The 72,089-nt window shown below is 39.7% G+C and overlaps 1 protein-coding gene across 1 annotated transcript; it reads right to left on the bottom strand.

Annotated features, from left to right (window-relative positions):
* Positions 1-24,154: 24,154 nt before the first annotated feature.
* Positions 24,155-46,494, bottom strand: TMEM18 (transmembrane protein 18). The gene is given in 9 exon segments (XM_054279050.1): positions 24,155-24,775; positions 24,868-24,961; positions 25,841-25,895; positions 26,497-26,617; positions 26,814-26,938; positions 26,941-27,145; positions 34,772-34,826; positions 35,952-36,156; positions 46,305-46,494. Coding segments are annotated over 9 exon segments (1,140 nt in total). The 3' UTR covers positions 24,155-24,685.
* Between the last annotated feature and the right edge of the window lie 25,595 nt (positions 46,495-72,089).

Below are 72,089 nucleotides of genomic sequence, written 5' to 3'. Positions count from 1 at the left end.
CTCACATAGCATATTGCTAATAAAAATAGAAAAATCAAAGTACTCACAGTCTCTTAGAAGTGAAATGGCATCTCAACCTAAATTAGCAGAAAACAGCTGGAAAGATTTTATTTGAGAAATTAAAGTACTGAAATGTCTTTTATAGTGATGAAAAGGTATTACAGGGCCTAATAAATCATCTGGTTAAAATGCCATAATAACATCACTTTCTAAGAAGGCAAGATTTTAGGCAATTTTTTTTTGCTAAGCCCAACCTAAAATTTATTGTAATTAAAGCATTTTCTAACTCCAAGAGGGAAAACAGCTCACTCACTTCCTCTCTTCAGCAGTCTTTCATAAATCTGAAGAGCTCCATGTCACGGCCCAGATTTCTCTTTCTTCCACTCAGCAAATCCTCCATATCCTCCATGAAGAGCAGAGCTTCAATCTTGCCCAGCACTTCAAGTGAATTTTGAAGCAGAGGGAAGGTTATATGTGATGTAGGCTGTGACTCTTCATGTGCTGTCCACCTGTAGCTCTGGAGCGTGTGCTAATACCACTGTGTTAGCATCCATTGTACTGCTCACTATAATCACAAAATATTTCATTTCCAAAAGTGACAAATTTTCTGTTCTCTGTTTTGTCCTACTGAGGTTGATTGCCTGAGTTAATCTTTCATTTACTTTGTTATATATCGTAGTGTTTTAAAACTAATTTTTTCAGTTTGTCAAGATAATTTTGAACTCTATTAGTCTTTCAATACGTATGTAATCCTTACCTTATTGAACATTATTGTCTGCAATTTTCTAGTCTCTTATTTGCAATTTTTCCAATTCTTTGATTTTTTTATTAGTGTTTCTTAAAACTGTAAAATGAATATGACAAAATGATCCTGCTTCTGCTGAGCCCTAAGCAGCTCATTATATTTGAATTACAAAGTTGTAGTATTTACAAAAAATCACTCTCAAAATATTTACTTATTATTTATCTACCCAAAATAAACTCCTGGACACAGAAGGCAACATAATTTTCCTTTGAGTAGTACATAAGTAGCACAAAAATAGTCTAAATGATTGCATGAATAACTGATTTTTAATATTGGCTAAATGTTTTTTTAATAGTAAAAAAATAAAGAAACTTTTATTTCCAGTCAAATAAAATGCTTGCTAGATTGATCCAGAACATTAATTTGGGAATTTGGCTTGTTTATTATCTTTGGTTTTTCCTATTATTCAAAAATAAACAGTCAGAAAATGCACAATTGAAATACTTGTTTTAATTAATAATTTTTTTTCTTATTTTGTTTTCATTTTCATTAATTTCTGAAACCAGTGACAGTTACTAAATTACTTTTAAAAGAAACCCTACAATGAGAGGGTTTAATGCTGAAATAAGATCACTAAGAAGGTTGTGAAATCTTCAACCTTAGAGACTTTTAAAACTCAACTAGACAAAGTCCAGCACAGATGAATCTAATTTTCAACTAACCCTGCTTTGAGTAGCAGGTTGAACTATACCACACAGAGGTCCCTTCCAGCCTATATTTTCCTGCAATTCTATGTAAATTAGGATAGCAAAAAGCAATAATTTGCCTGCTTGATAAATGTCAGTATCTGTTGTTCCAAAATTCATAAGCTAGTATTTTTGTGCGTGGTGTGCTAGTTAAGCACACAAATAGACATGTTTATTAGCTGAGGGCAGGATGGGCACAGTTCTTGGACATCTCATGTAATTGCAGGGACAGTGGCTGCTGTCCCGTGGGCTGTACATGGAGTGACTGAGGGCAGGGAAGGGGAAGCCATGGGGGTGGCAGCAGGGAGTGTCAGGGCTGGCTGTGCCCTGCCCCTGGATCCAGCACACCTGGGTCCCATGTAGCATAACAATGATACCCATCCGATCAGACCATAAATTGTATCCATTGTGGGAATCCATAAAATTAGAGGGTTTTGGGAAAGTTGCAAAAGGCAGTCCTCAGATACAGCAAGAACTGTGAATAGAGCTAAAGCAACAGTCATGAGATAGGTCAGCAGAAAAATTATTTAAACTGTAGAAAAAGCAAGGGCAAATAGAACAATAGCCTGTGTATTAACGTTTGTCTGAATAGCTCTCTAAGCTGAAGAAAGTTTATCTAGCAAGATATTAGGAAGGTTAAAGCTTAATAATGGAGCTCTGTGCGTTGAGGCTTACAAATGGCTATTGTATTTGAAATAAGCAAGCGTTGTTTTAACCAAAGGTACATGTGCTTATGGTGATTGGATAGAACTACTGTCAATATGCGTTTGCTTTGTGTGATTGGTGAAGAAGCTTATAAAGTATGTTGTAACATTAAGTTTTCTGGCCTGCTTCCTGGAATGTGAGCTGCTAGCATCTTCCTTTTGTCATAATCATATAATGAGACTGGTGCTAAAAAATAAACAGCTCGAGGCACTTTCCATAGCAGCCCTGTCTCGTTCGCGTCTGTAAATAGCCCCTCTTGCCGGTGTCAATCCATCAGATCAGATCACAAAGATTCAGCAGCACCATGTGAAGGCAGCGCACACCTGTGGGGGCTGTGAGTGCCCTGCCATGGTTCACCCACGGCCAGTGCAACCCACCCCAGTGAGCCCACACCTAGTGGAACCCACCCTAGTGAGTGCACACCAGTGAAACCTATCCCACTGAGCACACACCCAGTGAAACCCACCCCAGGGAGCACACAGCCAGTGAAACCCACCCAGTGAGCACATGGCCAGTGAAACCCACCCCAGGGAGTGCACAGCCAGTGAAACCCACCCCAGGGAGCACACAGCCAGTGAAACCCACCCAGTGAGCACATGGCCAGTGAAACCCACCCCAGGGAGTGCACAGCCAGTGAAACCCACCCCAGGGAGCACACAGCCAGTGAAACCCACCCAGTGAGCACATGGCCAGTGAAACCCACCCCAGGGAGTGCACAGCCAGTGAAACCCACCCAGTGAGCACATGGCCAGTGAAACCCACCCCAGGGAGTGCACAGCCAGTGAAACCCACCCCAGGGAGCACACAGCCAGTGAAACCCACCCAGTGAGCACATGGCCAGTGAAACCCACACCAGGGAGTGCACAGCCAGTGAAACCCACCCAGTGAGCACATGGCCAGTGAAACCCACCCCAGGGAGTGCACAGCCAGTGAAACCCACCCAGTGAGCACATGGCCAGTGAAACCCACCCAGTGAGCACATGGCCAGTGAAACCCACCCCAGGGAGTGCACAGCCAGTGAAACCCACCCCAGGGAGAGCATACCAGTGAAATCCACCCCAGGGAGCGCACACCAGTGAAACCCACCCAGTGAGCACATGGCCAGTGAAACCCACCCCAGTGATCCCACAGCCAGTGCAACCCACCCCAGGGAGTGCACACCAGCAGATGGAGGGCATGGAACCCAGAGGGAGGGAGCCAGAGCTGCCTCTGCAGCAGCCAGCACTGCCTGCTCTGAGCCATGTGCACCTGCCTCAGCCTCTGCTGCTGGGTCTGAGACCAAGGCTCTCCTGCTGGCCCTGTTTGGGCACACAGCAAGGAGGAACTCTCTGTATGGCCTTGCACTGGAGACAGCGCATGAGAATAACCTGCACACACAGTTTGGTTCCTGGAAGGGAAGGGACAGTGACATGCAGCTGACATGCATGACCTGAGGTCAGGGTACAGGTGCCACTTGGTGCGTGGCAGAGTTGTTCTGGTTGTGACCATGTTCTCATGCTATCAATGAAATTCCATGGTCTTGTCAGAGTATTGTGTCCTGTCATGTTGCTATTTTTTATTGGCTTCAGGAACAGCCATCCTCATCTCACACACCTTGAGAGATGTAGCCACTAAGGCTTTATTCTTCAACTGCTCATAATGCTTCAGGTTTTAGCTTTTATATTTTTCAGATTCTGTACTGCTTTAGAATGTGGTTCTGAGCTTTGTATTAGGGGATAGTAAGCTCTCTTCACAGAGTAGGGAGATGAAACAATTCCTTCTTCTGCTGGGAACCAAGAACAAATGATCCAAATCTCAGGCCCAAGAGCATAAACAACGGCAGAATGAAGAGAGAAAAACAAGAAGGATGGGACTTCATAATCTAAAGCTACAACTGGACAATTAACTCCAATATGCAAATGGACCAGAACTTATAAAAATGAAAGACCTCGTGACTAGTTGTGCATTTTGTGACTATTTTGGGTTCATCTTGGTTGTAGCCCTGGCTGGGCTCTTGTACTGCCCAAGGTGTATCCATTGAGGCCTTTTAATAAATATCTACTTTATTCTTTAACTCCATCTAGTCTCTGTTCTAGGACAGCCTTCACAAGGTATCACTCATCCTACAAAGTCTCTATGTACCAGGGTGTGAAAATCTACACCAATGAAGGGCAAAATTCTGTTGAACTTGCCTTTTTTTTATTATTATCCAAGGCTCTTTGCTTTTTTTAATAACTTCACTTTTCACTCACCTGGCTGTGTCCAGCAGGAGATTGACACCATGTTCTTGGAAATACATACTGAATTGCACATGGATTATCTCACCCAAATCAGTGTCCCTGGAGTTTGCTAGAAGCAGTTGAAAATTTTCTAATATATCTTTCCTAATAGAAAATAATTTAAATTTTTTATCTTCCACATTCTTTCTGCAACCAATCATCCTGAGAGATGAGTAACAACCTATGGGAAAAACCTTAGAAAGTTCACTTTTAACAATTACTTTGTGAAAAAGTATGTGTGGAACAACCCGCTTCCAACCTCCAAAATCTCTTTGAATTGTACTTCACAGTGTATGTGAGCTGGAGTTCACTGAGTTGAGCAGTGAACTTTTTCTCTTGGACAGTGCCGTGGTTAAATAATGATCAACCAGATCTTCTGAAGCAAAAAAATGCTACAGCTAAAATTTGTGAGGAAAAAATGAGATCAACACATAAATTATAAGCTGTAGTTTACAGCTATGCAGGCACTCAGGAATTCCAATCCACCAGCTTTTCATATTCACATTTTTTTGGAAAGCAAGTGTGTCAGTGTCTCCTGATAGGGGCTGTCTCTCAGCATGCACTGTGGCCTGTCTGCTTTTCCAGACTTGCTAACCAGAAGTGACTGAGGTGTGTTATCCCCTGCACCTCAGCTGAGGTGACACTTCCCCAGATTTAGCACCTGCAAGAATGATTTGATTACCCTCTGGTGACTCCAGTTTCTAGAGGAAATGTTTTTTTAGGCACAGATTGCAAGAGAATTAATGGTTCATTCACTTACTGCACTGGTCATGTCTGAAAGCACTTTTTTAAAATGCTCCTTCCTCCAAAACACCACCTCTCTCTTGGACTATTGGCTAAGGTGCAAGCAGAATGTGTTTGTAACTTGCTTGTATTCTTACATGCTCCAATTCTCCACGTGAAGAGAGAGATCACCTGTATGAGGTCCTGTTTGCCCTGTGGCATTGCTGATAATGCTGTGAATTAAATCAGCTCAAATTAGCCTAGTTTGCCTGTACCATTCACATTCTTCCCACTCGGCATGTTTTACTTCCACTTAGACAGTCTGTGTAATTTATAAACCTTCAGCTGATTCCTAATATATTGTGAGAATTGTTGAAATCTCATTGGAGATTTCACAATTTGGAGCACATTTTGGAGCTCTCGTAAATGCAGTAAGCAGAAGTCTGGATGTTCAAATCAGCAAGATATGACATGGCAATTCATCCTCAAACAAAAAATTAGAACTGATCAAGAAGAGACATGGATGAATTAAGTAAAAAACAGGACCAACAGAGGCAGAATAACAAGATTCCCTTCCCCCACTCTCTTCAGTGAGGTTAGCAGTGAATTTTTGCTTCCTTACAGGATTATTATGAATTTCAGATTCTAGCATTTTTGTATTCTTCCCAGTAAGACTGCTGTGAATAAGAAATAATAGTGTGCTCAGTGCAGTAATAATACAACACAAGACATCAGGAGTATAAGATTTCTAAAAGAGCAGAAAGAGTTTGACTGTGAAATAGTGAGAAAATTAAAACATTTTATTCCATACTATCAGGAACTAACAGGTGAGATTACACAAATAAGAAACATTGCAAAAGAAGTTAGCCTCTGTAAATGAAAACAAGGATATGCTATAATTAGAAAGAAGCATTACCAATAAATTGCAAAAATAGAGACTTCATTAGAAGAAAATAGAAGTGAGGGAAATGCTCACTTTTGTTTTCCAAAATTCATATTTTAAATGTTTACCTAATTTTTCACCTCTGCTGGTAATAAAATAGAAGATTTACTTCAGAGTCCCAGGGGAATCATGGGGATTTTTATTTAAAAAAAACCCAACAACAACAGCAACAACAAAAGGAGAGAGTAGAAATACTAAAATTGTGATTGTTTTTTCCTGCATCAAAGTTGTTCCCAGACAGTTGCACTGGCTGAAGTGTGGTTTTAATTGTTGTGTGATTAATTTTAAAATATCCTAGAAAATTTTGAGACCTTACAGCCAAAAGGTTGCCTGACAAGGAAACAATATTTTGTAAAGGCGTTCATGGTATTAGATGGAAAACAGTGTTTAGACTGTCTAACAGTGGTAACCTTGTAATAAGTGACTTGTACAAAGAGCCTAGTTTTATTTTACAGTTAAAGCTGATTTTGGCAGGAAAGCAAAATTGTAAATGCTGAATATGAATGAGGTATTTATGACATTATCGTAATGAAGATTTCTCTATGAAATAAAATTTAGTATGGCAAAGTGGTTCTCCAATCAATGTGTAAACAGAATTAAATTCAATGAAATACCATCAAACATTGTTAACACTTTCAATTTTTAAAGAATAAACAGTTAGAAGTCAAGATCTAAACTGCATATTTTAATTACTTGTTAAACTTTAACATGTAGATACTAAATATAAAAATTTCAGATGCAAAAGAGATATATCTAATTAAACATGGATATTTAAATTTACAGTTGTAAATTACCTACCACCAATGATTAAAAAATACCATCAAACATTGTTAACACTTTCAATTCTTAAGGAATAAACAGTTAGAAGTCAAGATCTAAACTGCATCTTTTAATTGCTTATTAAACTATAACATTTACATACTAAATATAAATATTTCAAATGCAAGAGATATAAATTTAATTAAACATGGATGTTCAAATTTACAGTTGTAAATAACCTACCACCAATGACTAACCAGAAAAATAATTCAGATGAAGCTAGTTTGCAGCCACATCTAACATCTTTGTAATGTATTTTTTCGGTAACTTAGAATTCATCTAACTACATAGTGGAGTGTATTTTCTTTCTCCAAGATAGATTGAATGTTAATTCATACTTTCAGGAAAAGAGTAAGTGACCATTTGCTTCCCATGCCAATGGTCACCTGCAGGTGGTGAACAACAGCTGTCTGCTGACTGAGAAAAGCATCTTCTCACCTCTCTCCCCCCCTCAGACACATCCCTAAACTTCGTATGTGTTGTCTTTCTGTAGAAAATGTTTCAACCTTTACTAATCTTTCTCTAATGTTTTAAGGTCAGTAAAAGCAGAGTCATGCGCAAAAGCAAAGCTTTAGGATGTAATAAAATTTGTGGCAAGTAAAGCACAAGGAATTGTACAGAAATATTATTCAGGCAGCCCACCAGTCATTTTCACATCTCCCTTAAGTGAGGCTGAACATCATATTGGCTGTAGTGAGATACAGCACCCCTCTTCTACTTGTGGTCTTCCAGCACTCGCTGCCCACCAGGAATTCTTACACTGTGGGTGTGCAACTTCTCTTCCCAGCTAGCAGGAAGAGCAAGAGCAGTGTCTGACAGGACCTGAAGACAACTCCTTCTCTGCTGCACCCACTTAGAGGACACTGAGAACGTGTCTTTCTCACCCTGCCTTCAATGGTGCTGTGTTTAATAGTGTGGCTGTGACCTTCTCTGTCATCACATTTCAAACATTTGTACTTCTAACATGATAATGTGAAACTTTAGTTAACTGCTTGTCTATAATTTTGTTATCTGATTCCTTTCAATTTTCAAGATAAGGCTACCTGAATTTCACAGTCAGAATTTTGGGGATGGAATAAGACTGGGACACACACACACACACACACACACACATGGGAAATGCACATACAGTCAGAGAACAAATGGGGGAAATCTTATGCTTTACTGAGGTTGCTGCTTCCTTCAGTGCTTAAGAAATGCCCCTCCTGAGGAATATAGCTAAAGTCTCTCTCAGGTTTTGCCCTCAAACTGTAAAACAATTTTAGACATAAGTTTGACCTAAAAGCTGTGAACTGAACTGCTCCACTTTTTAAAGGAAATGAGAACTTTTAAGGTGATGTTAGTAGAAGCTCTCACATTGAAAAAAAAGGTCCTGTCTTCATTTTGCGATTTTTGATGTATACTATACAATTTTGCTTTCAGGTTTTTGAAAAAAACATCAAAATTTGTGCAATTCTAAGAGTCAAAATACTGCAAAAATTCCAATCCAACTTTCTTTTTTTTTTTTTTTTCCAGAAAAATGATCTGGGTAATTTCAGACATAATTTTGTTTGGGAAAAGCAGCTCAGAGACCAAAATTATGAACCTTAAAAATTCATCCATTTTTCATAATAACTTTACTGCCAATGTCCTTGCCAGAGCTTCAGGAAAAATTTCACAGTGGGACTGACACAAGTTGAAACAATAACACAGCAGTACATACAACATTGATGGACATTTGGAAACACCTGTGCATTGAGACTTTATATATAAAGTTTTTGCTATCCTCATAGCAAAAAATGAAGCATTAAAAATATTGAAACTGACCAACAGTGGAGCAATTAATAGCACAGAGTAAATAATGTGTAGGAAAATGATGATATTCTGTATATTTTAAGTCTCCAGCTTTCTCATGTGTTAAAGTAATCAATCCCACATGCACTATAAATGTCAATTACTATATATGAAGTTTAATGTAAATTTTCCCTCTTGCAACAAGAAAAAAATATTATGTAAACCTGGAGAAAAACCACCATACACTACTAAAATGTTTTCAACAGTTAAACAGGAAAAACCTATCAACAAATGCAAGAATAATGATCACTTAAGCTGTTACAAAAAGATTAGCAATAGTCCTTCCTTACCATATGCATGTAGTTATTTTTACTGTACATATTAACATTCATTATCTTGTAATTTCCCATGTACATGAATAATTATAATCAGGAAAGAAGATTATTTTAAAAAAATTATGCAAATACCCAAGCATTTTGCAGTGCAGTATTTTTTCCTTAAAATTGTACAGCAATCTTTTGAAAAAATAACATAGCTTTAACTGAATTTTTGCCACTGTATCTTTTGGCTCCTTATTTCAAAGATTTCTTGGTATTAGCTCAAATATTATGTACATACAAACTAATGTTACTAATTTTAAGCACATTTCTCAGTGATCTCTCTTTCTGTTTCTTTAGTAATCCAAATAAAAAACTGTCCATCTATTTCTAGTATGACACTTAAAGAATGAGTACAGATTTAGTCAAGTGTTCCTTTGAGCATTTCCAAAATATATCTCCTTTATTAACATTTACAGGCAAGCCAAAATAGCATAGAGAGCCTCATTCCAGAGTATTTTGATGTCTAGACTGTTCAGCAAAGTTGGAGAGGTCCAAGAGGTGTGACTGCAGGTGCACCTGGTCCTCCCAGCAGGCTGGGCTTGGAACCAGGCTTTGCCCTGTCTCATACCTGAGCTCTCTCTCGGGCCTGTGACAGGAGATGGAAGGAACAGGCTCCCCAAGAAGACCCAAGAGGCTGCTGGTAAGAACATTCCACTGTGGTGAGCCTCCAGCTCATGTCTTATCCATGCCAGAACTGAGACTGAGTCTAGCTAAATCACTTTCTAAATGAAGGTCCCATTCCTAAAGCTGTGATTTACCAGGAGGTTCTCTCCACCTCTTTCTGTCTGATCATCATGGTCAGCAGTTTCAGCTTAGACTTGTGAAACCTTTACCAACAAAAATGTTACTCAAAAGAGCTTATTCCAAAAAAATCCAACCCAGCTAACCAAAAAATCCCCAAAATATCAGTTCCAAAATTATCATTATATAATTTCTAAAAAAAAAATCTTATTTGCCCCCACTTAGGAGGACAAAAAGTAGACGCATTATTCATTCCCATGGAATTTGTCAAGCTTAAAGGTAGAAAATCAGATTAGCATCCACCTATCATTTTAAACAGGGACAAAATAGTCCAGTTATTTGAAACATACTATCAAAATCGCATTATTTATGCACTTTGCTTTCAAAGTTGACGTGGAATAATTAAAAGCTTGGAAAATGCTGAAGAATCTCAACCAAATTAGCACTATTGCTACTAAAATTTTTATTGAGTTAAAAAACCCAACTCATTAAGTTTGGACTTGATCCCATGCTTTCCAGCAGGTTGTAAATGGATATATAAATACCCATTGGGTTCTGTCCATCTTCCAAAGAAAATGTGGACTATGGCTTTTCTGCCTCTCACAGAAGTGAGTGAATATCCTGGTAGCCCCAAGAAGAGCACATTATTGAATTTACCCTGAAGCATTCATTGAAACTATGGCATTTGTATGAGGAAAGAAAGTGCATCAGAGGATATTTAACAATTATCTTATCAGGATGTCCCATAGCAAAACCCACCAGGTGATCTGTGGTGGGATGCCAGGACAGATGATTTTTTTTGTTCTTATAAGCTTCAGAAAGTAACTGCTATTTGCCACAGAGACACAACACTGGAATGGATTTGGTCTGGACCAAAAGAACCTTTATTTTATTAATTATTCCTTCCTTAGGCCTGAGTACAAGAATATCACAATCTATCTTTATAAATCTTTCTGAAAAATAAAGAAACATAACCTACACAGTTAAAAGACAAGCAGAGTTCTAATGTTGAATAATGACAGTATTGTATAGACAAGGTGTATAACAGTGTATAAGAGGTTTCTAATTTATTTATGAATTAAGTAGATAACCCTGAACTATAATAAGGATAAGAGATAATAATTTCTGCCTGAAAAGTAGGATGTCAGGGCGTAAAATCCTGAGATGAACTGAAAATCAAGAGGGAGAGCAGGATGGGAGCTTTCTTGATTTCTTTCTTTGCTTCCATGAGAATGTTCTCTCACCTCAAGGTGGAGCTCCCTGCGCTACAGAAAGCCCAAGTCACAACCACTGTCCTAAAGTACAAACAAGGATAAACAGAGGGTGAGGTCTTGGCTCTGGTCCCAAAAAGGGAGCCACAAACACCCCTAAAGAACTGCATAGGAATCTGTATGAACAAAGACAAGTTCTTTATCATCCAAATTCCTCACAATCACACTCCCCACTGCTATTGAACCTCCTGAGAATTTTTGTTTCTCCTGCGTGCTGCACAGAGTAAATTCTAATGATAAATTGCGTTTCTCCAGACAGAATTACTCTGTGAGAAGTGGTGAGGAGGTTTTCCCATGGGGATAACAGTCAGAGTGCCAGAAGAAGGATAATTGATTTTTGGTTGAATCCAAAACCTCTGGAAGAAGAGCATGGCAACCTGGGATACACCTGATCTCTACTGCTCCTCACTGCTAAAATCTTCCTCCTCTCAGATGGCCTGAGCCCATCAGACCTGCTGAAAGGTTTTCTGGTGTAACCCAGACCTGTTGAAAGGTTTCCTCTGTAAGAAAGTCAAGGCAGCTCTCAGAAAGGGTTAATGGGGAAAAAGATATTAACCCTCGCTCCTGAGAATTTTTGTTGTTACTCCTGTGCGCTGCCCAGAGTGTATCAAATGATCTTCCCTAAAACCACGATGTGGGGAGGGGCATTACAGAGATGCTCCAACCCTCTAAACATTTTTATGGTCCTCCTTTGTAGACGAGAGGTCTAATTTTGTTACCAATTATAATTTTTACTTTCTTTCTTTTTTTTTCTTTTTTTTTTTTTAATTTGGAATATTAGCTACATAGATTACATTTGTTTTCTGTCTTCCTCCTTCCTTACTATTTGTATTTCCATCCCAACCACTAAGAGCATGCTATCACATTGCTGAGAGGCTACAACTGCTCTCACACACTTTTTGGGAACCTTTTATCTTTGGTTCCTAAACTGCAGTTTGGGAAATCATAACTGAAGTTCACACACTGCATAATGTGTAGTGTTTAGGAGATATAAGATGTAGTGAAACCTTGCTGTAGTGCAGTGCTTATCAGTATTTTCAAGGTGTAAATCTCACTTGAGAGGAAAATACAAAGTTTTCAGAAAAATAAGAGTCAAAAAGGGAGTATTCCCTATGGCTCCCCTCTGGTATCTACTGTCTTCTGTTTCTCCTCAGTGTGCATCCTGTTCCTTGTAGGAATTTCTCTCCTAATACTTTGGCAAATTATTTCTTTATATATTTTTTTTTCATATTATAATTTTGTTCTAATAACTTACTGCTAGTTCTGTGCAGAGACTTTCCAGGGTTAACTGAAGTGCTGCTTGAGGAATGGAATTGCTGGCATCATTTTAATGTAGGGGCAATCAATACAGACGTGCAGAGTGAAATACATCGGATCCATAACCTCTCTGCCTCACCAAGAAAGAACTAAAAAACTAAACTTGAGAGATCACACTGAGACAGATACTAAAAAAAGGAAGTTTCAGAGTGTTTTAAAAAATACTGGTCTATGCTGTCAGCCTACAGCCTGTCTATACTCCTTGATTATCCAAAGTGCTTATGTGCTGGCTCTCAAACTGCCCAGCAGAGGAACAAGCCTGGGCACACTAAGAGGTCAGCTTAAATTCAAACCCTTCTGGTTAAGAAATGTGGCTTGTGAAACAAGCCTGATGGGCTAAACCATGCCATAAATACCTGCTTTAAAGTAGTAAGAGCAAAGCCTATCCCCTCTGATTAAATAGGTCTGTGAGAAAGCATTTTGCAGTAGCATGGCTGCTACTGCAGCCATTTGTTAGGGCATTATCATAACACAGCATCTGCTCCTTTATATCCTTCTTTATAGTTCTGACTTTCAGAGAGATGGTAGTGATTGCCTCACATCTTTATTATATAAAAAGAGCTGTTTGCCAGTTCAGTGTTCAGGAAAAAAAAAGTTTTTGTCAGTTACTCATCAATTTGCTCATCTGTTTGTCCTATGCAACATGATGATTTCAAGTCTGCTGACACTGTTACCCAAGGGAGTATGATTCATGCAATAATTTTCCTTCCTTCCTGCCTATTTCTTTTAAATTTGCTGGAACTTTAATACATCCCATACATATTTTTACCTTAAACTATTCTATCCCTACTTCCACAAAAGTAATTCATTCATTTAACTTTTAAAACCCCTTTTTTTTTTGTATTTTAGATAGGAGTTTTATAAGTATTAGACAAATGCTTTCAATTAAGATGGCATACAATTTTGGTTTTGTACCCTTAACATCCATTCTTGCCAAGATAGATATTGTATTTTTCTCTGCTCTTGGAACATGAACACCTTCAAGAATGAAAATTAGTATTCATAAAGATACTTTTTTGTTTATAGAATCCATTATCACCAAGACTATGAGAGAATATTAGTAAGGTGGGCAATTTTTCCTTTTTCTATTGGGAGATCATTTAGATTCCCCAGGATACAGGGTCAACCAGAGGCCCTCTGAAGTAGTCTCTTGATACTGAATCCTGTAGATCAGAGCATGGCTTGTTGAAAGAAACCCATTAGGGCCTTCTGGATGGGGCAAGACAGGACTTCCCATTCCTATGGTAAGGGAAAGGCAGTTGAGGAAGGAACTGTTTTGGCAGGCATTTTGCTTTGGTGGGCTCAGATCAGGTGAATATGAAAATGCACAGCACCATATTGACCCTGGCTAGGACAAGGATGCCAGATTTGAGTGTTGAAATGGTCATGGCTACTGTCTTCATGCTCTAGATGAACTGAGATGGGAAAAGCCTTTTGACTTGTAAAGCACACCCCAATCCAAAGAATAAAGGAACAAGGAGTAATATCTTGTGGTCAGTCTCCCTCTTCAGCATGGTGCTAGAGGCAGTGCATGAGGTTTAGTGACTTTTAACTCTAAGTGCTGACCTATTTATTAAGTTTTTGCTTGCTATTTCTGAAAAAGAGTTTTCATGGCCATGATTTGATGGGTTTAGAAGAGCTTCCAGGTTACATGCACAACATAATTTGGGCCCCTCTCACAGGAGCTCTTGTGGAGGATTTTTAAGCAAGGAATATGCTATCTTTTCCCTGAGAAAGCTTGCAGTCTGTAAGAAACATTTCTTTTTACTTCACTGTCCATTCCTATTTTCCTTCACATAGATATTTTCTCCTTTCCGTGTCCCAGATGGCTGCTCTCCTATATCCACCACTACCACAAAAACTTTCACCTTACCATGTGTTTTTTTCTTCCATGTAATTTTTCCTCTGTTCATTGGTTTGTTTTTTTCTTAACAATTCCTTCCAAACATTAGATTTAAAAAAAATTACTTTAAACAAACAAAAGCGTATTTTACTTCAATGCCTTATTTCCCCCAGATCTGTGTCTATACCTGCCAGGTTTGTCTCTGTACAGGAGTTCCATTTCAAACCTCTTCTCTTTTGCTGAGCACATCATCCTACAGGAGCAGTCTGTGAAGCTGCAATTGTCCTTCATGGTCTCTCATGTCTCAGTTACTGTGGAAGCCTCCACTTTGGCCTTTAAAAGAGCATCTTCTAAACAGGTGAAACATGGATGAAAGTTCACTGTTACTGCATCCATGCTCTTTCTTTTCTTTCCCATCAAACATCTCTTATTTGTGGTGCTAGCCCTTTGCTAGAGCTGTCGTTAGTTTTAGCCAGTTTTGTGCCTCTAGAAAGGAGCTGATTCACACCTGAATCCCCTGGAAAGAAAAAAGGGAAGTACTCTTATGCTTCTTTGCCCCTAAGAGGGCAAAGATGCTATTTGGAGGCAACACCCTGCTTCAACCTGTTAAAGAGAAAATTACTGCAATACTATAATTTACACACAGACATTCTGAATGGACAGTGAAGCATGCAGAAAATCATGAGAAATTATGAAGTCATGCTTTAGTTGTTTGCCTTTAGAGGAGTCCTCATGTTTTTGGAATTTTAGAGCTGAGAATCTTCTCACACTTTTGATACTAATTCCAGTAAAACTACACATAACAGCATTGTAGGCGTTCTCCTTCATCTCACAATCCTTAATCTACGTCATCAGACCTTTTAGCCAGATTGGAAGATCCTGTACACAGTCAAACCCATGTAAACAGAGTAATATAAGGCCTAAATTAAATTACAGTAGATGTCAGAATATGTTAAGATGACAAAATTGGTCTCTTTTCCAGTCCTACATAGCAATGGAGCCCTCTAAGGGTTACAAAGCAAACTGATCACTTTCTAGCCAAGACAGAGTACAGCCAAATATGTAGTTAATTGAAAAAACTATGCCACTTGATCTTTTCTTTTTGATTATTTAATACAGCTATAGTACCTCACATTAATGGGTTAAATTTAAATAAGATGATGACTCTAAAAGGATATATTCTACAGAAACGATCAAAGCTAATAGTATTGAATGACAATGATTGTTGCAAATAGAAATTGAATTAATATGTCTCTACCTAATGAGCATACATACAAGGAAGTCAGAAGGCTTTGGTGTTGTTTAATCGAGTATGACATTTTAACCTATCATTTGCTAGGTAAAATAAATATTATTAATAATAATAATAGAATAATAAATCGAATGCAATTAGCATACTTTCAGCTTTTTCATTCAACATTTTGTGTGAAGATTCCACTTTTAAAAGAAGGTTGTTTTTATTAGAGCGGACAAGGTCTCAATTTTTCAATTGAAAGGATTTTTGGTAACATTTCTGAACTATAGCAGGCTAGAATTTGTCAAGATTGATATATATTAGCATACATAAGATTTAAAGAAGCAGTCAGCCAAAAAACATGATGATAATAATACTCTTTTTTTCCCCCCTGTATTTTTATCTTACGTGGCATTTATATTTCCTGATCATGATAGAACCATGCCAAGTTGTCTTTAGGTGCATTAATTTTACTTAATTTCATGTTATAAATACATTGATATGATTTGAAATTCATACCACAAAAAACAATCTGAAAGACTCAAATGTATTTCACTCCACTTAAGACTGTGTGTCTTTTTGGATGATTTCTATTAACACAGAAGTCTTGAAGTCATACAGTGAAAAAGGCTGAGAGACTTGTGGTTGTTCAGCCTGGAGAAAAGATTCTGGTGAGACCTTGGAACACCTTCCAGTACCAAGAGGGGACCTTCAAGAGACCTGGAGAGAGACTTTTGGCAAGGGCGTGTAGTGACAGGACAAAGCAGGATGACTTCAGACTGAAAGAGAGTAGGTTTACATTAGACATTAGGAGGAAATTCTCCACTCTGAGGGTGGTAAGACACTGGAACAGGCTTTCCAGAGAAGCTGTGGATGTCCCACCCCTGGAACTTTCCAAGGCCAGGTTGGATGGTGCTCTGAGTGACCCAGTCTAGTGAGCAGCATCCCTGCCCATGGCAGTGGGGTTGGAATTAGGTTCAAAGACTCTTCCAATCCAAGCATTCTATAATTCTACAAAATTCCAATGGACTTGATGATGCTTGAGAATCTCTTCCAACTCAGAATAATCTGTCATTCTGAGGGCTTCTTCAGAGCTTGGAGAAGAACTTAATTTTTCTTTTGACATAAATGTATAAATTACTATCTTCAGTATATTTCATTCAAGTTAAAACTTGCCAAACTTTTTATAAACTTCATGCAAGTTAATGGTTTAGGGAACCACAGCTCATGTATAAACTGTTTTCTGTACTTTTTCAAGTTATTTTTGTAAGTATCAAAGTTACTGACAAATCAGCTTCTGAAGGACTACTATTTAATAATATTTTGAAATATGTTTACTTCTACTTCAAAGAGAATTACAAGCCATCACATACCATTGTAATTGCCATTGTCTGCTCACATCCAGTCAGCTAATTTTGCGTTTTACATTTGTTCTTCCTACAACATGGTGGGAGCATAAAACTTGGATAACATACACTATTTACCAATCTATTTGAATTTTTGATGGCAAAAATCAATAAAACAATTTGCTGGAAAGAAATCAGTCACATAAGCCTTTTTTATAAATTAACTCTTTTTAATCAGATGGATGTTGTGTCTCACTTTTTGGTAATTACTGTAGAATTAATTGTTGAATGTAGGACTTAGGGACATTGAGAAAACAAAAAAGATAAAACTGAGCTGTTTTGTTTGTGTTGATTCTGGGACTTAAAAAACCAGCCTGTGATTACTTACACAAGCTCTCACTATCAATTAACATACAAATCCAACACCCTTAAGTAAAACCATTAAATCTGTCTCTAAGCCCATTTTTCAATGCTGCTGTGGATTGAATGTATTTAAACAACGAAAATCTCAGAGTTCCCTGTATTCTGCTAGAAAATACTTTACAATAAGGAGCCAAAAGCTTCCATGTTATTTGTTTAGTAAATCAGCTTCCTGATTTTTGTGCTGCTTTTGCTTGAGGACAGACATTACAAATCACATTCTCTCCAGGACAGCTATAGGAAGCTGATTACTCTCACTAATCCCTAAATCAAGGTGATGAGTATTTTATCAAAGACATTACTCTTACAGTTATGGACCTAAATGATTCATGTCTTGTTCATGTCATATTAAAACCCTCCCAAGCTTAGTGTTCTTTAAGATTAAGGTGTATTGGTTCTGATTATATGAAAAACCTCACATCCTCCTCCGCTGATTGAAACTACTCAGGTGTGTTTATTACACAGTTCTAATACTGATAGATGAGTGTGATTTCAGTGACAGGTCCTACCCTAGACACCTCTTTGTCCAGCTGAATGTCATTCTGCCTCCCCCTGGGTCACTATGCAAACTCTTCTTGATGGAACAGAAGGGGAGAAAGGTACACAAGATTGTATTTCTTTGATTCAGGGCTGGATTAACAAGTCTATTGCAAATGACACTTGGAACTGGTCCATTTTAAGGCATGTGCCTTGTTTCAATCAGTTCTGCTGAATGCCTTGTTAATTATGACAATGTTTTGAGATGAAAGAGGCAATACATTTGATCCTGTCCTGTTAGTTTCAATCGGTTCTAACTTTAGACAGTGCCAAAGAAAACAGGACCATGATTTCAGTGGGACCACTCAAAATCAGTGCTTGTAGCAGTGTAGCATATTACCAGTAACAGCTCCTTTCTTGGCTTCATTATGCATCTGAAACTATATGAGAAAGGTTCCTACAGTTCATATTTATATGAAAAATAAACACAAATATAGGAAATATAGAGGCCTTCCTTTGGAGTCCCCTGAGATATTTTCCACTCAGTACAACACTGTTCTGGTATTACAGCAAAACAGTGGTGTAAGTATGACCACAATTCAGAGGAACTAGTTAGAAGAAAATAGATTATAAAACAGGGGTCCAAAACACACATCAGGTTTGACTCATGAGGCTGGTATTTCTCAAGCATGTTGCATTGTAATTGCCTGATTGTTGTTATGTGAATGTGAATGCTGTGAGGAAGTGGGATAAAGTCCATTCAAACTGTAAGTCTATATTCTTCAACAGGTGGTGTGTGGAAAATAGAACTCAGATGAATAGCAAAGATAAAAAACACCAGGCTCAAAATCTGGTACACAAAGGAGAACATCAAGTGGAGAACACTGCACACAGACCTTCTCAAATGAAGCCACAAAGACTCTGAACACTCCAAAGCACTGTTTGCCTGGTGGTGGAGAAAGTCTGAAGTGACTTCTGAGAACTTCAGTCATGACTGTAAGTGACTGCCAGCTGTCACATAACAAGGACAGACATGTTAATACTGCATTATGCAATGGTAAATCACAAAGAAATAGAGGACATGCAGCAGCTCCATCCGTTTGTGAACTACACTGCTTCAGGAAACTTTCCTGGTCAGACAATAAGGTAATTATTTTTCATTGTTATATTACTTTTTAATTGGTTGAAGACACAATCCTCCTCATGAAATTTTGGTGTGAATGAATAGGGTATTTATTCCCCTGATGCATTAAAAAATTTTAAAACACATAAATACTTTCTGCCTCTGGAAATGTATACGTACCTCATCACTGCTCCTTTTAAATGTAAAAAGCAAGAGTTTCAAGAAACACCTGAAAGTGGCTCAAGATGTATCTTAGGGTTCAGATAACAGTTTATGTGTTCAGAGGCTACACTCCAAGGCTTCTTGGTCATTCCAAAATGCTGCAGTATTTATGAAGCTTAGGTGGAAAGTGCTACCGAATCCTCTAAAAAGGAAAGCTTTGAGTCCGCTTTTGCGTGTAAGACAGTGACATCCAGCGGTGAGTTTGATTGCCTGCACTGATCTCTTCCCTGACAGACAGAAAAACATCAATACTTTTATTTAGTTGAAACACATTAAAATATTTCAAACCTATTTTAAAATATTTAAAAATATTTCAGTAGAGAAATATACACAGGTTTTTTTTTCCCTCAACAAAGAAACCCCATACTTAGATATAATAAATATAAAAATGCTGTGTTCACCTGAAGTGAAAAATTACAGAATCACAGAATGGGTCACATTCTGTGAGAGTCACCTTGGCCAACCTCCTTGCTCAAGCAGGGTCATTCTAGAGCACATTCTACAGGATTTCATCCAGAATGTTTAATCAAGCTTACAATAAAAGTATGCAAAAATATTTAGCTGTATTTGAAGAAATAGAACATCTGCTACACTACAGCTGTATTCTATCTTGTTCAGACAAAGAATCCCTACTCCTCTTTTTCCTGAAAATCTGAGTTCCCATAAAAATGGAGCTTACGATTCTCAACACCCACAAAGCCATTCTTTGTAAACTCAATTTGGGATTCACAGCCCCAGCAGATCACCATCTAACTCAAACACAGCTTTTCTAGAGCAGATCCCTTCTTTCAAGACCCAGCTGTTGAAAATCACTAAGACTGTACTTTAAAGTTCTCTGTTTATACAATCAAGGATGTAGAAGACCTCAGTTGAGTGTCCTTCTGTGCCTTTTGGAGACAGGTGAGTTTTTTATTGGAGATGGAGATCAAAGCTAGGAAATACTGCTGAGGAAAAGACATTTAAAATCCCTTACTGAATCCGTTCCATTTTATCTGCTATCATGAGATTCGTTGGACCAAAACGAGGATAAAATATATTCTACATTAAGAATATGATATTTCAGTGGATATGGAAAAAGAGAGCATTCTAGGTTTCCATTTTTGGAAACTCATCTCAGTTATTACTTTTTCATGGGAAACAAGGCGAACCTCAAACTCCAGCAAATTTGCCAATTAATTTCTGATAATCTGTCTTTTCACAGATTATCCTTATTTCACAGCACAGCAAAATTACCCTCTACTATGACAAAGTTGCCAGGTTAATATTACTTTCTCCCTTGTAATGTTTTTCCATGAAGCTGACACCATGTGCTGTCATGGAAAGACATATGGTGGGCTGAAGATCTGAGTCACTGCCTTTGAGATACACAAACCAGTAACAAATCACCTCTGTCTTGTCTCACTCTCCAAAGGATCCAGTTGAGCAGCTACCAACTTTCTGTATGTATGTTTGGAAAGGAAGTTACTGGCTCTTTCACAAGCAACCTAAATTCAGGTTTTCCAATTAAAAGCAAAAGTATTCCACCAGTCTTAAACAATTGGCTCTCCTTCACTTACACATACAAATTCTAAGCAGGCCAAACAGCCTCTAAATTCATGATGTAATTATTTTGGTTTGCCAGCAAGTAGGCCCATACTTAATGTTATTGTACTATCACATCATAAATCCAGACTCATGACGAAGTCATGCTTCACTCATTGATGGTTTCTCTTATGGTTTATGATACCTACTTAAAACAAACAAACAAACAAAAAAAAAAAAAACAAAGCAAACCTACAAAAAACTTCACTCTTAAACTCAGTGGTTTTTAGGCAAGTTTAGGTAGAGGAGATGACAGATAAATTTAAGTCTTTCTGAAATGTAGAAAATGGGAATCTTTTTCTGACAAACACACACGCCCATGCAAGAGAAGAAAGTCATCCAAGACAGCCAAAAAGACTTTACTAAGGGCAAATTGTGGCAGATCCAGTAGCCTTTTATGATGGAGTGACTGCATCAGTCAACAGGGGAACGGACAGATGTCATCTGCATAGGCTTGTGCAAGGCTTGTGACCAGTCCCACACATCATCATCACTGAACTGGAGACACATGAAGTGTGGACTGTTCTGTGGGTAAGTAACTGGCTGGATGGACACAAGCAGAGGATTGTAGTCAATTGCTTCATCCAGGTGGAAGCCAGTGACAAGTGGTGTCCCTCAGAGCCCCAGTCTTGACACTGGTGCCCTTTAGTGCTTTAACAATAACACAGCGAGATCCAGTGCAACCTCAGCAAGTTTGCAGATGACACAAAACTGAGTGCTGCAGGTGACACAAAGAAGGAAGGAGTGTCATCTAGAGATGTTCAGCCTAGAGAAGAGGAAACTCCAAGGGGACCTGGTTGCAGTTTTTCAGTATTTAAAGGGTGCTTACAAAAAAGAGGGGGAGCAGCTTTCTATGAGGACATGTAGTGATAGAACAAAGGAGATCAGCTTTCAACTAAAAGAGGGCATGTTTAGATTAGTTGTTAGGAGGAAAGTCTTCCTCACAAAATGGCGAGGCCCTGGTTGCCCAAAGAAGCTGTGGATGCTGCAACCTGGCAGTGTTCAAGGCCAGGCAGGATTGGATCTTTGGCCACCCACTCTAGTGGGTGGAATCCTGACCATGGCCAGTGGGTCAGAGCTAGATGATCTTCAAGGTTGCCTTCAACCCATGTGTTTTTGTGAAATACGGAAACCACGTTTTTGTGTTTGTGAAAATTTATCTCACCTGTTTCTTATTGTAGTTGCAGTGTGGGATCTCAGTCTCTCAGAACTGGGGTGCAGGGTGAACGAGACCACCCCTGGGGGGCTCGGGAGTCCTGGAATGTTGCCAGAAATGTCTGGTGGCTGGACTTTGATCCCACATGGGAGATGACATCAGTATGAGGATAGGAGGATTTCACCAGGGTGAATGGTGAAGGGATAAGTTAATTGGAGTGTGAGATAAAGAGTTTAAGATTTCTGTACAGGGGGGTCTAGAGAAGTAAGATGGAGGAATTGGGGCGTGCCCTTCTCCTTCTTCTTCTTCCTCTAGGCCTCCATCTTCTGTGGTGATGTTGGCACTTTGGGATTGGACCTTACTAAAGTGTACTGGTTAATAAGGGTAGAGGGTATTGGAGAAAAATGATAAATATTGTATACGTAACTCCGGGTATAAAGATAGGTGGCCGCCCCAGGGGCTCTCAGTGTGTGCCCATGGCTGACTGCTGAGCAGAACTCTGTCAGGCCAAGAGAAAATCTTTTAGATAAGCAATTAATAAACACCGAGACCGAGAAAAAATCTGAAGTTTCCTCTCGTCCTTTCGAACCCGGGGGCCCAAGGCCATCTTTGGGCTTTTCCCAGACCATCTAAACAGCCCCAAAATCCGACATTGCAGGAGTCAGGGAAGGTTTTAAACTCACAATTTTGAGATACTCATCCTTCAAAAAAATACTGATACAATTTTTGAATTTGGAGCTGTTTATGCTTTCATAAAGCAATACTTCTAGAACACCAAAAAAAAGTCGTCGTGCTTTTGAAACCAAGTATTATCCATCTATTTACCAACATTACACACAAGATAAGCAAAATAGCAAACTATTTAGAGAAAATTTGCCTTGGATGTACTAAATAAGGCACACTGTTTTCCACTGCAAGACTTGTTGCTCAGCTGAACCTCCTCAATTACTGTGAATCAAATTCATACACTTCACACTGTGAAATGAAGGTTACTTGATAACAGGTGTTATCTCCATATGAAGTATAACAGCTTCAAGTGTGTGATACTAAAACAATTGTGCACTGATTTGTTGCAGAACAGTTATCACTGGGACAGTCAGGAGCACATCATTTGAGTGGTCATGATTAAGGCCATGTGTGAAAATTGCAAGTCTCCCCATCAAATTGTAGGAGCAAGGCTGAACTTTTATAAACCAGCCTGGGAGGACAACATCCTGTGTATATGAAATCAAAAAGGTCCTGGTTCCTTGGTCCTGGTGACAGCTGCCACAGCCCACCTGGCAGGCATTTGGACAGACTCCCTTCACTCCTTCCCAAAAAGCACACAATATCTACCAGACCACTCGAGATTTCTCCATACAGTTGACACCACCCAAAACTGCACCAAGAGTCGCAGGAGAACGGTCAGAATTCATGACCACAAACCTGCATCTATTAAGTTTGCTAGTATAAAATAGCCTAGCTGCCAGTAGCTGTGGATGGAGCAGAGTGGGTAAAGGAATACCAAAGAGGTATGGGAAATAAATGGATCCAACACTAACACTTCACTGCCCTTTCAGCAGAGGTTCACTTTGTCCCTGTTTAGACTTGCAAACTGTGCATAACATGCATCTGCTCTCTTCGTCAAGTCCCTATCTCCACTCTTGTGAATTACTTTAATTCAAGTAACTAAAATTAGTTTCACAAATACTTCCTTAGGTTATAAGCTTACTAGTGTTCTGCAATTCTGTACCCAAATGTTTTTCACATTAGTATAAGATCAGTTTTGTAGATCACCTTTCCTGTCTTAAATGACACGTATTTCAGACAGAACAGTACATCTCCACACAAAAATACAACTTTTACTAAATATGGACAGTCTCCACTGTGTCCACACCCCTTCTCCAATTAACCTTATTCAATTCAACCTTAATTATTCAATTAACATTATTCAATTCAACCTTATTCATTAACCTAATTCAATTATTAGTATTGAATAATAAAAACAGGCTACTTGAAGCAAAACTAAAGCCTTCTTAATTTTTACCTATTTTTAATTTTCAGTTATTTTAAAAAAGCATTAAAAAGGGAACAAATTGCGCATAACATTACTACGTTTCTTCCCTTTCTTCCTGTTCTATAAAGAAGCATAAAACAATCAAATTTTCATTCAGTTTTAAAAAATGTATTTATCTAGAAGCTTTAAAAACATGAAGTATAAATAGAAAGAAACACAGAGATAATTTTTAATTATTCACACAAATTAAACTTGGAAAATTTGCTAAACTGGGAATTTTAACAAGACAAAAAGAAGGAAAAAGTCTGATTAAAAATGAATACAAATCAACTCAATTTGAGATACAGTAAGTGGATAGTTTTATTTATAAAATGCCACTGGCACACAGTACACACAGGAAGTATGAAACTTGGTTTATAAAGAAGTGATGTGCTTCACAGAAGCATGGATTCCTGAGTTATTCTGAATAAAATCTCTCATTTACTGTAATTCACAACACAGCTCCAATTGGCTTAAGCAGCAGAATAACTGACACTTGATAAGCACAGAAAAAAAGACATAGTAAAAAAATAGACAGGCAAATGGAAACTGGAAGATTGTGTCTCATCAATACTAACAGCCTTGGTCATGGAGGAAAACAATCGTACACTGAAGGGCACAAAGACTTGTTAAGACTGGTTTCATAATTTCACAGCCAATTCAAATGTACTGTAGATACCTGCTTTCACCTCAATGCCCACAGCCACAATCACAAAGTCCTCTTGACACCACACACAAAAATATTTCTGTTCCTGCATACCCTTACAGAAGGACTGATTATCCAGACAGGCATTATTACAACTGAAGAAAGAAGAAGTTTGGCACTTTCACTTCTTTTTCTCTTTTTCTACTTTCCTTCTCTGCTGTAGCATCTTTAGTTCAGTCATTACATTCAAAGTTCTGTAAACCCAGGAGACCTGAAAAGCAAGTAAATTATTAAATTCAACTAATTCATATACTTTACTTACTCATTTACTGAAAGCATCTATATCAATGAACACATACATACCACAATTATAATAGTATTCACCAGCAGTGGTGCTGAAAATACAAGTGAAATGAACATTCCTCTTGAATCAAAGTATTGGTATTTAGAAAAGAGCCTGAAAGAAATAAAAAGAAAATGAAAGACAAAGTTTTACTTAGTATAGTTCACACATTCAACTTTCCCAGCAACTGTTCTACATGGACACATCATCCCACATCTTGGGATCACCAAGCACAGGCCAGCATTCTACTGCACTAAATCAGAAAAAAAGAGGCAGTTGATACTTCTTCAGTTATAAATATTAGTATCAGTCTTTCTCTTCTTTACAGTTTTACTGTGTAAAAGCTAACTAACGTGACTGACTACAAGAGTGCATCACAAAACATGCTTATTCTGAAGCACCAGAAATTACTTTAGGTGTTTTACTAACTTGTATCAGAAAATTTAACAAAAATAATAAATGTAGCAAAGCTGTAATTAGGTCATATATGCCTGAAGCATGACTACAATTAGATGCCAGCATAAAGTGGTGTTAAACACGAAACTTTCAGTGATATAAGGGAAAGACTAAGTCAATGCTCAAAATATCAAATAAAGCATCAGTTTAATTCTGGTACACACATTTAGTAAAACAGGCAAATGTTAATGTTTGTTATACATAGAAGTAAGTATATAAAGCAGCAGTGGAATTTTTGGGAAGTGGTTCTTCAACTATTAAATATGAATATCAAACTCCTCCCTCCCCCAAACAAACAAAGAAACAAAACCCACCAAAAAAACCCCAAAAAACCCACCATAGTTCACATTTTTTTCCCCTTAACCACAGCACTCTGCTTTTCTCTCAGTTCTTTGATGAGTTGGTTTGGAAGCATCCATATAAACAGATTTTAAGAAGTACAATAAATGCATGCTATCATTATTATTTCTTGAAAGTATGTGATAACTATGTTGTACTGTATAGTTTTATTCAAAAAATGAAAGCGAAAACATTTACCTCCAATTCATGGCTGCTAATTCGTTGATATATTCAGCACAGTACACTAAGCCCACTACAAATAAAAGAAAAAAATTAGACTTAGTATTTCTTTAAAAATAAATTGCTCATAATACATGATCTAATCTAAATCCATGTGGTCTTAAACCAAAGCTAGCATGTGTTCTCTGCCAGTCAGCCATGACTGCTTTGGCTAGGCAAGGTCCCTGTGGACTCTCAGGCTGATAAACCCTGGGATAACACAAGTTGTTACTGCAATGTGCAAGCCAGTCTTGCTCTTCCTCATGCCATCATCACGGCTGTCAGCAGGGCACACAGTGAACTTGCTCCAGAAACTAAAGCTGACCATATTCACCGAACTGCACCACTAGAACAAGGCAGAGTACAACGCTCTCAGTCGATTTCCCTTCTGCTTCTCCAGCACAGAACACTTCATCGGGAAGCTGCGATACACACGGCAGTGACCACGCAGTGACCTTACTCATGCCACTCCCTCACCAAGGCCAGAGCTTTAAGTCACTACTTCATACATTCTCTTGGAAATAAAAGCAATACATATTTTTAGGTCATAGCAGATTATCATCGACAGACACACGCACTGCTGGCGGGGAAATACGAGCTTGCAGGCACTGCTGTGGCAGCGCACGGGCACTCACCCATGCAGAGGAAGTGGCCGACCTGCACCCGGCGGTGCTGCAGGGACGCGCAGGTGAGCAGGAAGCAGAGCAGGTGGAAGGCGGCCAGCCCCAGCAGCCAGGGCTCGGACCAGTCCGTGCTCTGCGGGCACAGGGAAAGCGGGTCAGGCAGCGGCGGGACAACGGGCGGCCACAGCGACCGAGCACGGCCGGCGTCGCTCACGGACCGCGCCCCGCAGCCTCCCGTACCAGGCTCGGCAAGGAGCGCACTACCAGCAAAGGCCTCCCCCCTCCCCGCCGGACAGCCCCGTTTCCCCGGGCGGCCCCGCTCCCCTCACCGCCAGCACGGCCGACAGCCCCGGCGGGCCGCGCACCGGCGGCTCCATGGCGGCGGTGGCAGCGGCAGCGCCGGTTCTCGCGAGACTCGGGCGGCCGCCGCTTGCCCTGCCGAGCGATGGTGGAAGGGGGCGGTGGGGCCAGGAGTGGCTCCGCCTTCCCCGAGGCGAGGGGCGCGCCGATGGTCCCGCGGCTCGGAACCCGGGCTGAGGTGGCTCCGCACACCCCGGTGGCTCCTTCTCCTGAGGGTGCTCTGGTCGCGTGTTGAGCGGTTGGCGTCGGGCGGCCGCCAATGTCCCCAGTGTCCGCTCTGTGGGTCCCGCTGGGCTCGGCGCTGTGGGTCCGTGGCTCAGCTCTGGTGTTAGCTTTTGGTCTCCTGTCAGCAACACCCTCCAGGGTTGGCTTTAGCGATGGAAGTGCAAGGAAGAAAGAGGTTTAAGCCCAGCTGGGAGTTCTTTAAACACAAACACAGCTGAGCTCTGCAGGCAGGAACTTAAGTCAAATGCAAACCACTTTTTCTCTCCCAAGTAAAGCCCACCGTGACCCCCCGCCCACCTCGTGTGGCAGCGGGGCCCCCTCCTGTTACCGCCACTACAGCAGAGCTCAAGGACACATTTTTTAACTTTGGAAGTTAAAAAGAAAATAAAATATTACAATGGGAAGGGGACAAGAGACAGGTTAAACCTCTAATTTATAATTCCATTTGCTAAAGGCACCTAGTATGGAAGAACCAACTATTCTTAAGACTTACCACCTAAAGAGCGTTTCAAACTCAGATTCCTAACAAAGTCAAATCTAATTTAAAGAATTACATCTGTTGAACAAACATTGTTTTAGTATATATCTCCACATTCTTCTTTCATTGATTTTTTTCCTGATATTTTAGCTTATCAGATGTGAAGCTTTGGCTTTTTTTTTCTAAATGTTTTGAAGTGCATATATAAATAAATATTTCAGATACTCTTTTAATTTAGTTTACCATATAGCCAGATACGGGTCATCAGTGTGACCTGGTCTCTCTTCACTGTCAAACTTCTGCAATTTAATATGTGATACCTGAAACTGAGGATTTTTTAAAATTTATTTTTAGTTTTTTTCTGTAGGTTTTTGTTAGTCTTTTTCTCAACAAAAATAGTATCTGGAGGCTAATCAAGGCTTTCACTTGAAGTGTTGTAAAATTAAGTATGGTCATTGAAAGGTGGTAATTACCATTAGTGTCTTAAAATTAAGACTAGGGGAAAAAAGATATTTTTATCCCACATTGTAGATTGGAAAACAAGACTGCAATAACATGGACCTGTACGGGCTGGGGTCTGATCTGCTGGGAAGCAGCTCCATGGAAAGGACCTGGGGGTCCTGGTGGCCAACAAGCTGCTCACAAACCAGCAGTGTGTCCTTGTGGCCAAGAAGGCCAAAGGTATCCTGGGGTGCACTGGGAAGGGCATTGCCAGCAGGTCACAGGAGGTGATCCTGTCCTTCTGCTCAGCCCTGGTGAGGCACATCTGGAGTGCTGTGTCCAGTTCTGGGCTCCTCAGGACAAGAGAGATGTGGAGCACCTGGAGTGGGTCCCATGGAGGGCTACAAAGATGATTAAGGGACTGAACATCTCTTTTATGAGGAAAGGCTGAGGGAGCTGGGCCTGTTCAGCCTCCAGAAGAGGTGACTGAGAGGGGACCTCATCAATGTCTGTCAGTATCTGAAGGGAGGGTGTCAAAAGGATGGACCAGGCTCTTCTTGGTGGTGCCAAGCAATAGGACAAGAGGCAATGGGCAGAAGCTGATGCGCAGGAAGTTCAGCTGAAGATGAGAAAGAATTTATTTACTCTGTGAGTGACCAGGCGCTGGAACAGATTGCCCAGAGAGGCTTTGGAGTCTCCATCCCAGGGCTATTAGAGAACCATCTGGACACAATCCTGTGCAGTGTGCTGTAGGATTACCCTGCTTGAGCAGGAGGTTGGACCAGATTGTGGTCCATTGTGGTCTTTTCCAACCTTACCCATTCTGTGACTTGTTTGGACAGTCTTATGGCTAATAATAAATTTTTGTGTTTTGTAAATGAGGAATGAGTTTTGTGTAATTGCTCAGTAGTTGACTTCAGAAACTGTCTGCAATAGCTGAAGGGCTTCAATGAATGCAGGATGCAGTAATTTACTATATGAGTGGAATATGATGGTGAGGGTGAATCTGTCATGCAGACAAAGTGGCTGGATAAGAAATTATTGCCTTACTATGGCTACAACATGCTGAATTGAAAATTCATGTAGCTGTTACTGTCAGCCACTGTAGCATCAGCAGAAAATTTCCTATAGGGAAATAGGAGTTGTTTCTTTAAGACTGACTAAGATAAAGTCAATAATGCTGTTTGTCAGCAGATGGTAGCAGATACATAAGTATTGCCAGATCTTTTGTGTAGTACATGTTCTCTTTCATTTATTTTTAGTAGAAAATGAAATGTGAACAGAAGATACTTAGAAGGCAGTGAACAGATACATTACTCTTTTATAGGGAAAAACTTGTGTATTTGTCCTTTTATAGCTCCTTTGCAGAACCAGTATGTGACAATTAGAGCCTAATTTTTAGAATACTAACAATAATTGTTTATTATTATTATTATTATTATTATTATTATTATTATTATTATTATTATTTTATGTTCTCATTATTATTTTATGTTCTCATTATTGTAAATAACTGAAGTAATTTGTAAAACTCCCTCTCAGTTTTCTGTTGCAAGATTCAGATTCCTATGTAATTTTCTTCTGCACTACCGTATTATCCAAGCAGTTCGGATAAAAGATAAAAAAAACTTGGTTGATAAAAGAAATCTTTTCTCTTTTAACAACAGAAAAATTTCATTTACTTTACATAGGAAAGGATCTAAAATCAGACATTTATCTTAAGTTTATGTTGCTGAAAAAACAAGCTGGCTGGTGAAAGTTTATGTACAATAGGATATCCCAAATTTAAGTGCTAAATTATGTTCCTAGTCATAGCCCTTACATACGTTTGCTGGCAGATCATATTTTGCAGTACTAGAAACCACACAGAAGTGCCTGTTACACTTCCTGCTGAGGGAAATTGATTCTGCAGGAGAAGATGTGAGAAGGTGTGTGAGTGAGTGAATAAGGCAGCCCCTCACCTCATCAGTCAAGGCAAAGGTACAAGGTGACCACATGTGGGGATTAGTGACAGGTGTTGACAGCCCAGTTTGTGTGCTTTGTAACATGCCACTGCAGAGTTCTGCTCTTGGGGACAGGGACTGCTCACCTCTGCATCTCCTGCCTGCCTCACAGCCTGCTCCCATGGAGTCCTGTGCTGTACTGGCTGTCTTCAGTAGTTCCTGAGCTTTGGGAGGCATGAGCAGCTTCACTGTGAAAACATGCTGAGCCTGGGAGAGGAATCTGGATAATCATTGTTGCTGTGGTCACTTTCAGGGCATCGTTTTTATCTGCTCTGAAGATTCTCTTTATATTCATGGTTGTGCTCAAAAGGTGCCTTAAATTTGCACTTGCTTCCAAGTGCAACAGAAGTGAGCCTGAGTCTGGTTACTCACTCTAATACATGTTTCACTAAAATCCTTCACTTTCCCTGTCCTTGCCATTATAAAATAATTATTTTTGAGTGGTTCCATTATGTTTTGCAGCTGCTGTCTCTTTATCTTTTTATAGTACCAGCTTTTATTGGTCATTATGTGCTTGGAAAATAATAATAATCATAGTGTGGGAAAGACTTCTTTAGAAATAGATTTTGGAGCTGACTGGATTGCTTTATGTATGTAATTTGTGAGATTCAGGTTTAGATTATGGATGCCACTTCACCCAAGCTTGAGGTTGCCCCTTCTTTTGAGAATGAGTTTGACTGGATGACCTCCAGTGGTCTGACCTATATTGCTGTACACTTTGGGTTTCCCAAGGATATGGACTGGGACCAGCTGGCTGGGAAGCAGCACTGCTGAGCACAGCCTGGGAAGCCTGGGGGTGCAAAAAGCTGAACATAAACCAGCAGTGTGACCTGGCAGCAAATTCTGTCAGCAGTTTGTTGTATTAACAGCACACCCAGGAGATTAAGGGATTCAGTATTCATCAGAATACATCTGTATCTACCTTTGGATACTTCAAATATAAGGACAGTAGAGCTAAGTGGTGAAAATTCAGCAGAGAGCTGTCAAAATACTCAGAGAGTTGAAGAACTTGTGCTGGGGCAGGGGCTGAGGGAGCTGGGCTTGTTTGGCGTGGCAAGAGGTGTCTCCAGGGGAAACCCAGTAGCAACCTGACAGTGCTTAGGAGGAGCTTGTGGAAAAGATGGAGCTGGGCTCTCCTGGTGTGAGAATGAGAGGCAATGCACCTAAAGTGAAGCTAGAAGTTTGGGCTGGATAAAAAGAAAAGAATTCTCCTCATGAGGACAGTCAAACAGTGGAAAAGGTGTCTGGAGAGGTGGGATGCCTCTTTTTTTGGGATTTTTAGGACTCAGTTGGATAAAACCCTAAGCAAAATGGTCTCTCCTCATAATGAATCTAGCTTTGAGCAGAAGGTTGAAATGACTTCTTAATGTCCCTTCCAACCTGAATTATTCTGATTAAGTGATTGCACAACTTAGAATGAGAAGAACTAACTTTTTAGTAGTGTTGACTAAACAATATTGCTTTAGCCTGGAAGTGAAATAAATTCTTTTGTGTGTTTTTTTTCAGAATCTTATTCCCATATTCCCTCTCTTTCATCCTCTTTCTGTCAGGGCTTTTTTTCCTCATTGCAAAGTAGCTTCAGGCATCTTCATGCTTATTTTTCTTCCTCCTTTATTCTCAGACAGTACATGCAATCTGAAATACAAATGTCTTTTTTTTTTCTCTATCTAATAACATGACCTCCTGTTAAATTATTCCAGTAATCCCAACAAAGGTCTCAGAATCCTTTCAAAGCCTTACTCTATTCTGGCAAAGAAACTAGATTTTTTATTTCTGTTGTGGTCTTTGTCCATTCAGCGTGGAAGAGGCCAAGTGTAGTTGCAAGAAAAAATCAGTCCTGACAGTCTCAAGTCCTGTTCTTAATTATATACTTTATTGTCTCTTTGACTCATTCTGAAGTGTTCTTCTCACAGAATTGCTGCATTGATTGTTTTTCATTTCAGAAATACCACCTCATGTCATTCCATGGTATGGTATGGAAATAAAGCATCTCTGCATTTCTTTGATGTGTGACAATGCAGTGCATTTAACTTGCAACACAGCTATTGTAATAAAAGGGCAAGAAGGAATAGAAGTATCTGGGTTGTGCAGGGCAACTTTCAAGATTGTATCTGATCTGATTGCAGAACTTCATGTCAGCATTGTATTTTCTCCTCCAGGCCATGCTGTTAAGGCACATCCCAGCCACTCCTACCTGTCATTCTTAACATGTAGGGGAAGTACAAGCTGCAGGGAGCAGCAGGAGCAGGATCAGCAGAAGAGACATTTTTGTGAACACATCATTGTTCAGCCTTTTCATCTCTGAGACTGAACACTTGATACAAATCTTGTACTTTGAGGCTCCTGCTGCTTCTTGCTTATCATCATTCTCTAATGAAAGATGAATGAAGTGTGGAAAAATGGTGTAATTTGGCAAGAGACAGCCAAGAGCTAGAAAGCCAGTGCATCCATCTATTGCTCCTGGAGCTGTCCATGGTTGTGCTTTCTGGTGTTTTGTCTATTTCATATCCTCAGAAGTTCGTAGTTCTGGTATAATGAGTCCAAATGGCTCAGCCCATCTGAGCACTTTAGTTAAGATATGATTTTTTGGATATGGAAATTGACAACACAAATTATGTACTTTCTAATACAACAATAATTGCAAAGGTGTGAACATTTGTCCATTTAACATGTGACAATATTGTCACAGCTCCTGTCAGCTCCGTAATATCTGTGAGCTCAAAACATATGACCAAAGAATATTCCAATTTTGAAATTTTTGGGCACAGGTGTGGGAGCTCCACTGCAACATCTTTCATTAGAAGAGTTGAGAAGCAGGCAGTTAGTCCTCCTCCAGCTTTTTTTAGTTTGAAGTTTTACAGATTCATAGGTTATTCCACAATGCTGTTCCCTCCTAACTGGTGGGAAATGTCTCTAGCTGTATTCCTGACTGGATGGGGGTGTTGCTGTGGTGATGATGTTTTGAATTGTTCACACACTGCTGTTCAATGTGTGATATATATATTTTAATTCAAGGTTATCTCCCATAATAGGACACCAGTGCTGACAAGTCCACTGTTGGGAAGATTATGACAGAGGTTTTAGGCACTATTCTGTACATGGATTTTATATGACCCTTCTGTGTCAGAGATTCAGAATATCTATATCATCAGAGATTTTGATTTATGAGTAGGTGTCTGTGGTAGGGACAGAGATTTGCAGCTTCCCTATGAGCTGAGATGTCATCTTTGTACAAGGATGTAGATGGATGTTTTGAGGCACTGAAAAAGGAAATGTATGAGAGATAAATCAGGAAAAACATTTAAGAAGTTAACACACAGCATATCTGGAAAGTCTGCGAAAAAAGTCAAGTTGCACAAATTCCAGGACAATGATGAATGCAAGAAGGAGATCACACAGAATATTTTGGGCAAAGACCAATTTTTAGACATACAGACTGAAGAATTGCAGACCTAACTCTTGAATTCTCAGTTGCATGCCTGTTGTTTGCAATCTGTTCTGTTCTGATGAAATAAAGGAATTCAGCAAGAATTATGTATCTGTAAAGTAACCATATCCTGTACTTCCTTCCCGGAAAAGTATTCTACAACTGGAGATCCTCTCCTCCAACTCCATCCTCCCATTTTTATGTTCTGTGTCCAGTCTTTCCATGCCCTGCTTGTACAATAAGCAGTACTGCCAGAAAGTAAGATAATAGTTATTTGTTTAAAAAAGAAAAAATAAAAAGAAAAAAATACCCCCTGCAGTGTCTTTTGGTGGCATACTGGAAAATACAAAATGAGAAAGAAAAAGTACAGCAGAGGAAAGACAATGACAAAATATGGTAACACCTGGGGCACCACTAAAAATCCATTCTAGAGCCTACATTATCAATTAAAGGACAGTGCTTCTCTGTGTGCTTCACCCCACACATAGCAATATGAGGAATGGCAACATTCAAAACTCTTTTTCAGTGTACATTGCAACACCCTTTCCTTGTTACTGCTGTTTTCTCTGGCTTCCAATTAGATTTACCTTGCTTAAAAACAGGCTCTCCTAATATGTTGCCAGGTGGTGCGTTTACATGAGTGTGCATAACACGCATTCGCAGAGGGACAGGGAGAGAAACTGTTTCACTGTTGTCCTAATGAAAACAAATAAATATGTGGTCACATGGAAGTAGCTGCTCTGCCTTCCTTGCCCCTTGTCCCTTATCCCTGACAGAGTCAAGCGGCATGGCTTCACGGTGTCATTAGCTGTTGCTAGGAGAAAGATGCAGAGAGATCTTTTCCTTAAAGATTATGTCTAGTCTGTCACCACTAGCAGTAGATAGGCAATCTTCCAGATGTCATGAACCACTGGAATTAACTGTCTCTCACCAGTACAATATTGAGTCAAAGTCAGGGCTCTAGCATTATCAAATTTCTTTAAAAATGCTCATATGGAGACTCCAGCGTATCGGGATGTTTTCACTGGGGAGAGTGGTTTATCTCTCTCTTTTCAAACACCTTTGAATATCTCTCAAGAGGGTCCTCTGATCTCTTCCAAGCTTCAGGAACTTTTTTTCTTCTCACAGACAAAATTCTTCAGTTCACTGTAATAGAGATGGATTTTCCTGGGTTTAGCAGGCTTAGCTTTTATCCCTTTTTTTTTTTTTTAAATATTGCCTTCATTTTCATTTTAACTTCATGCAACATTGATTTGGTAGGGTGGGACTCTGCAGGGATGGGACCTTTTCAGACTGCTATCAGATCATTCAACCTTACAATGAAATTTTGGTCCTTTCAGTGATTGAACTCACCAGAATTGGGGTGGTGACCTCCAATAGCTCCCCTTGTTTTTGTTCTCCTGAACTCCTGAACTGAAGATATAATGGTAGTATAAGAGCACTTACATTGATGTGTTAAATACTGTCTTAGAGTTGTCCTCTTTGGAAGTAGAAAGGCCATTTCTTGTTGGGTTTTTTTTTTTTTTTTTTTTTTTGGAAAGTCTGTAAGCTTGTGACTGGTCTCCTATTACTTTCTTGCTCATTTTGGATTTCCTTCAACTACAGAGGAAGGACAAGGCACATAAATATTTCCAGATCTGTTGCTTGCAAATATCAGGATGTCAGAATTGCTGAATTCTTGCTTTAAAGGCTGTACTTTGTGTCCCCAGTAACCCTGGAACTCTGGATTGCATCTCAGCGTGAAACTTTCTGCTTAGTTTGGGAGAGAAACAGCAATGTGTGTACAGGCTGTGTGCCCAAAGTGTGCTCCTTGTAACTCCAGGCATGGACACTCAGCACATTCATACCTAGGAGAAGTGATGCTGCTCAGTAAACTGTTCAAGTTAAGTATGTTATCGTTAGCTAATTAACTCAGAAGTTCATCCTCACTGGAGAAAAAAAAGACTTCTAGGTGGTCTAAGGAAGAAGGCCTAAGGCAGAAGGTTGAAAATATCTGTGAGACTTTCTTTCTATGGAATCATTCAGGGAGCTATTTTATTTACCTTTTTCGTGTTTAAATTGAGGGAATGAAATACTTGTCTATGTGATAATTTATTTTATCTGTTTAACATATAAAGGAAAAATCCAAATAGGAGCTTTTTTAGTTTTTAACTACTAATCTGCTGGTGGGTTTGTTTTGGTTTTTTTTTCAGATATCAGAGCATTTTTAAGGGCTTACCTGTAGTTCTGGTGGGTTTTATTTAGTGCTGTTAAAAGGCTTAGGTGGTTACAGGAAAACCTTCCTTTTATGGACAGTGGACTTTATGCACTAACTGGTACAATACTTTTGTTTGTCAGTGTCCAGTAGCAGATTCCTAGGGCAGAATATAAGAACAGGACAATCAGATAGTGATACTTGCCCAATAAAATTCTCTCTGTATCTTCCATCTCTTTGCTTTGGAATATTGCTTTGGAAGAAATTCTCTGTGATTGAGATTTGAACTGAAGTTGCTAAAGGCTCAGTGCAAAACCTTAACCAATTCCTGGTTATCACCGGAAACAGGTGTAAAGAGTGCGGGTGTCCAAATACACGGGCAGTAAAGCTGATATCGCCCAGCTGGCTGTGAGTCCCAGGGTACCGGGGTGCGCAGTGGAGGGTGAGGAGGAGAAGCTGGCGAAGCTGGCATCCAGCGCCGTTTTCCTGTTGGGAAGCAGCGGCAGGTGGCGCTCGGGCTTTGCTTTTCCGCAGGACGCCGTCGCTGTTTCAGGAGCACGGAGCAGTATTCACCAAACATTCAGATGAGCGAAGTTTTGTTCTACAGATCCTCATCATAATAAAAAGCCCAGCGCACCTCTTAAGTGTATGGAACAACGCCTATGCTTTCCACAGCCAATATTAATTGCGCTTTTAGCCCCTCCTGCTAAATATTTTTTGTGGACGCTGCAGACTTCTGTAGGACCTCACTTGTTAGGGAAAAATGCAGGCAGGGTCTTTCACCTTAAAGGTTAGGAAAGCAAAAAAATGTCATCACTAAGACTTAAAAACTGTGTCAGGCATCTCTGTGGTGTCTGCTATGAGCCAACACCCACTGCAAGGGTGTCTGTCCCATGCACAGTCTGCTGTGCTGTGCAGAGAAACAGCATCTGCTTCGGTTCATTTGTGCTGTGTCCTGCAGCTGCTCCAGCACGAGAAGGAAGGCTCTATTTGGAACATGGGAGGGCTGGTGAATAGGAGGGCAGCAGCCAAGTGACTCTGAGCTTTCTAGCCATGCCATGCATACAAAGCTAATCACTCACTGTGCTTATCTGTTAGTGCCCTATTACATGCTTTTACTAAGCAGAATTTCTTTGTAGCGTACTTGATCACTGCTGCCTTCTAAGCACATTTATTTACATAAGAATAATTTGAGATTGATGGGGACAAAGAAGTTCTGATCAGAGTTCTGAATGCTTGTGGATTCTGCCATGTTCCGTCATGCAACTTAAAATGTAGACCCCAGTGGCTCTTGGTTTCTTTGTTGAGGCTGGCTCTGGAGCCTTAACTTGCTGCACAGAACTGGAGAATCTCCATGTGAGGATGTGATGGAGAGTAGAATCCTGGCATAAAATTTAGTTTCAAGAAGGAGGAAAGACCTGACTTTCTTTCCAAGAAGAATGGTTGCAATTTTAGCTAAGCAGTTTAGTTTCCTGATTTTGAGTATATAATGATCAATGTACAATGCTCAAGTGTGCTAAACCAGGTTTTGGCCATTTTCATCTGTTAGGTGAAAGCAAATTACTACAGAGAGGTGCTGTTGGGCTGCATTCACAAGAATTCAAGTTCCTTGTGTTCTCTAATACAAGTTATGATGATGGTGTAGGGAGAAACTGCCCTAAAATGAATGGAGTAATTCACATCTTTTGGAGAAGGAAAGTTTTGGTAGAGAATCAGTTAGCATGCTATGCACAGTGGAATAAGAATTAGAGTTTACTTTGGGGATGGACATGTGCCTCTCTGGCTTATTGAGATGCATTTGAAGATTATGGAAAATCCTGTATGAAACCAGTCTTGTTGAATTCTTGTATATATTGTCAGTGGGATTAGTGCTGAAGTGCAGCCTGAACTTCCTGGATGCCCATTTCCCTGTTTGAGGAATGTTCTGGTCAGAAGAAAAGGTCAGTCTAAATATGTGCCCAAATGCAGGCAATATACACTCATGGAAAAATAAAAATCCTAGAACTTAAGTGCACCTGAAAAATTGGACCTGAAACTTGTATTACACGAAGTTCTCTTTGTTGTTTTTTTTTGTTTGTTTGTTTTTGGTTTTTGTTTTATTTTTTGTGGTTTTATTTATTTGTTTGTTGTTATTTTTTGTTGGTTTTTTTTCTGTGATAGCCAAATGTTTATTTTGTAAATTGAAGAAGTGTTTTTGATTTCCCATTATTGGTCTCCTAGAAAAGAGACTGCTGTTAACTCCTGGTTTGAAGAGTCTTCTACTATGAACAGTGAAAATCTGTATTAGTTACAAGCACCAAAGGCATGAAAAAAGTGCCTGGTTAAAGTCATTAAAAAATGGACATCTTTGGACTTCTAATTAATGCTTCTGTGGAAAAAATAGATGAACAAAAAACATTTCATGGAACATACGTGAATGTTACTGGCTAAATAAGCAGGCAATGAAAAAACAATGGAGTTTTCAGGTCTTCATATTTTCTTTGGAAACTATGAATAGTTTTGCAGTGGTGTACAAAGAAAATCCATAGTAAATTGAAAAAAAATTACTAAGATAGAATGCAGCTCCATTGTATTGACATGAACTGTAAGCAATCTTAGTGATAGCTTTTATGTTGTAATTAGTGGATTCACAGTGTAACAATTAATGGGAGGTGCAAGACTGAAACAATTTTAGTAATTAAAATGTTTAAAACCAGATAGAGTTAAGATATCTGCCACATGTATGTCAGTGAAAATGAAATAATGTCTGATAGAGAAAACTTAATATCAAAGGAAAGTTTTAGGCATGGGAACTTGAATTGCAATGTCAGAAAATAAGAACTATTGACTTACTGTATTGATTCTTTTAAAAATATGTGTGTGCATGAAAGTTCATGCACTTGGAGTTCTCTGCTAGCAAGAAAGTTTGAGAGAAAAATGTTAATTACAGAAAACACTTTTTTCATACAAATGTTTGCTGGAAATAAAAATTGTTAATTTAGGCTGTTGTAATAAGAGGTTTGACTATAGTAGTTGAAGGGGGCAGGACTACCAAGAGCTGTGCAGGCTATTTACTTTTATGGGAACTGTGTGCAAGACTAGTCAGCTCTCTGATTTTACTTTTTCTCTCCAACTGCTCTCTTTCAGAAGATTTGTTTGGGGATAAACCTAAGGAGGAAGATTCCAGTTTAGGGCATTTGCTATGTAAACACTTAATGCACCGTTTCCAGACAGATGAATAAGCAGCATGTCCAGCTGAGATTCCGACTCAGTCAGGGTGTTGGGGATTTTCAGTTTTACAGAGCTTTCTATGTATTTGAAAGCAAAAAAACTCATTGTACTTTGTTTAGTCACCCATCTTCAACATGTATTTCTAAATACTGGAAAATCACTGAGACATGTCACTAGAGAAATGATGAGTGTAATTAAGGATTTTGAAAACTGCACTGTTCTCTCACACAATTTTTTTTTTTAAATTTCAGTTGAATGCTATCAATGTGACATCTCCATTTCAGGATATTTTCAAAACTTGAGTGGGCAAGGCTCTGAGCAACATGACCTAACCCTGAAGCTGGCCCTGCTGAGAGTAGGAGGTTTGATTGGATGGCCTCTATGGTCCCTTCTTTGGTAAATTTTTCTATCATTGTGAAGATTCAGTTTCAGCTAACAAAATGCCTCTTTTATAAAGGAAAAGATAACTCAGTTGCATTCTGACATAAACTCTTGGCCTAAGACATAGATAACATTTTTTCCATAAACAAATACTTTAAGAATTTTTCTCCTTGATTTTCTAAATGAGAAGAGTCCTTTCTGCAAAGTTATATATTTTCCTTCACCTTGATGATGATTAGTGTTTCTTGAATAAGACTTTTTTTTAAAGAAAAGACTTTCACAGCCAAGTCAATACCCATGAATCTGCCTTTGTTAGTCATGAAATATTCCATTTTCTTTCCATGCATATCCTAATTTCTTTCCACTTAAATATATATATATATATATATATATATATATATATATATATATATATATATATATATATTAGAGGACCCTTTTATTATGCAGGGAGAGGGTTAATTTTTTTTTTAATTTTTTTTTTTGTGATACATTTGGAAATACCACAAATTTCATACCAAGGGACTGTTCCCAAAGAAGCCATTTAGGAGTTGGTGTCTGAGAAGGGGTGGGAGCAAAGACTATGGTGAGGACACCATGCAGCTTGAGGCCCATCCAGGATCAGATACCAGAGGAGGAGGAGCTGGCATGGTGACAGCTGTGAGACAGCTTCTTCAGCCTCACCCAAGAGCCTTTAAACAGGTGTGTGATCAGCTTTGAGAAAATGCAGTTCCTGATAATCCTGTTGAAATGTGTTGTGATAGTTTTATCCCCTGGCTCCCCTCAGCAATTGATCAGACACAGGAGGTGTTGGCAGTGACAGTCCAGTGTGTATCAGTTCCTCATAATACTGGTAGATTCAGAGTTTGAATAGAGCCTAGACCCAGGTCAAGACATTCCCAGTCCTTCAGAGCCTAGGCTGAGTATTCTTGGCATCATTTTAGAAACTGGCAGGCTTTTATAATAGATAACATTAACTAGAAAATTACTCTGGCAGTTCTTAAGCCCCACTTTTACTGAAGTCAAATGTTGCCACTCATAAAAATAATAGCAAAGGATGTTTAGGATTACACTTAAGAATTACATTTTAAAGGCTGTTATGGGAACTGAAAATAATTTATATTAAAAATTGCAATTTAAAGCAGAAGAATCAATTCAAAAGCTAAGTCTATAAAAGCTGTTCTGGCAATTTTTTGTCATCAAGATGAAGTCAGTATCATCGTCAGTTCAGAAAAAGTGAAAAATTACTGTGTAATTTATAGTGTTATCCAGTGCCAGCCAAAGGCTAGCAGAACAACCCAAACATACACTGAGACAATGACAGATTGTAATTACTAATGCTTCATCCTGAATAAACCCACGCATCCTCTTCTTTCCTTGTAATGAGAGAGCAGTTCTAAATTTTCTTGGTGGGGAGAAGGCATGCACCAAGAGTTATTTATTTCTGCTAGTTTGCCTAAAGCAAGCTCAGTGCTGTAAAATTTAAACCAGAAAGCTACGAAGAAACACTGGAGAGATTAGCAGAATGTGAAGAGCTGGCAGCTAGCCAGTTGTCTGCTGTGTTTGGTATTCATAGCACCCCAGTTTCAGTGGTTTTATGATTGTGAGTGAGATGAAGTTGGAAATTATTAAAAAGTGATTTAATTTTTTTCTATGATAATTTTAATAGAGTACTGAGGATGGGGTGTTGTTGTGATTTAAAGTAACAGCTTATCAAATGCAATGTAGCGTAGTGTTGCCAGCTCTTCATTCTTGCAGAGGGGACATGGATTAATGGTAGCTGTTGAAATTTTTACACACTCTGGTGCTAGACAGGAACATGCCATTGCTAAAGGAGTTCAGAAACATAAGAGGCACTAACACATTTGGGGCAAGATGGAGAGGAGGTGGCAAAAGCCACAATGTGGCACACAGGAGGTCAAGAGAAGGAAGCAAAAAGAAAGCTTTCTTTAAGGACTAGGACAAAGGGCTTAGAAACAAAACCAAAATGAAAAAAAGACCTAAGCATCAATAGATTAAAACTAGGTATCCCATGGATGATTTTCAAATATATGCAGCCCTCCAGAGCTGCCAAAGAGAAGAAATTATTTAAACAGAAAGAAGCTGGGTAGGGAGGACTATGGCCTCAACCAGGATCACCCATGTACCTGCCATGCTGCAAGATTTTTCCTTTGTCAATGAAACAGATGCTTTTGAAAACCTTCATTTTGCATCATCATTCACTTTTCTATGGTCCACTGTGGTGGGCTGACTATGGCCGGCTGCCAGGCACCCACCCAGCCACTGTCATTCCCAGTCCTCAACAGGACGGGGGAGAAAATAAGATAGAAAACCTCAAGAGTCAAGATACAGACAAGGAGATGGATTACTTAGCAATTATTATCAAGGGAAAAACAGACTCACCTTCAGGAAAATTAATTTATTGTCCATTAGAGTTGGATGGAGAGAAATAAAGACAAAAATAAAACAATTCCCTTCTATCCCCTTCTTCCCATCTTCAATTTCACTCCTTCTTTCCTGGCTCCTCTATGTCCTTCTTTCCACACACTGAACAGTACAGGAGGATGTGGAATAAGGACTGTAGTCAGTTCATAACACTTCATTTCTGTGCCTCCTTCCTCCACGTCTCCCTTGCTCCAGCATGGATTCTGTCATGGGCTGCAGTCCTTTGGGATAAACCCACTCCTGCATGGCCTCTCCAGTCTGCAGTTCATTCAGAGCACATCCCTGGGCTCTGGCCCAGTGTCTGCCATGGCTGCAGTGTGGATAATCTGCTCTGACACGATCATCTGGATGCTGCAGGGCACCAACCTGCTTCCCCATGGTCTTCTGCATGCGCTGCAGGGGAATCTCTGCTCCATTCCTGCCTGCTTCTCCCACCTTGCTGTCTGCAGGGCTGTTTCTCACACATCTTCCCTACCATTCTACTGCACAGTGGTGTTTGCCCTTCCTTAAATGTATTCTGCTAGGGATGCTGCCATTGTGGCTCTGGGGCTCAGCTGTGCCATATGGTGAATTGTTAGGAGCCATCTGAACTTGATGTGTCCTACACAGGACAGCTCTGTCCTCTGCTCACAGTGATTCTTCTGCATCCCCCACTGTTCAGTACCTTGCCACATAAACCCAGTACAAGCATCATGACACCTCTAGCCGCTTTATTCAAAAAAATGCAGGAGACAGAGAGGGGTATATATGTTGTCATTACATGCTGAGCCATGCCTGCTAGAAAAATATCAGTGTCTATGGTCTTCCCTATGGCCTAGATCTGAAAAATGCAGCAGTATTGTTATTTTTTTCCAAATGGGGACAAACACAATTGATGGAGTCATAGTGCCTATCTGCATGTGGTTGATAGGGCAAATCCCCTCTCTCACTGGGTAATACAACCTTACCCAGACAGTGAAAGATCACATTGCCAGTTCAGGCATGCACTTTTCATCATGCCACAGCATGATGGAGCATTCCTTTGGTAGTCTTTCTGCAGGCAGAGATGGCTGTGAAATTTGTAAGTGCCAATGTTGTGAGCACTTTGTGAATAACTGGAGCCTGATTTGCTCTTCATTACCGATGTGAAGATGCAGGAGAAAGATGTTACTGTGTCTACAGCAGTTTCTGCAACAATTGTCCTCCCAGCCTACAGGAACTACTAGCACAAGTAATGCACAGAAGGAGCTCAGAATCTGAAATGCTATTTTCAGCCTTTTTAGTAACAGTGGTGATAACTCTCACCATGATTTAAAAAAAAAATCTATTAAATGATTGTTAGTGAAAATTTTAGGAAAAAAAAATTACTTGTCTCATAAATCCATGATGGTTTTCACAGGCATTATTGTGATGCTTGCTTTCTAATTCAGCTGCTTTCTGTCTTCTCTTCTGGCCTTTGATGAGTCAGAACCCATGCAAGGACTGGCATTGTTGTATGTATAAATTAAGAATTTCCTTATTTTAGGAAGATATAGATGCCTTTTTCATTATTGCTGTAATCTTTTCTGAAGGATAACTTATGGATGAAATCTCATAACAAAACTACACATATGACAGCTGAAACTGCATAACCTTTGCTGGGAATAATATATACCTCTGTAGGACAGTGAGAGGAATGATTTCTCATGCTAACAGTGTGTATGGAAATCTGCATGGCATCTTCTGGATAGAATGGCCTGAGTAACAACAGCTGATACAACAGCAATATGAGTGAGTGAATGGAATATTCCAGACAAACTATTCTAAGGGATGTTTGCCCAAAAATCTGATACTGCAAGGAAGAAAGTAACAATGATTGAGTTTGCTTTGGATGACCTTCATAATGATTAAATTACAACAAACAAATTATCAAGATACTTTAGATAAAATAAATCAATTTGAAAACTGGAAAAAACTTAAAAAGTAAAAAAAAAAAAAAAAAAAAAAAGCTTGAAAATTTGTAAATGTGGAGAAAGTTCTTGGAGTTAGTGGAAAAGAACAGCAACTTAGTAAGATGCCATGAGCATCCAGGTACTGGAGCAACAGTCTGACACAGAGACCCACACCTTAGTGTGTATGTGAACTTGTGACATCCTTTTTCATCAGTGTGTCTTGGCAGATTGTAAGGACATACACATAAAACTGGAGAATCCATATCTCCATCAGCAGCTGTGGGTAAGAATTGAGAACTTGTCCAAAAGTGAGGTTACATGGTATGGATGCAGGAAGAAATATGTGAGAAATTTAAACAGGAGCTTCAGAGGAGTGGTGAGGCTGGCAGGGAGGATAACATACCCACAGTGGGTATTAGGGGAAGACAGGTCACCTTTTAAAAGCAGAAGTGACATTGGTACACAAAAAGTTTGCATTTCAGGGCTAAAAAGAGGAGCAGAAACAGGAGCAGAAAGAGGAGTGTGGGACATCAGCAGAGAGAACATTCTGGTACATAGCTGAAAAAATGTAAAGGGTGAAAAAACTGGGGAAATATAACACAGCAGTTAACAACTAGTGCAATCAATGCTGGAACACATCATTCCAGAGGAGGAGGAAAAGCCATGCTGCACTTTAGATGATTGCCAGCCAAAACAGAACTGCATAATTAGAAAATTACACTTAAGGGGAGCTTTCATGAAAATAAATATTGTTGAAACCTCAATGCTCCCCACTCCCCAAAAAAACCCCTCCCCAAATCATAATTGTAAACATAAGAAATCTTAATGAAGAAGAGTAGGTGCTGCTTCCAGTTCAGAGGAGCAGAATTGTATAGTGTGTGAGGGAAGGGAGCAGGGGAGGTGAGGGGATTTCTTTGAGTGGTGACTGACTGTTTTCAGAAAGCTTGGACAGTGAGTGATGAGGTGAAGGCAAACCACTGCTCTGCTTTTAGAAAGCTGGAAGCTGTTTGCAGGAGGAGATCTTACATGTAGCTGCTGAGATAAAGTATTTACATCTGCCTCTTCCTTTTTAGTTTTTTTCTTTCAGCAGTCTGAATTTTAGCAGCAGGGAAAAAGGGAAATAATTTTAATGAAACAGGAGCAGAACATAATTCTTACTGAAACTAATCCCAGCTGCTTGAATAACCAAATGTCTGATAAAGGTGATTTTCTCAACCCCTTAATTTCAGGAAAAATATGTGTGACAGCATTCTGAGTGTTCTCACCTGTTCGTGGCTTTTCATATCAATGATGTATGCATTTATGTCTTCTTAGAGGAGAAAGCAACCCTGACCAGAATATTCTCCTTTCTTTGTTAGCCAAAGATAAAGTATAAATATAGGAAATGTCTCCCTGAAACAGCAATTCACTATGTAAATAACTCTCCTGTCTTAGCAGTGAGGGTGATGGAGGGCAATTCCCTTCTCTAGAACAGGAACATTCTAGTAAAGTGCTCATGTTCTAAAAAAGATAAACCCTTAGCATTAGCACATGAATGACTGTGGTAAACTGGAGTCTACTGCTAAAGATTAAATATGAGAATCCTTTTCAGTTCAGAGGCTCTAAATACCTTTATAATTTCATTTGGATATACAGGGTTGTGTGGTTGCTAGAAGAGAGCTATATAATTTAGTGATGTATAAATTGTCCTGCTTGATAGGACAGGTGTAGCAGGTGGGCAGCAATAGCTGCTCTATGACTGACCCCCCTCCCTCCCACCAGTGTACGTGGATGTGTACATGGGAATCAGAGCTTCAGCCCCACCAGCCTGGTGTAGACCAGCTAAGAACCACTGAGGGAGAAAGGTGCTTGCTCTGACTGGTTCTGTGCTGCAGCCACAGTGGACAGCTCAGCTCCTGCACATGGTGGTTCCCACCCTTGAACTTCTGCTTCTGTAGATGTTAGACATCTGTGTGTTATGACTTCCTTTCAAGCAGATAGTGCCATAATTATTTATTGCTTTCTAATGGCTTTGCTAATCTTGTAGCCTCAGACCAGCTCTTGAACTTCCTCCATCGCTGAAGCCAACCAGACGGAGTTTGCTACCAGTTGTGGTTTGTCTAACTTGTCAGGTTCTGCCCTGGTGTGCTTCAGAAAAATGGATATATTTGTTATCCAGGTCGAACCAGGTGAATCCCATCACTTCATGCTGCAAGCAACCAACAGTAGTCCATTAATCTGTGTTTCTGCTGGGTAGTATGACACCTGGAAAATGTTTAAACCAACTGTCTGCAAAGTCTCTGGGTTGTTGCTCTGGAACCTTTTGCCTGCTTGGCCTGTGGGTTATTTAAAATTGCTGATGGTCAGATAAGAAAATCAATTTATAATTGAGCCATGGGATTGATGGAAAAGCCTACAAATCAGTATCTTGGATGTTTGGTTATGTAAGCCCAAGTCTTCTAAGATGTCTCCATGGAAAGCTTAGCAAACAGTGGCTGCCTTTCAATGATCTTCATCACCTTTTTAAGCTTTCTTGACATGAGAGGGAGGTGTATGATTTGCAGATTTGCAGCTATTCCCAATGTTGTATTTCTATGAGTCATTGCTAGGAGAAGGCAATCCAGTCCCCTACCCCCTGAAGTGCAGTGTCCTTACTACAAAAGGGGCACCGCACGGGCTCCAGTGTGCAGCCTCCTTCCAACAGGAGGAACATCTTTTCTTACGTGAGCTAATTGTCAGAGATTGGATTAGATCAATGTCTTGAGACATCTTGGAGTGCCGGTGCCGATGTCCATGTCCGTGTCTGTGTCCGCAACCATGTCCGTGTCCGGATCCGTGTCACTGTTTGTGTCCATGTCCGTGTCCGCGTCTGTGCCTGTGTTTGTGTCACTGTTTGTGTCCGTGTCCGTGTCCGTGTTCGTGTCCGTGTCACTGTCTGTGTCTGTGTCCGTGTCCATGTCCGTCTCTGCCTGCAGAGGCAGGCCGGGTTTGCATGGGTGAGGCAATGCCCTGTCCCGTCCCCAGAGCCCCCGCCAGTCAGAGCTATCCCCCAATCAGACGCTGGCACAGTGCCAACCCAGCTTCTAATTGGCAGAGCTTTCCATCACTCACACATGTCAGAGCCAGTCCAGCCCCTGATTGGCTGAGCCACTGCAGTTGTATTACCTGCCTGAGGGGCAGGCCCATGGAGGTTTAAAAGGGGCTGACCGTGAGGTGGCCATTTGTCTGGACCCTGCCTTCACTGGGTTTCCACATGGGAGTTCAGGAGTTGGTGGCTATTGTATGTGTGGTTTTCTGTACCTTTTCTGTCTTTCTGCCTGTTCTCCTCATTCTCTTTACATGGAACATTTGTGGGTAACTTAACTTCTCATAGGTTTAAAAGTTTCTGGGTTGAATAGACTGAGTTTATACTAACCTAATATTAAATTAATACTAACTACTGCTATAATAAGTGTTTTATATTGAATTTGGTGTTGTATTTACTCCTCTACCAAAGTTCCTTTATTTTCTATATTTTTACCAGTAAACTTTTGTGTACTTTTGACCTTTTGAGAATATCTAGGTGGGATTTCTCCTTGCACCAAATGAGAGTAAATGAGAGACTGCCTGCTATTGCAATGCCTATAACTCCAGCTGTGGTCGTGTATGCAAGTCACACTTAAAAAGAGTCTATGTTGATCACTAAGCTGCTGACTTAGACACCATTGGAGTGCTTTAGATGGCACTTAACTCCTTTTTTCAACTGCAGAGTTGTGCCCCAAGCAATTACTTCTGGTTGCCAAGAGACTTTCCACTGTTACTGTGTCCTTGGATGTTATCCTGGCATGCAGAATGGATGTCTTGGGCTTGTTAGCATTGTCAGCCACAGGAACTCTTTCTTGTCTCTCGGAAGGGTGCAGGAAGGAGGTGAGGTGAAGAAGGATTAGGGGTTGTCTGGCATTTCCAAACCTGCAGGGCATGGCTATGAAGAGAGCTCATAGAACACTGGACTTGACTATTTAGGCAGACAAAAGTCTTTGAAGTCTAGGCTTGAGGTTTTTATCTTCAGTTGCAGCTTGAAAAAGGTGGCTGACAGTTTTTGTGCTTCCTGCTTCAACTGACCAGAAGATAAAAGAAGGCTGAGCATACTATTGCAAGAGGGAGAACGAGCTGTCTGAAGCAATTCTGAAGGATATTGAAGAGCACTTTGGCCACATGATCTGTCCATGAGGGCACTACTGTATAATGACATTAAGTGCAACACCACTGTATGGATGGATAAGTGGTGATATGACAAGTTGTTTCTGAAGTGCTACAAACTGTTCTTTGTTCCTTGAGTTGTTTTTAATCCCTGCAGGAGGAAAGTCTAGCTTTTCCCTGTTGCTGCAATTTTATAAAACCGTACATAAATGTTTTCCTGTTTCTTTCATGGCCGTTTTGTGCGTAATCTGCCCCAGCAGAAAAAGCTGGATGTGCACAAGCTCTGTGCTGCTCTGTTAATGTGACTCATGTGGTATTTCAAACTAAAAATGTGATACTATTTCCATCTTTCACCCGAGTAAGAACCTGCAACTAAGCAATATATATAGCACAGCTGCTGAACTGCAGAGTTATTGGTTATAACTTGAAAGTACACAGTCTCTGAGTATTTTGTTTTACAAAGTCCAATTTATACTGCATCAGCTCCTGTGCACCATTTGAAAAACTGAATAGGATGCAACCATTGCTTCTGGTGAGAGGGACAGCTCTCATGGGCTGTCCACAATGGTCCACAAGTTTTCAAAGACACGCTCTTCAAGAACTGAAACATATATGTATTAAATAAAAAATGTAAAAATTTTGAAACCTTCTGCTTTCAGTGATCCAAGATGATGTTAGCATTGAGATGTCAATGCTATAATATCAATGTGGCTTATGAATTCAAATGTTTTATTAACATCAGTTGTTTTTTTCTTTTTGGAAGATGTACTTATGATCATCTCTTTTACATATACAATGATTTGTGTGAGTTTTTATGCACCTTGTCAGGAACTAGGCTTTCTATACATTTTTGAATTGAACAATAATGGAGCTTGACAACATGTTGTAAACCAGAGTTTTATTGAGGCGGTGGGAAAGATGAGCAGTGGCATAGCTACATGCAAACTCACCCAATCCCCAACAGCAAACACAGCATCCTTAGTGATGCCATGGCTTTGGACTTCTGGGACACTTGGTGTTGGAGTCATCTGGCCACAGCTGCCAGTCGTGCAAGTGACTTCTGCAGGTGAGTAGGAATCCTGCTGCCCCCTGGCTCCACTGGTGGCACTGTGGTGTGAGAGAATCCTGCCTTACATGAATCATGTGTGTGGTATCCTGCCCGTGCTGCCCAGGGCAGGGTGTTGGCAATGTGTCAGTGTGCCTGATGCTGGTGGGGCCAGGGTGTCACCAGTCTGGCTGGGCTGACCATGCTGGGCAGAGGCTCTGTGTCAGGAGCAAGTCTTTCTGTATATTAAAAGTGTGTCAGTATAAGCTCTCAATTCCTTGTCAATCCTTAAGCCAGCAATTCATGAGAAACAGTGTATAACAGAGTTGGAATAGGGATACAACCAGGTAAACTGTTAGTTTGTAATGGGAGAGTATTCTGGGTTGATTTTCCACACTTGTAAATGTTTTGATTATTTTCTCTCTACCCTTCCAGTACTGCACTTCTTTCATTCTACTGCTACCCAGGCAAGACCTTGATGAATCCTAGGATGTGCAGCTAGGGACTGAAACTGGTGCTTAGATAATTCTAGTCAATATTCCATGTGGAAGAGTGTATTGATATGTTTTTTTTCAGACCAACTAAAGGCAAGAGGTTTTATAAGCACTGCTGGAACAGTGGGCTAAGGGATTCTAAGAAAAGAGAAACAAGTGTAGAAAAGAGCATACCATACACCATAGAAAAGAGCAAACAAGTGTACCATAAAGGACTGTTAAAGAACCAGATTGTTTAAAAAACTGCTTCAACCAACTTGCTTTTGATTGCAATCCTGATTGGTTTTGAGATGCAGATGTGCTCTCATACTAAATTAATAACTTTTCAAAGAAGCAGTAAGACAGCATGCAATATTTTGTGGGGTTTTTTTAAATCAATAAATAATTTCAGAGAATCTAATACAGCCCATGCTACTGCAATGACTAATCCTATTTCTTGTGTTCCTAATGGGAGCAAAACAACTGTTTTATTTGCCTTCTGGGATTTTATCTTCACATGTACAATTCAGGTTGATGAGCTAGACAACAAATACGTTGTATAGCAGCTATGCTCTTCTGGACTGCCTTCATTTATTTGAACACCAGAAGTCTAAAAGTCTGTAGTCTGAGCTTAGTGAGTACCCTTCATCTTTTCATGTACTGTTCATGTAAATGGAACTCTTCCTCTCCAAAAGATACTTCATCTCACTTGCTTTTATAAATCTACCTTAGGATGAAATTGAGAGAGATTTTATAAAAGAAATTTGAATCACCAGAAAAAAATTTACTGATGGTCTAGAGCAGGTGTTTGGCACAAAAGCACTTTTAATATTCCATGTGGGAAGCCTATGGTTAGTTTGAAGCAGCTGTGTACTGTCCCTGAATCCACTGCATAATACCTTCCCTAACTCCAAGTTAAGTTAATTCACTGATAAACTTTGGTTAAACTGACATTTAGGATTAGGTTGAAAGGAATTTAAGATAAGCAACTTGCCATTACCCTTGCAAAACACTTGTAAAATAAAGATGTGCACATTTTTAGGAAATATCAAAAACTTGAAAAAAAACAAACTCGGTCATGATTTATAAAACCATATATATTAGTTCTAAAACTGAAAGTGAAAAAAAAGAGCTTTATATATTCATTCCACCCTCACCAGAATGAAAATAATCAGGTGTTAATTTGGAGGTGAGAAATGTTTTCAGTTCTGCTTCAGAAAGTATTATTAAAACTTGATGTGAGCTAATGGCAAGCACAGGCAGCAAGTATTAATAATGCTGCAGAGCTAGCATAATCAAGTTGTAATAACTCCTTCCAAAGGGATGTTTTTGTCTTCTCTGCAGGGTTCAATTTTCTATCACAGACAGGAGGAGAGCATCTGAGCAATAGGAAAGATCAGCCTCCCAGGCATGACAGCTGTGTCTGCTCCTACTTTCAAGTTATGCTCCTTCCTCCTTTTCTGGTGACACATGTCAGATGGATTAATGACAAGTACTAGGCCTCCAGCAATAAGGAAACACTTTTGGTTTTTTAAGATCTCCATTTGCTTTAGTGCATATATATGGGCTTAGTGTGACCCTGGTATGGAGTTGAGTGTACATAATCATGCCAGGGATGAATTCACATTGCAGATAACATTTTTAGATAGATTCAGTAATCTGGACCAGTAGCCTGAAAACCCTAATTGGCAAAAATATACCCCAGTTTTTCAAGGGCAAGATCTCCTTTTGTATATAAGTACAAAAGCAGTCAGACATTTGTAACTTTCTATTACCCTGAGGGTTTGGAGCACCTATAGAAAATTCTGTCACTTTGCAAGCCTATAAGAGCAGGAACAAGAAATTGCTCTTATCAGGCTGGATCAGAGAGACTTATCACTTCAAAGGGTGAATATTCTTGATGCTTCCTGAGGTTTATGTTCCTATTTACATGAGCACTTGCTGCCTCCTGCGCAGGAGAGTTACCAGTTCTGCAGTCTGGATCAGATGTGAATTATAGGTTACTCCCTGAGACCTCATATAAGAAGGCTGTGAAAGCCCACAGATAAAGGAACATCCTGGATTTTACTTAGGTGAAAGATGCTTATATCCTTTCAGATTGTGAACCTACTTAACTCAGAGTACTGGAGAAGACTCAGTCATAGTGGTACCTGGAAGAATATGCACCATCCCTCATCTTCTGTGTGGATTACCTGTATTGCTGGTTTTTCCAGTTTCAGAGCCTTTAGGAATTGCTTTAATTCTCAGGAAAAAGAGTAAGGAAGTGGAGAATGATGTGACAAGATACAAGAAATTCCAATTAGTGGCACAAACTGCTTAGTGATTTGGTCACTGAACTATGTGGCTTATTCGAGAGGTAATTGGATTTCTGTAGTGCTTTAAGGGTTCTTCCCCATACTCTTTTAAAATTTTTTTTCCACAGGAAATTGCTCTTTCAGAAAGTCCATTTCCATAGGCAAGAGTGGTATGTTAGTCTATTTCTAAGAATAATTTTTATAGAGGGGAAGTCCGTTAAAAGGACAGGAAGAATACTGATGTGGCAGGATAGTATCTTAGATTAACTCTCAATTAATGGTGTTCAGGACTTGCCTGTTGGCTATTTCAATTTGCTACAACACCTGACAGGTTGGGAGTTGGACTCAGGCTTCCTAAGCCCTTTCTTAACTCCAAGAAGCAGACAATCCCTGCTAAAGTCAGTCTGGTAACAGTATTGTCAGTTTCTCTCAGGTGTGAGGCCCCTTCAGGTGTACCAAAGTAGTTTGGGTAAACTGAGGGTACAAAGAAAAGCTGTAACCTGGTCTGACATTCTCCTTTCCACAGCAGACTGAAAAACTGCTCGGAATGGAAGCTCCTTGCTGGTGGCAAGGAGGTTTTACACAAGGGGAGTTAATGTGAATGTAGGGCACAGGCACTTGTTGGTTAGACAAGTCTTCATCAATGAAGGAGATATAAAGGCAAAACCAAAGGTTTCAATCTTTGGACAAGTTTCTTTATTGTCCTTTACTTGTGCATTTGAGCCAGTATCTGGGTGTGTCGCTGAAAAACAGGAAATCAACTCTTAAAGCATTTTACTGGGTTAGAAAGTCACCATTACTTTATTACCAGTGCTGGATGTGTGGGGAATTCTCCTCAAAGCATGCATGCCCACTAACCTAACAGATCAGGTTATATTCCTCAAAGCAATACATATTCATCATATTTCCTGAACATGTGCATATATGCTAATTATTTTGGTGGACTTATTTGATATGGTTCTGGATCTTTTGATGAATGGTACCTCCTTGAGAGTTTGTCAATTATGTGATCAGGGCATAATGTACTTCTCTTACTATTCTTTGCTCTGACATACAATCCTTGTTCTCAAAACTAAGATATCTGCTGATACATATTAATCACTAATATAAATAGATAAGGGAGCATTAGCTGGCACAAGACTTATTAGTCTTATTAGTCAGAGATGCAGGGAGTTAACACAAGGCCACATTAATCTCTGGTATTTGTACTAATCACTGTATGGTACAAAAGTGAGCACTAACAGTGAATACAGGGATCATACACTATTGTGCTAAAGTAGAAAAAATTTTCCAGCATCTTCACCCACTACTGTGTAGACTTCTTAAAGAACTACAACTTGTTTGGTGACAGGTGTAGGTCTGCCAAGTGGAATTTCTTCATTCCCAGTGTCTATTTTTCACTTCGTGTCTTGAAACACACCTGAGGCTATTGCCTTACTCATCAGATCTAACTGAAACTTTAGAAGCTTTATTTCCAACAGATTTGGTTGTTCAGTGCTGCATGCTGGAAGTTTTTTTTTTTTTTAAGTAAGAAAAAAGGGGATTTTTAACTTCAATCAAGATGCAAATCACTGAAAAGAAATCACAGATTTCAACTTATTAGGGAGTTCTGTGCGATCTGATACCTGAACCATAATTGTTTGGTCTAGAAAAGATAAAATCTATCAGTATCAATGATCAAATTTGAAGAAAGAGGGGGGAGTCACATTCTGTAGTAATGTGGTTTCATTAAGCTGTCATACTTAAAAGCAGATGCTGACAAGCAGGATGGTGTGGTGGGAAAGCAATGTGGCTTGGAATAAATTTCCCTCATTCCAGAAGTTACACCACTTTGCCCAGCAGTCTCCCAGAATTTTATTCTTTCTTTCTTTTTTCTGCCCTCTAACATACTATGTATATGTAATAACTCTCGTTGCTATTAATTGTTCATGCTTTTGTAACTTCCTAGCTGGCAAATGCTTCATTATCACCTCAGCAGCATTGTGAATCAGCAGGATACCAGCCATTAGTGCATAGTGTAAAGGAGTAGCTATTGTTATAGCAAATCTCACAGAAACCTAATCACAAGGGGGCTGCTTTGCTGTAAATCAAAGTCTCTGATCAGTGATATCCAGTGCTTTTATTAGAAATTTATGTTTTCATTTCAGTTCCACTGAGACATTTAGAAACATACTAGATTGTACCAGTGACAGAAGGATTTGAGTTCTGTATCTTTTCAGGGATTGCAATGAATATGTTTTTACAACTGCTGATTTCTCTATGCTTTTTCCTTCCTACATAGTGTTCCCCTTTGTTATTGCTTTTATTAATAATAATATTTTACTTTGAATTTAGAATTAATATTTTAATTTCTTATTTATATCAACTAGTCTTGTACAGTCTCAGACAATTTATACTTACATAATTTGGTTGTAGACATGTGTGTGCTGCTGCTTCAGTAGGCATCATTGTTATGCTTTGTATTTAGCATATGTCTTGTGTAGTGCATGATGTGGCCATAGAAGGGTCCTACCAGGCTCTTGAGAGGTCATAGAATCAAAGAATATGCTGCACTGGAAGGGACCCATAAGGATCATCGAGCCCAACTCTTGGCTCTGTGCAGGATACCTCAAGGACACACCATGTGCCCAAGAGCACTGTCCAAATGCTTCCTGAGCTCTGTCAGGCTTGGTGCTGTGACAAATCCCCTGAGGAGCCTGTTTCAGTGTCCAAACACGGTCTGGGTGAAGAGCCTTTTTTTGAATATCCAACCTAAATTTCCCCTGACACAACTGAGGCCATTCCCTTGGGTCCTGTCAGTAGTCATGAGAGTGAAGAGATTTGTGTCTGCCCTTCTGCTTGCACTTGTGAGGAAATTGTAACTGCAGTGAGGAATTTGTAACCTCAGTCTCCTCCAGGCTGAACAGACCAAGTGACCTCAGCTGCTCCTCCTACGGCTTCCCCTCAAGGCCCTTCCCCACCCTCATGGCCTCCTCTTGACTTTCGAATACCTTAGGGTCTTCTTACATTGTGGTGCCCAAACCTGTGCACGATATTCAAGGTGAGGCCACCCCAGTGCAGAGCAGAGCAGAGCAGAACAATCTCCTCCCTTGCCTGGCTGGTGATGCTGGGCCTGATGTGCTTTAGGATGTGATTGGTCCTTCTGGCTGCCAGGGCACACTGTCATTTTCCCGTCAGACACAGAATTCTGTTCTGGTATTTGGCAAGGAGGGAATATATCAAGCTCTCCTTTGCACTGGGACACTTGTAACTGGTTCTGTTGGTGCCCCATGGTGGAATATCTGAAAAGAAATCCTTAAGCTAAGACAGCCAAGAATCTTGTGTGATCTGAGCCTGCCTACTCGCACCAACATCTGCAGTTGTCCATGAATAATCTTTTTTTACAGTTTTTATCACAGTGGCCTCAGCCTACTATTTACCCAAACATCCTTCTCTTTTTGTAATTTCTGCTGCAATGTGCACAAAGTAAATAATTGCTTGGATACCGAAAATAATGCCTAGTCACCTTATAGGTTATCATGATTGTCTCTCTGAACTTAATACAGAGAATGAAAAAAATCTCTTTGAAGCACCTGTTTCCTTCTTCCATTTACAATGCCTCTAGAAATAGTGTTAGCTCATCTTTATAAGGCTGCTATGCCAATGTATCCCTCTCTAATATTTGTGACTCTTGATAGTGAGACTTGAACAGAGAGTGGCTAAATGGTGCCATGCTTGTACAGGCTCTTAAAGCAGGTGTTAAAAGTGCAGCCTGTCCAACAGTCATCTTTAGTTCCCTTCTGTGTTTCCCCTTTGGGAAGGCTGGCTAGCAGAGAGAGTATAGGAGTTGGCTGTGATTCCTTTGCTCCCAGTTTTGGATTGCTAGTGAAAGTCTCTTGCTTATGGAGCGACCATCTGTGACTCTTTGGAGTGGTGGGATGTTGGCAGAGGTTTATCTCCCTGTCTTGTCTGTGAAGGTGAGTTGGTCCAGAATAGGCTTTCTGTGCATTTGTAGCAGGGTGGGCTGTGTTGCTCCATGGCCAAGTGCAGAGTCCTTGGTGGGTGTGCAGTTGTGTGTTTGTGGGAGTTTGAGGTGAGCAAGGAAGGTGATGCTTGTGCTGGGCATTGTGTGCTGTGTAAATGCAGATATCAGTATGGAAATCTCTCCCTAATGTTCCTGCAATCTGGGAAGCAAGTAAACTTCTCCAATACAGTAATAAAGGCATTAGGTATCACTGCCAGGCATCTTCCCCTGAGGTGGCCAGACATCTCTGGCTGTGATTAAAATTCTGGGTTTTCAGAATTGGCTTGCAGATAAATGAGTCAATAAACCTCAAGCTGACTCGTAGCTGGGTAGGTTTCAAAGGTGTCTTGCAGGCAGATAGAGTCTTCTGAGAGTGTATTTTCTCTGTATGCCCTGCTACTGTCCTGTGCCTGTGCAGTGCAGAGATAGGGGATGCTGGATGGGTGTTGTGAAGGCTCTTTCAAAGTGCTTACTGCCTGGGCTGCTCACTGATTGCTATCAGTAACCTTCCCTGCCACTCCTCTTTGTGGTGTGTGTTCCATTCGCAGTTGTGTACAGTGGAGAGCTGTTTCCTCTGCGCTCAAATGTAGTTTGACCTTTGTGGCAGAGGGCTGGAGCAATCAACTTACAATATAGGACATAATTGTATACTCTGAATTGGCCAGATACACAACAGGCTCAGCCTTATTGAACTACCTTTTATATCTTTTTTTCCTTACCACCTACAGCAACTACTGTTATTTCATCACTGATTGTGCATTCTGATGGTGTGCTCTCTCACCAGAACTGAGGAGCAGTACATTTTCCACTGTGTGGGTGACAGAGGTCACTTGGCATCTTGATAATGGAGTTGAGATGTCTCTACTTGCCTGGCAGCATACTAGAGTATGACCTTTAAAAGATAAATGGGATGTTTTTTCCTAGGCTTTGTTTTGTAAAAATCCCCTCTAACAGGTCTGTGGAATATTTCTAATTAGGTGGTCAAGGATGCTAAAAATTAAGATAGCATTGAGAAGATGCAAAAGAAACAGAGACTGCAGAGTAATGTAGGAGGGGAGACTCCAGCAGAGGGTGAGGAAGATGATGAGGGGAATAGAGCACCCCTTTTATGAGGAAAGGCTGAGATGGGCCTGTTCAGCCTTGAGAAGAGACAGTAGAGAGGGGACCTCATCAATGTCTACAAGTATCTGAAGGGAGGGTGCCAGGAGGATGGAGCCTGGCTCTTCTTGGTGGTGCCAAGTAATGGGACAAGAGGCAATAGGCAAAAGGTTGCTCTACTTGAAGGAAGAACTTTACTGTGTGGGTGACTGAGCACTGGAACAGATTGCCCAGAGAGTTTGTGGCATCTCCCTCACTGGAGATATTCAAGAACCATCTGGACACAATCCTGTGCTGTGTTCTCTGGGATGTAATAAGTTGGACCAGATGACCCACTGTGGTCCCTTCCAACCTGACCCATTCTGTGATTGTGTGATGTGGTGGTGCATCCTTTCCCTCCCCACCTCTACAGGCTGCTTGGAAATGCTCGTTGGGTCTCAGTGTTGATGAACAGGACCTGGGCTCAGACGTAGAACAGGACCTGGGCTCAGTTGATCATTTCTGACCAGAAATGCTATGTGCTCCCCCAAACCTGTGCTGTCTAATGAGCTCCTGTTTTTCAACAAACAGCCTTGGAAACTAATTTTTTGCCAGGATAGCAACTCAAGTGGAACAGTAGTTTTGTTATTGAATTTTCTTTTAAATTTAACAACCTGAATTGCCGCCAGGATGGAAAATGACTGTGACCAGAGTCATCTCTCTTGTCACCCTATAAACAGCAATCCTAAGTGAGACCCTTTGATCTCTCCTAGTCTACAATGGGCTGTGACCAGAAAATTCCCTCTGAGTGGGGCCTCTCAGAGCCAGTGAAATTTCAAGTTTGCTATACTTGCAGGGCTGCCACCAAACACTGCTAGCAGATCCTGGCCTGATAGCCCTATTCCTCGATGGAGAGGATGCAAAGGCATCTGGTGTGAGTACTTCATTGACTGAAAGGGAAATTTTTCATAAGTTTACCTTGTAGACACTCATTTAGGTCTGTGTGCATGCAAGTGTGAATATCCTATAGCAAATGTCCTATGAATGTTTCTCTTCTAGATTCTGAAGTACTTTAGATTCATAGGTGGATTTTGCCTATAGGTGAGTTACTGTTGTGCTTATAGTAAATTCTATTTAATCTTTTGTTAAGCTGTTTAAATTAGGCTATTGATTAAGTGCTATTAAGTTGAAGTATTAAAACCTTTAGGCCTAAACTGGGAAATCTAGGGCTCGGTTTGGCAAGGGGCTCCATTCTGAATCTTGGGACATGGTGAGAGGGTCTCCCTTATCCTTTTTATCCTTACCTTTTCCTGTCCTTACCCTTTTCCATCCCCAGATGCATAGACTTCTTAAAGAACTATAACTTGTTTGGTGATGGGTGTAGATCTGCCAAGTGGAATTTTTTCATTCCCAGGATCTATTTTTCACTTTGTGTCTTGAAACCCACCTGAGGCTGTATTGATATTTTTGGGATGATTTTAGGTTTAGATTGATTGATTTTAGTGGAATTTTTCTGTGTGCTTTAACCACCTTGTGAGTGGCAGAGCAAACCTTGCCAAGGAACCTTTTCATGCTTTCACTTAAATAACAAACCTGCTTTTGCCAATACATTTGCTGGTGAGTGAGCCATCTGAAGCACTCATTCACAACATGTGAGTCAGTAAATGGAGATGGGGTGGGGTTGAATAGCCCATTAAATAGAGTGCTGCCATTGCTGGTAACAGACTGCAGGCTTTTTATTTACTTTGGAAAGCTTCTAGACTATGGCTTGCCACATTTAGTTTGTCCAGGATCTTGCCCTATATTGAGTTTTATTTTAGCTTGTTTGGCTAAACCAGCAATAGTTTAACAAGCAGGTAACTATTATGTAACTTGTTTATCATTAGCTGGTGTTAATCACTTGTGTAGTAATTTTGATGTCCTTCTGCAAATTACAGATAGCAATACCAAGCAGTTCTTCTGTGTACAGTGAACTGTCTATGACCCTAGAATAATAATGTAGTGAATTGGAATACAAGCAAAGGATGGTAGCAGAGGCCTTCATGGTACAAGAACAGCAAAGTACCAGAGGCTATAAATAAATCACCAAGTCAGTTATAGCTCATTAAAATAATGCAATCTTGGGAGCTCAGTAAAACCATTAAGGATAACAGAATAAAACCCAAATACTCAATAAGTATAAAACACAGTATATGTAGTATCTTTAGGAAATATTTTGAATTATGGGCCATGAAAAAATAGCAAAGTGTAGCACAAATTAACATAAAAAATTAACAGTCAAATACTCGCCACACACTGAAGTGAGGAGAAAAGAAACTCCACCATCAGTATCAGCATTCTCCTCTGCTGGTTCTCCTCCTCTTCTGCAGGAGGAGGATTGGAGCAGAAATTGGTTAGTGTAACAGCAGAAATGGATGTGTATATGTATGTGTGTGTCTAGCAATTTTAACTGTAGAATTTTGAGAATTTACCAATGGAATGTTGTTTTGTGTTCTTCCTTGCTTTTCCTGTAATGGTTATATCTGAATATTAGTAAATATTTGGTTAGAGTGTTAATATTATAATTATAAACCAATAAATTACTTGTTTCACCTGAAAAAGGTGTTTCTGGTGCAAATAAACTGCACATGGTTTAGTGTAACATGACACAGCTTAAAATACCTTCAAACTATATCCAGAGAAGTGCTTCATATTATTTCTTATGAGTATTACTGAGGTTAGAGATGAGGAGACAGAAGGATTTGTGCAGACGGAGTGGCAAGGACAGACTGGGTAGGGGTGTCAGGAAGATGTCACATAACTGGAGTTATGGGTGAAAGTAGTGTTTAAAAATAAGCAAACAAGCAAGATAAACATTACTGCTTAGTTTAAATGGGAGATAAAGCAGAGAATCCATCTAGTGACATATATTCTGTTATTTATGATCTATTTTAATAGTATTGATATCTATTGTCTAACTCAAATTAGTGTTAACTGTTACTAGATGGAGGCGGACAAATTGCCAGTTTTATGGATGAGGAAGTGAAAATGCTCAATGATATATCTAGTTCATAGTTGAAAAAAGACTGGCCTTATTAAAAAAGACTGGGTTGTTATAATGATAACACATCCTACTTCAATAATAACTCAGAAATTTGTGAAAAAACCTATGCTAAAATGAAATATTTCACAATCATCTGGTCAAGGTATTTTACTTACAGGAGTTTTAAAACATGAGATTGAATGGTTCTTCCAATAAATCTAGAAGCTGCTGGCAAATCCAAGAGATTTAAAAAGCATAGTGGAAAGCCAATATTTTTTAGAAGGTTGAACAAGAGGACCCAAGATTCTGGCCCCTTGTATTGATCAGGGGAAAATGAGGTCCTAGGTGATACACAATGTCAAAAGTACTTAATGAAAGTAATGCTAAGCACTGTGTGAAGTTGAGAATTTGTCAGCTTGAAACTAAGAAGCTTAGATATGAAAGAAATCAGACTCTTAATATAATTTTGTAAAATATTTAATCTCACACCATATTAATTAATGGAGTAGTAGAAACCTGATCCCAGTAGGCTGATTTAGCACTCCTGAAGTAAATGTGTGCAATCTCAGTACATTAGGAACGATTCAAACAACTTGGGTTGCACCTGTGGCTCCAGAGATCTTCTGACAAAAAAGTAGGTCAGGCAGGAGGTAAGGAAATGATATGAAAAACATCAATAACCTTAAATGAATGAATTCTGTTTCTGTTAATAAACAGCAGTGTAAGCCATGGGCACTGGGTTGTAATTGTACAGACTACGGTGCTGACATTAGGGAGTTCTTAGAGACTGCAGTATAGATGCACACAGTCCCCAGGAATGAAAATGCATCATATTGATGGCAATTTCAAAAAGAAATCATAATGAATATACTTTTTTGTGCCTGTAACATACAAAGATGAATTTTGTATTGCCGAATTTTGCATGACCTCAAAAGAGGCTTCATTTTTCAATAGCTACTCAGATTCCTGTTGCAGATTTGTTGCAGGACTGAAAGTTTTTTTCTAGCTCTGCTGTTCCTACCTCTTTCCCAGCCACTGCTACCATGACACAGAAAGGGCAGCACACCAGCAGAAGGCTGTTAAACATTGTACATGTATACAATATCTTACAGTAGCAAAACAACTGGGGAGTTGCCACTTAGATAATTTTCTGAAAATTGATATTGTGCTAGCAGTTGCCTTTTACTATGATACAGACATTTTTTAAACATTTTTTCTGAACAACTTGCTGCTCCTCTCATTAAGCTCATTAATTCATTAAGCTCATTAATTCTAGTCAGTCAGCATGGCATGATACATGCAGTGGTATGAGCCCTTGTGTTGAAATCATGCTCCTTGTCACACTTATGGATTCAGAAATTGTTCTCTAATCCTTCTCCAGCCAAGTTGTGTTTCATTATGACCTTTTCTTTCATATGGGTTGCTATTTTTGCTTTAAATGAGATTATAGGATGCTGTGTGCCCACCCACATGCTTATCATGCACAGCTGAGAAGAGACAGTAAGACAAAGACTCATCTGGTAAAAACAAGTAATTTTAATAAAGGGTTCTCAGCCACCACTGACTTCCAGAGCAATGTATTACATCTGGGTCTTGTTTTTTTCTCTGACTTAGCATGCATTAGAAATTTTGATGAATGAATGTAAGGGGTGCACCTTTGAATGTAAGGGATGCACGTTTAAAGAGAATCAACCTTACCTCACTTTGGTAAGATATTCATGATCTTAATCTGAAGCAAGACCTGCATGTCTTAATACATGTAGGAAGTTATAATGGTCCAAGCATGCATAATTGGCTGATGGCTACAAAAAGGTATGTTTAAGGCATTTCCCTCTTTTGCAGCTGCACTGACTATCAAGGATAAAGTTTGCTCTTGTGTGGGTGAAGAAATCAGAATAAATATTTACTGTGTCTTCTGGTAAATTTTGCACTGGAATCACCTCTAGTTGTCAGGCTGAACATTGAAGAAGCAATGTCCTCTAATACAGTGCTGCAAACATGTTCCTCAGCATCCCTCAAAGTACAGTCTGAGGTACAAACTGACAAGGAGTCAAAGAGTGCCTTTCTGTTACATCTGCAGCCTCCTTTACTTGGCACAGCTTCCTGGAAATCACAGTCTGATGTCCAAACTGATGTCTGATACAGATGGGAAGATGCTTCGTATTTGTTACTCCAGCAAAGAAGGTTAACGTCTGCCATGAATAAATCCAGAGCATTTGTTGTTTTGTTGGTGCTGCTGTTTTTGCCTCCTGTTGGCATTATCTGAGATAGTAAATCATATCATGTCAGCTATTTCAGTATTACATCTATCACCTACTGACTGCTGAATGGCAGCAGCTTGATTCTGAAAAGAAAGTTGCAGCTCTTTCATGATCATAGTGACAGTGGGGAAAGGTGTCACCTTTCATAATCTTCCTGTGCTCTTCATTTATCATGCTAAGAGATGAGTGTGACAGTGCAATGATATGAGCTACCTCTTGCAGAGGAAGATGCCATGTGGTGCACTAATTTGCTCCCAGGGAATACTGTTCAAGGCATATATTCCCTGTGGCATTTCATGTCACTGTATTCCAGTGCATGGTCACCATGACTAAAATGTCTTAGTCCTTTCAAGGACTGCAATTGCATTGAGCTGCATAACAAGCACTCTTGCATTGCAGGGTGTTAGGACTAACTAATATCTGTATCCCTTGAGGCTATAAAAAATCAGAAACTTGTCTTGTTTGAGGAAACATGTTCATGTGTTTACTTGCTGAGGAACATTATTGTACCTGACGATAATTTAATACAAAAAATGTTACCGCAGCTAAAATATAAAGACTATATGCCTTGTACCTATCAAGTAAGTCAGGTTTGATGCTAGGCTGGGATTATATTACTGTTTATGGAAGAAAAATCAGCTCAATTCAATAAAGTTTTCAAAAGGTAAGAAATATAGGCTTGTCTTGGAATAAGTCAGCCAGCCTTAGTTTGGAAAATTTCTGATTGCATTATTAGTGAAGGACAAAACCTCCACAAGCCAGAAACGTTTTCTACATCTCCAACCCTACTAAAATTCTAAAAAGAATTGATGTCAAATATGTGTGATTCCTTGTTCAAAACCTGCTATGCTTTTGAGAAGGCAAATATATTATAGTCTGTAACAAGCTCTAGTGTAAAAAATGACAACTAGAGAAGCAAAAGAAGAATTCATTATTCAGCAAAACCCAAATTAAATTCAAGGTTGTAACCAGTTCCATCAAGCTTCTTCTAATCTAAACATAGAAAGATGCTTGTTAATGTGGGGTTTTTGTTTTTGTTTGTTTGTGTTTTTTGGGGTTTGTTGTTGCTGTTTGTTTTTTGGGTTTTGTTTTGGTTTTTTTGGTTGTCTTTTTTTTCCAGATTGCATTTCTCCTGTTTTGAAGCTGGTATATAGAGCAAATAGCCAAACTAGAGGAACATCTTTTGGTACAGAAAAGTTACTTTAAGACTGTCTCTACATTAAATTATTTTAATGTTTTTAAGCTGTACATCTCAAAAGTATATGGATCATTTGCACAGTGTTTTCCTAATATGGCTTAGCTCTTTATATAAATCAAACTTGTAAACATGTAAAAGACATATTTGAAAAGTCACCTTTTCTATGATAATGTAGAAGTGTTTTGATTTATATTTTCTATCAAAGTTCATCTTTGTGCTGTGGTTTTTTTTTTCCTTTAGGTTGGAGTCTGTTCACAAATGCAACAGGTTTCTTTTTTTCTTCTTTTTTTGTCTAATCCTTCCAGAATGAATTTTAGGAAGATCTGGCACAAATGTAGAAACAAATAAATATTTATATTTTTACATTTTATGTGTATGGGAGATGTATGTTAATTTTTCTCTAGGCATCAGCATACCATCCAGTTTTCTGTATGTCTGTACATGGTAATGAGGGAAACAACAGAAAATTAACTCACTACATGGTATGCATGTAAGTTACTATATTCCTTTGTATTTGCCCCGTGTGATGATTATTTTAACATAGAAGCAATTTTACTTTGCTCTATCACTGCATATTGCAGATACCTTCTTTACTTTCTTGTACAAATTTTATTTTGTGTATGTTTTACAGTTATAGTAAAAATATGTTGCAATACAAAGTATTCTACATTGAGCTAATATGTTTAGAAAATAGACACCATCAATTTTTTTGACCCTCGCATTCAGGGTGGATTTCTATGAATGTCACATATGAAAAGATTTTTTAGTTTTTTTTCTGTCATCCTGGATGACAAACACTGCACTGACATCTGGAGAAGTAACAAATCCTCCCTCTCCTGTGTTCTGCAATTATTTAGCTTACTTGTTGGTATTGTCCTTCTACCATGCTGGCTTGTTTAGTTGAATGCATAAAATGCTGTTATAACATGGAAAGTCCCTTCACAAGATTCTATCAGAAGCAGAGTTAAGTATCAAAACATACAACAATTTGAAAAATGTAAGGTGTTAGGGCAAAAATACTATGAAAATGAAAAAAAAAAGGCTTTTTACCCTGTTTTTATTTTTTTCAAATAAAGCCACCTCATCTAAAATCCGGATAAGTGGACAGCCTATTCTACCCTGTCGCCTTCTGATGCAAGGCGAGGCGACCTGGTTCTGAGGAAACGGCACGGCAACCCAAACTCTCCAGGGTCACTCGGGCCAAGAACACACGCAGGCACCAGTATGGTGGACGGTTCAAGACCTTTATTGTCCCGTCGGGTTTTATACTGGGGGAGTTTTCTCTCTACGTCAGGGGGTCTTACTTTACTGTAATTGGTTAGTAAGGAGTCGAAAGTTACTAATGTTAGGGGGGACTACATTCTTGGGTGATCCCTTATCACTAGAAGTTAGGGGGAGAGGGATCCTACTGCTTTCCGTGACATCGCGAGATTTTCCGAGCGCCTAACCCTATCAACTACATACCCATATTATTCCCTATTGATCGCCTGTTCTCAGAAGAATGCTGCTACATACTTGCATTTTTTTTTCTATGTACTAGATTAAAGATAGTCTTTCCTGTCTGAAAGCTATATTGGATACATACATTCTGTGGGAAACTAAAATGAGTGTTTATGAAATAACGGTCACTTAAGCAGCTGGTTTTCTGTAATTGGTTTCATTAAGCATTCCAAATTAGTTTACTACTCCAGTGAAACTACTAAAAATATGTGTTATGAGTAATCTCCTCATTTAAGTTTTCAATGTGAAAAATCCCCAAAATGATAAAAGAGAGGTGAGACTTTACTAGGGGAAGAAAGGAGTTTGATATTTTTTTGAGATTTATTTTATAGTTTTTAAGTTAATTGTATTACATTATCAAGTTTTTTTAGCTTTGAGTCTGTTTTAGAAGAACAAGGAGAAATAAAGAAGGCAGGAGGACAGTTAAAGATTTAACAGCCAACTGTTGTACAAAACTGTCTACTCATGTTGAAAATAACTACTTTGTTTTGAAGTTTGTGATCAATACTATCCTATATATCTTGTAGTTGGTCCCATAACAAGTCTCCTCCACTGACATTATCTCTTAATTATAACAGAAAAAAAGAAAGTGGACTAACAGTCACGTTTTAAGTGATGGAGTTCTTTTTGTTGAAAGTTTTATTCTAGATAAATGTAAGCTATTAGTTTTTTTCAGGAAAAATTACATGTCAGGGACAGAAGAATTTGTAGCATTCTGTCACTAATCCTTTGTCTGTGAATCAATAGAAATGTCCCTAGAATCTGGGTAATAAACTTTCATAGGAAGGGACACAGTCACAGGAAGAGAGAATTGAATCTGAGATTTCTGGCACTACATCTTGAGCTAACTGTATTTGTGTGGTCATATGATTAAACTTGTGATTTCCATGGTTCACCATGGCATGACAAAAAATACTCCAGATCTGTTTCTGTGGCCATGGTAGTATTTTCAGTAGTTCTTAGATCCCAGTTTTAATGTCTTGACATGTCCAGAATAACTGGGAGATATGCCAATCACTGTTGCCATCCCCGTAAAGCCTAGGCAATGCTTCTGCAGTGTTGGATACATTTTTCAGTTTGAAGATCATTTTGCTTTACATGCAGGCTTTTGACATCAAAGCTTAATCATCATATTTTTGTATCTTTTCCCCCTGAATTCATCTAGAAGAATCTCAGAATCTTAGGAGTTCTTACAAGGCTGCTATTTTGCTATCCATGTGGCAATTTTCAGAGGATTCCTGTGCACATAGGCTAGCACCTGGAATTTAGCTGAATGCTAATTTAGTGTTATAAATTATAAACTTCTGTTAGTCATTTGCCACCTTCTCTTGAAGGCCTTTAGAGAAAGATTCTGAGATGAAGAAGAAGCCTAGACTGATGAACTAATAGTGCCATTTTTACACTGGTGTGTGCATTAGCAATGGAATTGTGGCAAATGGACAGTGGCAAAATGAACTGACAATTAACAACCAACTCTTATATGTTTACTGCAGGAGTTTCCAAAACTATGACTGATTTAGTGCATCTTGTCTGGGTAAAGAATAATCTTAATATAATACCTGGATTTCAGGTACTGCTTTATCCAGCTGAGCAAGGGCAGCTGATGTCTCCATATACCAAATGATTGTCTCTGAGGAGTTTTCCAGAATATGCCAACAGAAGATTACATTTTCCCTGAGCTCCACCTGGCTGTTTTCCCTGTCTGCAAGCTGAATCTCTGCCACTCTCTTCTTTGCTTTTCTTTGCATGAACATTCTCACAGGATGTGTTGGTAACCAGTGGTCTTAGGACAGGGTGAATAAGAAGCATCTACAGAGAACATTTCACCACTGGGTTGCAACAAGACACCTTGCACACACAGTACAGCTGGTCTCCTCAATTGCTGTGCCAGAGACACTGCAAACCATTGATCCAAGTTCTCCCCAGATCTAATAGGTAATATTAACAATTTACAGTCCTTGGGTAGGCAGATACAAAAAAAACCCCCAAAAAACAAAAAAAACCCAAAAAAACCCCCAAAACCAACCAAACAAACAAACAAAAAAAAACAAACAAAAAACCCAAACAAACAAACAAACAAACAAAAAACCAAAACCAAAAAACCCAGAAAACCAAACAAACCAAACTGTCCATGATAAGGAAAGATGTCTGTTCCTCTTTGCTAGTAACAGTTTCTCCCAGAACATTCAAGTATTCAAACAAGTACAAAAGTAAGTTTTGTTTGGTGGCTTCTGAGCTTTATTGGAGTGGTACTAAATTAAAAGAAAGGTGAATTTTTTGAAAGAGGAGATGCTAATATGAGTAATGTCCTTCAGATAATCCAGTAGACAAAGACTGAACCAAAGGGAATTATTTCATCAGTTAGTCTACAGTAGGTGAAACTGTGAAAGTAAAATGTACAGTGTTGTATATCAAACCCCCACAATTCTCACTGTTGAAAATACTGAGCTGGATTTAAATTCATTCTTGAGAACTTAATGTGTCTCTGTGAGGAAACTTGAATGACTCTGGAAGGAATGTTACTAAAAATCAATGCAGATCATTGCTGATTGCAGGGTATTTCACATATGTAGCCATTATGTCTCTCACATTTCCATCTGTTGTTTGTTTAATGTGGCCTGTTGTGTTGGTGCTAAGAGATTAGCAGGTTGACAAAAATGTTAATGTGAGCGTTAACAGAGCCCTGAGAAAAAGTGGAAGCAGCATGTCTGGATTTGAGAAGCCTATTATGAAAAATTTACAAATGCTGAAGGAAGCCTTGATTGCCTTCAGCTTGCAAAGTCTTTTGATTAGACAAAGACTACACAAGCATCCATCATCCACAAAAAGGGTGCTGGGCAGCTAGACACTTAATCTGCCATTTGCATCTACCTGCCAAACTTCCCTTTCTCACCTATTCAGAGAAAACAGTGCAGAAACATTCTGCTGACATATAACCGTAATAGCCCTTCCCATTCTTCTGTGGTGCAGGCTGGAATGGGGATCCAGGGAACTACAGGCCTGTCAGTCTGACCTCTTCATGGAGAAGATCATCTTGAATGGCATCATGCAGCACATCTTGGACATCCAGGGCACCAGGCCCAGCTAGCAAGGGTTTACAAAACATCCTGCTTAATCAGCCTGAACTCCTTCTATGACAAGGTGACCCACTTAGTGGATGAGGGAAGGGCTGTGGATATCTGCCTGAACCTTAGTAAAGCCTTTGGCACTGTCTCCCACAGCATTCTCCTGGACAAACTGGCTGCTCATGGCTGGGAGAAGTGAAGTGTCAGTGGGTAAATCTGGCTGGATGGTGGGCCCAGAGAGTGCTGGTAAATGGGGTTACATCCAGCTGGCAGCCGGTCACAAGAAGTGTTCTCCTGCACCCAGGATTTGGCCTGGCCTGTTTCACATCCTTATCAATTATCTGCATGAGAGCACTGGGTGCAGCCTCAGTCAGTTTGCAGATGACACCAAGCTGGGTGGGAGTGTTGATCACCTGGAGGGTAGGAAGACTCTGCAGAGGGATGTGGACAGGCTGAGTTGATGAGCCAAGGCCAGTTGTATGAGGCTCAACAATACCAAGTGCCAGGTCCTGCCCTTGGATCACAGTGAGCCCCTGCAGTGCTGCAGGCTGGGGACAGAGTGGCTGGAAAGCTGCCCTGTGGAAAAGGACCTGAGCGTGCTGGTGGACATCAGCTGAAGTCAATGACATGTGTGCCCAGGTGGCCAGGAAGGCCAATGGCATCCTGGCCTGTATCAGCAACAGTGGGGCCAGCAGGACCAGGGCAGGGATTGTCCCCCTGTACTTGGCACTGCTGAGGCAACACCTCAAGTGCTGTGTTCAGTTCTGGGCTTATCATTAGAAGAAAATGATGGGCTGCAGAATGTCCAGAGAAGGGCAATGGAGCTGGTGAAGGGTCTGGAACACAAGTACTCTGAGGAGCAGCCGATGGAACTGGGATTGTTTAGTCTGGAGAAAACAAAAAATTTTTCCCAATAAAGGGAAAACTTTATTGCTCCCTATAACTACCTGAAACAAGTTACAAGCAACAGAATAAGAAGAAACCTTCTGAAGTTGTGCAAGGAGGTGAGTAGATTGGATATTAGGGAAAAGTTCTTCACCAAAATGGTTGTCAAGCAGTGGCTTGCCAGGCTGCCCTGGGAAGTGGTGCAGTCACCGTCTCTGGTAGAATTTAAAAGATGTGTAGATGTGGCATTTAGGAACATGTTTTTACTCAATAAACTTAAAGGTCTTTTCCAACCTAAACAATTCTATGCTACTATGATTCTGTGATTTTGTTTTGTTCTTCTAGAATTGACTTTTTATCTAAGGACAAAGAGGAGCCCTAAAATGAATGAACCCCAAAATATCATTTGTAGTTGGCAACTACAGGGAGCTCTGAGAGAAATGGAGAATGGACCTGGGCTATTGATGGAACCACAGAAAAGAATAATGGGATATACCCCAAGCAAACATGATTGATGTATATCCTGCCTTCTTTTTCAGTAGTTCTTGTGAGGTAATTTTTTTTTCTGATTTCTAACCCACTGTAAAATTGCCTTTTTTACTTCTATGTGGTTCATTCAAGGAGCAGTGCCCACTGACAGCTGTGATTTATCAAAGCATGAAAGTACTTTGATGCTATAAGCAGAATGTGAGCTAATTGATGTAAATTTTAAGAAGAAAATAGTCACTTAGGGACTGCAGGGAATGCAATTTATGAAAAGGTAGAATCACAGTTCTGCTTTGATTTAGGTCCCTGTCTTCACCAAGATTGCCTTTGATTTTTTGAAGTGAGGTTGTACAAAATTCTAGTTTGCCTTTTCTTAACTGATGATGTGCTTTTCTTCCTGCAAAATTTTAAAGATAATAATGTAATGCCCTCTTTACTTTTAACCAAACCAGCAGCTTGTTCTTTTACCTTGGTTATTTCCATTCCTTCCTTATAAAACATCTTGAAAGAAGTAACAGACATTTTTGACCAATGCCTTAGTTTGAAGATATATTCCAAGGAAATGGATGGAGAACTGGGAACTTTCTGAAGTACAAGTACATGAAATTTCTATATGCAAATAATGTTTGTTTAGTAACAAAAGGAAGCAACTGGAGATAGTTCCATTTATTTGCTGATTATGAACTTGGCAATTATCCCCCCTATATTTTGCTCTGTTGTGATTAAGCCTTCTGTTGTGTCTCACATTTTCTACTTCCCTAAACCCTGTCTTCCCTTGCATAGTGATTAATATGAGGCCTTGAAAAGGTTGGGGAGGCTGGAAATTATACATCACCTGTCCTATTGACCTTGACTAGGGTTTGTATTTTCCAGACCAGCTGCTATTTGATTATATTCATCATGTCGTACACTTTAATCCAGAAGAGAGACCTCTCTTTTAATTATGTTAATGATGTGAATCATGCAAAATGACCACTTTTATGCTCAGGATATTTGTGATAGACACTCCTTTACATCCCATATTCTTTTGGGAAAGGGAGGGACTAGCACTCAGGGACTGAAGTTTCTGTATTCCTGGGTGCCCAAAACAGTTCCTTATTCCCAGAGCTGGATGTGAAAATGCCTTAACACACTTTCCACTTGCTGCCTGTTGTCTCATAAATACCATTATGCTTCTTCAGTTCCTAGCCAAATACATGCTGTCTGAAAAGTCTAAATTTTTACTGAAATATTAAATGAAACCTTTACTTTAGACTCCTATATCTGTGTTGCTGCAATGATTTTAATGTAAAGAAAACGAAGGACGAAGGTCAGAAAAACAGTAATGATACTGGCTAGCGGATTAAGGTATAAAATGGTCTGTGAAGACTCTCTAAAGTGAGAGATGCAAAGGAGATGAATAGCAAGGTGTTGCTGAAATAGTCTAGTTAAAACCTCCTCCTGCCACCGCATCCTGCTGTCACTGATGCCCAGTGGTTTAATCAGTTCTGGAATGGTGTTAGAAGTGTGTTTGTTTCTTTGCTGTGCTGAAGCAATGTTCAGCTCTATAATCTTAAAAAATATTAAACAACAGAATTCTGTTCTTCTGTAAGCATCTCTATATCTCTGCTAATGAGTGTAATGTTGAGCAAAGAAAGGAGGGATGAATGCTTAGATTTGCAATGCTACATGGTACTGATAGGAATAAAATAGAAATGATTTAAAGAAAATATTATGTTCAACTAGAGGGAGAAAGAAGTGACTAAAGCTGAGCAGATGTAGGGATTTTCCTATTTTCTTCCTGCAGACTGTGTGAGAGGAGACCTGGATCCAAAGTAGGATTCTCACCTATCTGTGCAATGTGACAGGTTAGGTCCTACAGTCTCATCTATGATCTCTCCATGGGTGCAGTGCCTGTGCTGAATTCAGTGTCAACAACTATTGATTTTATATATGGATCTAAGACACTTCTGAGCATTTTCATGACTACAAAGTCACACTAAATAATTACATCAGAACTTAGATTCAGGGTAATTTTATTGTTTGTTAGCATGCTTTTCTTTCTTTATTGATCTGCAGCTCTGCATTACATCCGAACTTACTACGTAGGACTATTTTGCATATCAGACACTGTGTCTGTGTTCTCTTTGTTACTACAAAACTATTTTTGTCTGGCTTCAGGCTTGCATCTCTTTAACTGACCATAGCTGAGTTGTTCATGACTGTGGACCCTCCAGTGCCAGGTCTCTTACTGCCCCATGCTCATAGTCCCCTGTACCACATCTGGTGCCTCCACTTCTGAAAGCCTGTGCAGTCACTCAGGCTTGTAGTTCTTGCCTCCAGGCTGCATCAAAAGAAGCATGGGCACCAGGCTGAGCAGGGTAATTCTCTACTCTGTTCTCATGAGACCCCACCTGGACTGCCCAAGAAAGACTTGGACCCATTAGAGCAGTTCCAGAGGAGGGCACCAAAAATAGTCAGAGGGCTGTGACATCTCTCATGTGAGGAAAGGCTGAGAGAGCTGGAGAAGAGGAGGCTTTGGGCAGACCTTATTGTGGTCTTTCACAGTATGAAGGATGCTTATTAGAAAGATGAGACAGACTTTTTTACAGGGGTATGTAAACTATTGTAAACATAGAATGGGTAAAAATAAAAATTTTTTCATTGAAAGGGTGATGAGACCCTGGAAGAGGGTGAGACACTGCAACAGGTTGCCCTGAGGAATTGTGGCGGCCCTGTCTCTGGAGGTGTTTAAGACCAGGCTGGATGGGGTCTTAAACTTTGCTTTGAGCAACTTGATCCATTGGAATGTGTCCCTGACCATGGCAGGAAGGTTGGAAATTTAAGGTCACTTCCAATCCAAGTGTTTCTGTAATTCTGTTATATTAGTAATAAATATCTATTTCTACATAGGATAAGTCTTTATTGCTTCCATGCATTCAGAACTACAGTTGTACTCTGCACAGATTAGCAAAAGTAAACCACATTTCATACAGATAACTGGCCAGCTAAGGGAATTCCAGTCACAGCTAAACTGTGTAAACCACACAAGTTCACACAAATCAGACTCAACCAACCTCAGTTC

Source organism: Melozone crissalis, unplaced genomic scaffold, assembly GCF_028551555.1.
Source record: "Melozone crissalis strain CALT ecotype California unplaced genomic scaffold, PUWL_Pcris_2 ptg000027l_1, whole genome shotgun sequence".
NCBI classification, from domain to species: domain Eukaryota; kingdom Metazoa; phylum Chordata; class Aves; order Passeriformes; family Passerellidae; genus Melozone; species Melozone crissalis.
This window is presented reverse-complemented; position numbering and strand designations above follow the sequence as displayed.